The sequence below is a fragment of the Acanthaster planci genome, unplaced genomic scaffold (assembly GCF_054643075.1).
Source record: "Acanthaster planci isolate LZ-2023a unplaced genomic scaffold, COTS_SCS Contig44, whole genome shotgun sequence".
In the NCBI taxonomy this organism is placed as follows: Eukaryota; Metazoa; Echinodermata; class Asteroidea; order Valvatida; family Acanthasteridae; genus Acanthaster; species Acanthaster planci.
Genome location: NW_028257668.1, coordinates 3,332 through 75,420, shown reverse-complemented (window position 1 = coordinate 75,420; position 72,089 = coordinate 3,332). Strand labels below are relative to the sequence as shown.

General features: G+C 40.6%; 2 protein-coding genes across 4 annotated transcripts in view; one reads left to right on the top strand and one right to left on the bottom strand.

Moving 5' to 3' along the window:
• LOC110990260 (flotillin-1-like) overlaps positions 1–5,811 on the bottom strand; it is a 12,010-nt gene extending 6,199 nt beyond the window's left edge. The window contains exons 1-6 of one of the 2 annotated variants that reach the window (XM_022255153.2): positions 5,747–5,811; positions 2,177–2,343; positions 1,878–2,021; positions 1,597–1,716; positions 1,100–1,195; positions 628–780 (exon numbers count right to left, since the gene is read on the bottom strand). In XM_022255153.2, coding sequence (XP_022110845.1) covers positions 628–780; positions 1,100–1,195; positions 1,597–1,716; positions 1,878–2,021; positions 2,177–2,251 — 588 coding nt within the window. In that variant the 5' untranslated portion in view covers positions 2,252–2,343; positions 5,747–5,811. Of the gene's footprint in view, positions 1–627; positions 781–1,099; positions 1,196–1,596; positions 1,717–1,877; positions 2,022–2,176; positions 2,344–5,053; positions 5,294–5,746 lie in introns of those variants that run through there. The other variant, XM_022255152.2, reaches the window with a different exon arrangement.
• Positions 5,812–19,913: 14,102 nt separating this feature from the next.
• On the top strand, positions 19,914–58,265 carry LOC110984747 (eukaryotic translation initiation factor 2-alpha kinase 1-like). 2 transcript variants are annotated; one of them, XM_087131979.1, is made up of 14 exons: positions 19,914–20,015; positions 22,440–22,549; positions 24,786–24,961; positions 45,791–45,907; positions 46,557–46,745; positions 47,098–47,178; positions 48,082–48,254; positions 48,477–49,684; positions 50,691–50,797; positions 51,206–51,335; positions 52,392–52,486; positions 53,755–53,892; positions 54,695–54,790; positions 55,431–58,265. In XM_087131979.1, the coding sequence occupies exons 2-14, from the start codon at positions 22,504–22,506 to the stop codon at positions 55,518–55,520; spliced, it is 2,646 nt and encodes an 881-aa protein (XP_086988105.1). In that variant the 5' UTR covers positions 19,914–20,015; positions 22,440–22,503; the 3' UTR covers positions 55,521–58,265. The 2 variants fall into 2 exon arrangements, with proteins under 2 accessions (XP_086988105.1, XP_022100912.2); XM_022245220.2 differs by having other exon boundaries at positions 19,940–20,256.
• Positions 58,266–72,089: the final 13,824 nt, after the last annotated feature.

Here is a 72,089-nt window from a genome sequence, read left to right as displayed (position 1 = left end):
CTAACGCATGTTAACTCTAACTGCCCAAGGGCTGCTGGTGGTATCCCTCCCTAATCACACAAACTCCAACAGCTTGAAATCAAACTCCTACCTTACAGTACCCAATCACACAGACTCCACCAGAACTCTTCCTGTGACTTGCTGTACCCAATCAGACAAACTCCAACAGGTCTTTACCTGTGTGATTTTGTTTGATTGGGTACAGCAAGCCCATTGCACAGTACAAACAGTATGAACAGGCAGTACCAAATCAACTCGCACACCATCATTCTGCATATCCATCCCCAACTGCTGGGATCATTGTGGTCAGAAACAAGGAAGACTGTCCTTCTTAAGGTAATTATTATATAACATCACATGCAAACACCTTACTGGTGTTGAAATTTGACTGTTTAGGGATTGTTAGGGTTAATAAAATTTATGAGTCATGAACACAGTGCATTAAAAAAAATTCAAAAAAATTTGCACAATACTATGCACAACACTAGCCATGCGCTTGTTAAGATTTTGTTCATACCTAGTTTCCATTTTGTGGATGTGCAATTTTTCGCAAACAATTAATCAATCCACAACGTTCAGTTATCCACAGTGTGGTCAAAGTCTGCCCCACCTATCAGCCCTGCCTACCTGCAGGTCGTAAGCAAGCTCCGAGTCGGCCTTCTTGGTCTGCACCTCCATGTCGTAGGCAGCCTTCTTCAGCTCAAAGTCTCTCTTGGCCTTGGCGATTTCAATGTCGTTGGCATATCGCGCAGCCATTCTCTCCTCCTCGGCACGCGCCTCCTGCATGTCAGGAATTCAAGACATCAACACAGCATTTTAAATTGCCGCATTCACTTAATGCACATCCTACACCTGGAAAGCATACGTACATAGGAGTTGTAGGGGGTTGAATGCCAATTGTCAGAGGTTTAGCATAAACTATGAGTGCAGAATACTTTGTGTAGTACACAATGCACACTTCCCAATCCGTTGTCTCTGGTGAACCTGGTTCATATCCCTCCCTGTCCAACAAGTGAAAAGGGTCTTCAGTTCTTATCTGATTGCATTCCCTTCCCTCTTTGATCACTAAATGCCAAAGTTTACTGATAAAGTGACCGACCTTAATGCCGGAGTCTCTCTTGGCTTCTGCTTCACCTATCCTGGCGTCCCGATGGACCTCGGCAGTACGAGCCATGCCCAAAGCTTTTAGATATCCCTGGGGGAGAGACGCAACATGCAAATGAGCAACCACACACTGGGGGAGCATGGGACCGATGTCATTATGGTGCTTATCAGAAAAAGACTGCTCACTTGACTGAAAGGGGGAATGCGGACTGCTGGTTAGAGTTTGCAACTCATGACCAGCCGGTGAGGTGTTCAAATCCAGTTGGTTACCACAATGCATGGCCTTGAGGAGAGTCCCTTCAACCTCTTGTAGTTTCGTTCACTGTTTACACTCACTGATGCATACAACCATTATTATTTGTATTATCAACATAACTGCTTCCTCTCATGTGAAAAGTTAATTAATCTTACTTGTACGGAAACAGATGTTGCTCTTGAATTGAAAGTGAATGGCAAAGGCCAACTGCGAAACCATTTCTGCTTTGGACTTACATTGTCATCTCTCACATCCTTGAGGGTGTAGCTGACTACGCTGATGCCCATGTTGACTAAGTCGGAGGAGGCCACCTCAAACACATTCTTGGCAAACTTCTTACGGTCCTTGTAGATCTCCTGTGCCAAGACAGAAAAGGCTGCTGACACCACACAATTTTACAAAAAACCCATCTCTTGAAAAATATGCTTTGAGTAGAAGACCCTCAACAAGCAGCATTCTGGTCAAAGTTTTGGAACAATTTTTTAAGAATGAACACAGACAAAAACACGAGACGCACCTCAACCGTCATGGTTCCCATGATGGCTCTCTGGTGGCCCTCCAGTGTCTCCATGGCAACCTGTTCCACCTCCTGCTCAGTTTTACCAAGGAACTGTTGGCAGGCCTGCAGGAGCATGTCCTTGTTTTGCCCTTGAACTTTGACCTGCAGGAGACAATGCAAAGGTTGACTGCCAATTCCCTTGTCCACTGTCCACCTTGTCCACGGACTTGGTCGTGGATTTTAGCTCAAGGAAGGACAAGCCCTTTGAAATCTGTGCCAGGCAAAGATTTTGGGGAGAGTGGTATATCGTTACTCACCTGGGCAATCCCAGTGACCGATACGGGCACACCAAGGCGGGTGTAAACGTTGGCGGTGTCAATCTTCAGTGTCATGGTGTTCAGGGACAGCTTCTGGACTTGCTGAATGCAGGGCCAGACAAAAGTGCGCCCACCAGAGACAAGAAGCGGTTTGGAGTGGCAGCAACCTTTATCAGAATGGACAATATTTTAAAATTATGTTGAGCTCTAAACCATGGTTCCCATAAACATCTGAATGAATGCAACAAAATGTACCCCAACAATGTTTACCATATGGACTGTGGAACAGTCATTCTGTTGCACTGTGCAGGACAAGCACTGCCCAACGCTGCCGACACAATTGGGCATCCCCATGCTGACCAGTTGGACAAAGTTGGGGCCGTAAACAAAGTTGGATGTTTACATGAAACTTGAAAAAAGAAGAAAAAAGTGCCCCTGAAACTTGTGTGTACTGTTAAATTCCACACTACAGTTTACTGCGTTTTACTTTGTTGTTCACCTTTTTTGAAGGAGGGTTAATGTACAATGTACTCACAGTACAATGTTCACAGAGACTTTTTGATATGTACGATGTGCACACTGAGCAAAGATTACTACAACGGCAGTTGATACTTTAAAACATTAATCATTGGCAATACCATGTACACTTCGCACAGACCTGGTCTTCTGTTTAGATCTGTTTGTATAGTTTTTCAGTGACCGTCCAAAACTCCCCTAGCAGCGTCGGACAGGTTTCTTTTTTCACATACATGTAACTGAAGGACTGACAAGTCACTTCTAATGAGACTGTTATGGAAAATGTGAAATTCTTACAAATGTTGGCAGCTGAAGATATGCAAATGTACAATGTATGTCACTGCCATAACAGCACAACCCCAACATTTCGGTCGTTAGAGTTTCAATCTCAAAATTAAAATAAGGCTATTTCAAATGCTTTTTAGATTTACATTACAGACTACGTGTAGCTTAATTTTCAATCTCGACCTCTTTTTGAGTGTGATTTTTTCTCTCCCCAAAATGTACTTTTCAGACAAAATGTCTCACCAAATCAACAGGTACAGTACTTGTACTGTCCTACTGACCTCATGCAAAGAGCAGAATGACGTGAGCACTATGTAGCTGAATTAGCTACTCATGTATGATGCATGCCTACAGTGCACTAAAAATTGTGGCCCTCCCGACTTAAAAAAATCCCCTTCCGACTAATTTTGTACCAGCATGTCCAGTCTGAGCGACTTCATGTAGAACCTAAAATTAATTTTCAATAGGCAAACCAGACACTTAACACACATAACAAGCTGCAGAATGACACTCACCCTCTAAAAGTGGATGCAGCCTACATGTACTTTGAAGTTTTTGACCAAGGGCCACGAAAGAAATTTCACAAAAAGAAATACCCACATGTGTAGGAACATGGTCCGAATGGTGTGTCAAAAGTGTAGGGTGTGGGCTAACAAATTTCACAAACAAACATAGGCCTCGCTTATCACCACCTGACCACAATTTGAATAAAGGTTTGCACATTCTCGCATTGGGGATGACGTCACTGAGTCTTGATTCTTCTCTCTGATTGGTCAGTTGGTGGCTATTCCATATTTCACTCTCGAACCTCAATGGGGCAAAAATAGTGTCGCGGTCTATGGGGGAATTTCTGAATTACTGACTGAACCTTTACATCAAATGTGCCTGAAATTTCACTATTAACATGTATATGCTATGAATATCTGCCCTACTGCACTGAAAAGGTTTCAATTATTTTTATAGTGTTGCAGCAAAAAAGGAGGAAAACATGCAAATTTATCACGGTAAAAAGTGAAAGGAGAGTTGCCCCTTTGTCCACATGTGAGTGTAATAAATGGAACAACCTCCGACCGCGAAAATGCCAAAGCTCAGGCCTACGCCAAGTTATGCCATCTACTAGGCCTACGCCCTACTTCATCTTTGAGAGGTTTTGTAAATATCTTGTTCAAGCTATTCATCTGGTCCATGGCCTACTTGAATTTCAAGGTGAAAGTTGGCGGTGGCCATGGACCATGGCGGTGGCAGTAAGTGAACAGTATCGTGTAGCCTATTTTGCTATGTCAGACGAGTCATAGTTGCGCCCCAAATATTGCATGGGTGATTTCACACAATGGTAGAAAGGCATTGTGGGAAGGAAAAAAAGAGCAAACATTAAACCTTTTGCCTTCCTACTTTGAGAATTCAAAGTCCCTACTCCGTGTGACTTCAAGCCAATACCATTTTCAGAGCCGTCGAGACGATGAGGGGTCAAGTGACGTAATGTTCAACGACCTTATTTAAAAGATGGCGAGTGTGAGAGCGAGCCCATTAGATTGAATGGACAAAGGCAAAAAGACTGGAAAATACCTCAATATAGTGAGTGATATCATCCAATAAATGGTTTTTAGAAAGCGGAAAGGTCAAGAATCATGCTCGTGTGCAAAAGAAATTGCGCCCACGATGATAAGTGGGTGCGACGAAATGTTCAATACGCCGACAGGAAATTGCCCATACGGATGTGTAGCTAAGGATGGATCGGGAGTGAGAGTCCGTGCCACACTAGTGGGGCTAGTAATACTCACCATGCTTGGGCTGAGCCCAACTGCAGCACTACAGTTGGGACTGTGGACAGACACTAAACATATAATAGTTCGGGCGTAGGCCTAGCCACTACGTAATGAAATGAAAACAACGTCCAACCTGGCTTACATGTAGGTGTTGGCCTAACATAACATTATTTTGGGAACCATCATTTTTCCCAGCCTAACCATATTAACCGACCGTCATGACCGTAGCTCAGCTCAGACATGGAGGAAAAGATTCTTCTTTAGACCATAAAAATTTCAAATACTGCCACAGTCATGACAGTACGCTTACCTGAGACTACCATAGCCTCGTTGGGACCGCAAACCTCGAAAAACACCATTTTGGGGTCTTCTGACAGCAACAAAGGCTTGCAAAGAGAGACGCTGTGTAGGTCTTCACTCAAGGAAAATTTTCCATTACATATATGTCAACTCCACCTAGCCCCTAGTGATCAATAATAAGTCGATCTATTGATTGATCAATGCGTATTGCCGGACACATGTACATGTACATAGTACATGTACACACCGTGGTCATCGTCGCGTCGCCTGGCGCCCTGCGCGCGATGCGCGAGGTGTACGTACGCATGTCACGCATTTACAGTACTAGTACTGTGTGGGCGACTAGTCTTGGTCCAAGACGTCAGTGATCGATAGCTGTTTTATTCCTGTTGAAGAGCGCCCTTGCACAACTAGTTTTTACTTACTCTCACTAACACGAGCTGGCGCACTGTCTAATTATCAGTCATTGGGGGCGCACTATGCACGGTGTCCGCTATGAACACTAACGTCTTGAAACCAAGACTAATGGGCAACACGCGTTTTACACTAAATTACAGTAGACTGATTCGCGGTCTCTCCTTTCTATATATACAAGTCCTAATCCTGAAAACATTTACCATCAGAACCTAAGTTCGAATAGCTTCAAACTTTTGCTCTCTTATCAAACAATTTTGGTTTCATTCAAGAATGGACCCCTACTTACCTCAGGGAACCAAAGTAAAGAATTTGACGCCTGCAGCCCTAAACATGGCGAAACCAAAATTTGGAAAACATTCCACATGGGTTTAATCCGCAGGGGTCAAAGGTAAAAATGCATATGCATTTTCGTGACGGTCAAATGAGCAAACTATGGCGGGTGGTTCGGCTGGAAACTGGTGTTTGATCGAAAGCGATCCTGCCGTTTTTACAGAGCTGATCAGAGGGTTTGGTAAGTCAGTACAGTCAGACAGTAGGCCACATCAGTTGTATTTAAAGTAGTGTTAGAATTTTGGACCCGGAAGTTTTGTAAAAGTTTTGCTGCATGATAACCGATACCCCTGCTGGCCCTAAGTACAATTGCAGCCAGATATGGGACGAGAAAAACGGAGCATGTATGTGTGTAGTCTACATACTCGTCGACGCAATACTGACAGTGTAATTTACACGGAGCCTGGGAACAGGACCATGTGCCCACTAGTGTATGTAGTCTACATACTCGGAACCAGACTAACAACTACCAGCGATGCATGCACAGCGAAACATTTCTCATGTACATGTACATGTACATGTGTACATATACACCGGCCCACATAGCTACAGAATACCAGCAAAAATTGTTACGTCTTGCGCATGGCATGCATTCTATCTCTGTCATTTTTCAATTTTTTGGAGTGCATTATGCAATGTCAAAGAAGCGGAAGTTAGATGTAGAATTTTTTAATGATCTGCAGCGAGCCGAATGTATGATTCAGACCTATTTATCAGCCAGGAGTGCTGCACTGAACACCGACTTTGTCAAGGTTAATGCTCTCTCGACTGATGACAAACTGTCTCTGTTAGTCGCAAGATTTTCTTTTGACGAAATTGAAGTTCAGCTCGTTATGAAAGCTGTCCTGGACAACAAGTTTGTGGATCCCATTTTAATTTCGCAAGGTTTATCTGCCGAGTTGTACTTTTGTGCATTTTTGTATTTTTAGTCAGTTTTTATCTAGTGTGTTTCTTGTATTTGTTGACATTTTTATGGAGACCCTCTCGACAATGATTGAGTTCGCTTTTAGGCTATCCGTCAGGGGTGTCAGCTAATATTGTTCTTATATATTGATATGTATCGGTTTTTGTATTTTGTGTTGGTTTTAGTACCCTGAGAAATAATAAATGAAATGAAATGACATCGAGTTGTGTGAAGCACTGTGCATCATCACTCGGGAAGAACACAGGCCATCCAATATTTCCAGGCCTGCTTTGTACTAGTACTTTAGTAGTACTACCAGTACTAGGCCTGCTAGTAATTTGCGATGCTCAACATCCAGCTCTGGCTCTACGACTGATTGTTTGTTCGCACCACCGGTGTCTCACTGCATTGATTCTGGAAGTAAACTCACCACACACCATGAAATAACAGTTGTTCAATATTTTACAACAAATGGTGTACAATTTGCTAAAAAAGTTAATCTCCGTTGCCGGCCGTGCCAGCTGGTGTATAATTGGCACACATGACAGCCAGGCGACATCTTGGTAGTTGTATGATGAAGAAAGGCCAGCTATCAAGGCAAATGATTCAGTCTTGTTCGAATGGCAGTGCTCACTTGCGTAAGTTTTTTTCCCCTATAGCCTAGGCCTAATTATTGGGAAGATGGACAAAAATAATTGAGTCTTATACAAGTTCCATATACGGACAACAGTAATTCTGGGTCTTACTAATTGCTGTCAACACACCGTCAACACATGATCGGCCTAGTATAATTTAACGTCAACACAGCGTCAACTGACCAAAAATACAACTTTGATCTACAAAAGCATGAAAAGAGGGATAGAATACTTGGGCTGAAAGACACTTTCCAGTCGTTGGATGTCAGAAATCAATTTGCAAAATGGAGTTTATCACATGACAAAAATTATTTTTAGCTTAGCAGCGTAGCTGTCTTCTGCCATCTTGCCTCCTCATTGAACTTGGACTGTATTTATGTTGCTGACCAGAGGAGATTGTTCCACAAAATCACAAATAGAACCTTCATCCATGCCATGTGAAGTTATGTGTGTGCAACAAAATATTTGTGTTAATTTGTAATATAAATGATGCACCATGATATCTAAAAACCTTGCAGCATACAGATTGGATGCTTAGATTGCTGTGCATACATCACCGTGTGACCTTTTTTCAAACTCACTAATACAGCGCGACAGGCATAACAACCAACCTTTCCGGACAATTTAAAAACTGACATTAGAATTCGGTTAAATTTGTTAAAACTTTTAACTTTTTGCTTTCCTTTCCTGCATTACATCAGATGGGTTCCTTGCAACAAGTGCTCAAAATGGTGTCACTAGGAATCTGTGGGCATCAAAGTTAGTGATGAAGAGGCTGCAGACATTGAGGTTTTGTGTCCATTATATGCTCTATAAATCAACTTTTGAAGCACTTTTTGACAGAGTGGTTAAGCTACAAAAACTTTGACCAATTCGGTGTTTTAGGTTAGAATGTTGTCACTATGTGTGACGTCCTCAAAATTATTGCGCAGTTTGAAGAGTTGTAAACGTATACATGTATTGTTACTGATTTCTTTGTTTAAGAAATCAGGTCCATTAATTTAAGTCATTTGATGTACAGGCACCCATTTCAATAACACCACTTATAGATTCGCCACAGAATGCAGAGATCATTGGATCGTAAACGAACAGAATAATCACCTTTCAACTATAACTGCTCTCCTTCGGATGTATAAGTGTCATTTTTTGGATGGCTTTTGTAAGTCCCCAGTTAGGAAAAGGAAGCCTTGATATCAAAGTACCTGGATATTTCATAGTTGCTCATTTGAGGAGGAGCTGGCATATATGCTTCACATCAGTTAATGATGCCATGCTTTCCTTCATGTATATTTAGAAAATGCTTTGGCGTGATAGGTTTTCTAGTTCTTGACCATGCATCAGTGTGGTTCCATACATTTTATTCATAAATGTACATTGGTAAAGATTTCCCGGAAATGATCTAATTAAACTTCAGAAGTTTAAAAAACAGAAAAGCTATTCAGTAACATACCGGTACTGAGGGTGGCACACAGAAGGAAAACTCAAACGGCAAGAAATGGTTCACTTTTAACATGTTATTGTGGGTTCATATTTATCAGAATTCCACTTGTGCATTATTTCAATTTTCTTTCAAACTCCTCCAAAATATAATGGTAAAGGACATTCTATAACATAAAGATTTAAAAGTGTCCTCATAACATAGAAGTGAGTGACACGATCACAACGTGTCAGTTTTTGTATAGTTATGAAGTCTTTAGTAGTTTCAGGTAATTCCATTAATATCTCACAGATACCCATCTCACAAAATGTTTCTTAAACTGTTCCATCACATTCAAGCATTATGTTCAATGTCAGCGACTTTGCTAAATACATAACACTGGGGAAAAAATAACTAATTCAAAGCATTTACAAAATTTAAAAGGCAAAAGGCATAGTTGAATTGCAGTTATTTTATAAACTGCAGACAAATGCACATTTCATCAATAACCTGAATGTCTGCCACTCTATCGAAATGGGAATCAGACAATGTCCAGTCAGGGAGGAAGGAGGGGATGCTGTGTGTGGCTGCATCACAGGAGAAGATCACGGATGATAGTTGATCGGTCAAGAAGGTAATACGCTGCAGTAACTATGATGGAGTAGGTGTTATGGGATGAAAGCATTATTCAGGCAAGTTTTTAAATGTAAATCCTCCAGTACAGTATTCAGTCCCCCGTAATTAGAAACTGATTCTTCGTATTCCATAAAACAATGAAAATTTGCACCAACTCAAACAGAGACTTCCAGGATTCTGTTTCTTTAAAATTACCTCTTGAGTTCAAGTTTGCATTTATTCCTATCTGTCCTTTAGCACGGTTTGCAATTCTAGGCGGCAGTAGGTTGTGTCTACTGCATCTCACAAAAGTATGGTGTTCCATATGTGCTATCTGATCGCATTTTTGACGGGCGTCGCATTTTTTAACTGGTGTCGCATTTTTCGACCAGCGTCGCATTTTTCAGCCGGCGTCGCATTTTTCCTTACTTCATCGGAAAGACCTATGAAGGCCAGGATCTTGTCCATCACCGGTACTGCCAGCTTATTATAAAACACTCGAAAACTAGTCTGAGAAAGAATGAAGTTATCTGTTGTGGAGATTCTCACACGTACGGCAACATTTGTCACAGAAAAAAAGAAAATTAGACAGAAACGCATGTACATGTACGTGTAACCCCAGGGTCGATCAAGAAGCAGCAGCTACGACGAAACAGCCTTTTCAAACAGTGACACTTTTCAAACCCAAATCTACATGCAGTCATCAAGACCTTGGGAAGTCATTTCGTTGAGTAATAAACACAAGCCCCCCCCCAACAAAGAAAGATAAATGATCTCAAGCCCATGACCATACGGCCTCCACCGGGGGGATGCCTGAACCACGGACCATTGCCTGAACAACTTCCAATGTGTGAAATACCTTTCAACGACTGTAATGAAAAAAAATAATAATAATAACAAGATCAGCCTTGGCTTCCTCTGGACAGATTTTAATGGTTCAAAAAGTGTTTTCGGAGGCTTTTCGTGATTTTGTTGTGAGATTAATGGCACCTTTGGCACTATTGTGCCCTTTGTGCCAACTTCAAGTACAGTAACTGAGTCACGAAGAAATCTTCCTCACAATGAACACATCAGGCTTGAACTTTGAGAACAATGACGGATAAGAAGAAAAGAAAGGACAAGTCTGAAAACCAAAGAACTGAGAAATGACTGTGTAAAAGGAGGCATGTACTGTAGGATATGTAGGAGGAAACCAAATAAAAAAGAGATAATTATACATGCATACATGCAAAAAAGAAACTGGACAAAGCTTAGATGAGAAGAGCTACATATGAAATGTGGAAAACATGTACATGTGTAAGGCAATCAGTAGATGAAGGATGTTATGGGGGTGATATGACATCAACGATCCTCCAGACATGGAGATGCTACAGCGTCCTGCAAGCCAGCCGTCTACCTTGTAGTTTAAGGGCCCGTGATCCGCCGGTACGTTCGCAGGATGCATACTCGCATATCACACCAGAAAGCATGGGCAAATATAGATAAATGCACATGTATGTATGAGCATGCATGTTCATATTAGATGTTACTGTTAGTAGCCTTGATGTGTTTCAGTAAGTGGGGAATATTATATTTTGAGTTTAAAGCATTTTTAAGTGTCATTTGATCTGGAGTTAATTTTAATGATTTTTGAAGTTTTCCCCAGGCACTAACATATTTGTTACAGTTTATGAGAAAATGCTCAGCATTGTCGTATGTGTTGCATGTTTCACAAAATCCGTTCGCGTGTTTACCGATTTTTTTTATAGAAACTATTTAGATTTTTACACATATCAAGCCGGAGTCTGTGAATCTGAACTTCTTGCCAGCGTGAGAGGTTTCACGTGTTCATGCTAAGGGAAACAATGGGTTGTATTTTTTTAAGTAAACAAGCTTTAGAATTATTCCATTCTCGTTGCCACTGTTGCTTGATGCAATTTTTGAGTTGATGTTTAACTTCTGTTATAGAAAGGGGCAGTTTATGGTCAATAATAGTTTTTTTAGTACCCTTTTTAGCAATCTGGTCAACTTGTTCGTTTCCTTTAACTCCACAGTGTCCTAGTATCCATTCAAAAATAACATTGTTAGCCTGATTTTGAATATTAATAAGTGTATGCCGAATATCACAAGTTAATTTGTTTCTTGAGATAGGCCGAGATATAGCTTGTATAGCATTTAGACAATCTGTGAATATACAGGATTGCATAGGCTGAACATCTTCAATCCATTCAAGGGCCAATAAAATGGCAAAGAGTTCCGCTGTAAAAATAGAGGCTTCGTTGTTTAATCTGATGTTCTTAGAATAATTAAGTTGAGGTATGTATATACCACATCCCACAGTGTTATTATTCGGGTCGACAGAACCATCTGTATAGATGTGAAGTGAGTTACCCCAAGTCATATGTATGATCTCTAGCAAGGGAACCCTTTACATTGATATCCATGATATGTTTAACGTGGTTCAGAATTTCTGTTGAGATATTAGGTTTAGTATGATGCCAGTAAGGAAAAGGATTGTGTAATGGGAAGGTATTAAAATGCAGTTTACCTGTTCTGGCTTCAAATGGGGCTTGGTATAGATTATTTTTCCATTTTTTAGCAAAGAAGTGTTTCTGCAAGCAGTCTATTTGGACGTATTTATTCGGATGAGAAGCATGCATATCCAGTTTGATATTATATAGATTACAAAAATAATTACAGCTGAGCTAAAGAGGAGGATCTCCACACTCTACTTGCAGTTTCTGTAACGAGGTTCCATACAGTGCTCCACAGCATATCCTCAAAGCCTGGTATTGTATACTATCTAATTTTTGCTTGTGTTCTGAAGCCGCTGAGTTGAAGGCTTCACATCCGTACTCCAGAAAGAGAAAGAGAATACAACAGTCTGATCCCCAATCAGTTCCACTAATACATTTGAGGATGTTAAGTTTAGGGTTGCTTCTATTGACGACATAGTTGATGTATTCCTTCCAGGTTAGTTTGTTGTCAAAGATGACAACAAGAAATTTAGCTGAATTTTGAAATTTCATGTTAGAATTATTTATCTTCAGTTAAGAGGAAGCATTTCGTTTATGAGTAAATAGGACAGCGTAGGTCTTGGGAGTTGATATTTTAAAGCCCCATTTTCCACACAAGAAGAAATGTTATTGAGACTTTGTTGGATCTTATTGGTAATGAAATTAATATTTCTATTGGATTTCCATATGACTATGTCATTTGCATATTGACAGATATAAACTCCATTAATACATTGAGAAAGGTCATTAACAGCAAGATTAAAGAGTGTTGGACTAATAAAGCCACCTTGGGGTGTGCCATTTTTAACAGTACATGATTCAGAACAAGTGTTATTTATTTTAACCTGGATTTTCCGATTTGTAAGAAAGTCATTGATCCATCGGGTAATGCGCCCACTAATTCCAAGTGATTGTAATTTGATGACAATTCCTTTGGTCCATAGCATATCATATGCTTTTTCAAGATCCAGGAAGACCACCAAAGTACTTTCCCTGTTGGCAAAAGCCTTGTTTATGCCAGATTCAAGATGAATGATATGGTCTTTGGTGCTTCTCCCTTTCCGGAAACCAGACTGATTATTACTGATCAAATTGTGCTTCTCCAGGTACCAGATAAGTCTATTATTGACCATGCGCTCCATTATTTTGCAGAAGGTGGAGGTGAGCGCAATTGGCCGGTAAGATTTAGGATCGGTGGGAGTTTTTCCGGGTTTAAGAATAGGAGTAAGTATGGCTAGGACACTGGGAAGTACTCCAGATCTTGTTGAAAATGATGAGAATAATTTCACGTACTTTTTGAAGGAGATGTTTAATAAAGTACACTTTGCTGCATCAATGTCAGTTTCCAGTTCAGACATAGTAAAAGGTTCATTAATAACATTCTCATTATCATCATTAAGGTGAAAATTATTTTCAGCATTTTGTTTAGTTTTTAAAAAGGAGGTACTGTAATTTTGATCATTGCTGATAGAAACAAAGCTTTGAGCAAGTAAGTTAGCTTTATCTTCGTCAGCGATAAACTGTTTATCACTGTCTTTTAAGACTGAGATGTTAACCTTAGTATGCGTATTGTTAATATGATGAATTTTGTCCCAAATCTGTTTGGAAGGAGTTTGGGAGTTCAAAGTATCACAAAAACTTTTCCAATCATCTCTTTTAGCGGCTTTAATAGTTTTACGAACAATAGTACAGGTACGTTTGTAAGCTATAAGGTCTTTAGGGCAACGGGTTTTCCTTGACAATTTAAGGGCTTTTTTCCGGTTTTCAACAGCTTTTTTACAGTCATCATTCCACCATGAAGTAGATATCTTTTGGGGATGGAATGATTGATAACCTCAGTAAGTTGCTCAATGTACTCATAAGCATCTTCAGCATTAATATTAATGCTTGGCTCAGTAATAAGGTTATCACAAGCTCGTTGAAAGGCATCCCAGTTGGCTCTTTTGGTGGACCAACGTGAGTTATAGTTTTTGGAAATGTACTGGCATTTTTGGTTAAAATCAATAATGATAGGGTAGTGGTCGCTTCCCCAAGTATCATCTAAGGTAGTCCAGTTACTCTTGGCTGCGAGATCTGGAGAGGTGATAGTAATGTCAATGCAAGTAGTAGTACCATTGGAGGTGTTAATTCTAGTACCGTTTCCACCACTAACACAGACAAGATTGTGTTTGTCCATTACATTTTCGATGATATTACCATTGGCATCACTCATTTTGCATCCCCAGAGGGAGTTGTGGCTGTTAAAGTCTCCACAAATAATAGTGTTCTTACTTATATGATTTTCGATGTCGGTTAAAGAATCGTCCTTCAAAGTGAGACAAGGGCTATAAGCATTAATAATTTTTAATTTACTTTTATCACTATTATACACTTCAAGGACCTGGTACTGGAAAAGGGAATTTTTGTCAACAATATTTCGAACAACAAGGGCTTTTTTGGTAAAAATAGCAAATCCCCCGCCACAGGATTTAAGGTCAGGTTTCCTGTCCAATCTGTAAATGTTATATCCAGGAAGATTGAAATTCTTACTTTCTTTAAGCCATGTTTCTTGTATACAAAATACATAAGGTTTGTCGTTCCAGTCATTTATAGCATGCTTGAGTTCATTTCCATGTGCAATAAGTGATTGTGCATTCTATTGTAAGATAAAGACCATGAGGATAAGATTCATGTTTATGTTTACTTTAACTTTCCCCTTTTGACCGATTGGATGTTTTCAATGCTGATTTGAAGTTTCAGGTTGTGAGGACTTAGCAGGGGCTTCTCTCTGTTTCGTTTTGGACTGAGAGGATTTCTTTTGTGTCCCCTGCGGGGATGTACCAGTGCTTGAGGTTTGTGTATGACGTTTTCTCTGTTTGTCTGATGCCTGATGTGTTTTGGTTGATTGATGGAATAAGTGATCAAAGAGAGACTTTATTTCTGATTCCCTACTTTCCTTATTTTTAGTTGATTCCCAGATTTGAAGTGTTCCAATAAGTAGTTCTATTAGCGAGTTATCTGCCAACAAATATGGTGAGATGGGTTCAGTTTGGCTAGCTACTGATACATCTTCGGTTTGAGTAGAAATCTCTCTTTTGGACGACGGTTGCAGATTCTGTCTTCTTTGTTCACTGCTGACATGTACATTTTGTGAATTTGTGTGTCAGGCTTTTCAGCATGGGCAGTGATGTCTGTACGGATGGACTTTGCTGCCTCAGCATAGGATATGTTGTAGGTTACTCTAACTTCTTGGATTTTCTTTTCTTCTCTAATGGTATCACAACCAGCATAGGCAGAGGAGTGGCTTCCACCACATCTGCTGCATTTGACTTGGTCTTTTTTGTCACACTGATCGTACGTGTGAGTACCACTACATCGGACACATCTTGTTTTGCTACGACAATTGTTTGCTGTGTGTCCAAGGCGTTGGCAGTTGAAACAGCGTGTGACTGGTGGTATGTATGGCTTAACATGGAAGTATTGATAACCGAGTTGAATGCGCTGAGGCAGGTGAGGCGTGTTAAATGTGAGGCAGACAGAGAGGCTGTTTCCAGTTTGTCCATTTCTTTTGAAAGTGAGCCTTCGTACATCCATGACACCTTGTTTGCATTCCTTGAGGATTTCTTTATCAGAGAGTTCAAGCGGTACTCCAGAGATAACACCTTTACTTTGTGTTTCTGATTTTGCAAACTCGGTGGTTACGGACCACTGTCCAAGCGTATTGATTCTTTTAAGTTGTTAGCCTGACCTGGTGTGTGGCATTTAACACTGATGCCACCTTGGTTGGTTTTAGTGACATTTTTAATGATGTTCCATCCGATTTCATTGAGAGCTTTGGCTATTTTAATGGGATTTATCTGAGCAAGTTTGGCATCTGGAGAATTTATGATAACAATGGTAGGATTTGCATTTTCTTGGGACGAATACGGATAAGCATTTACATTTCTTCTCTTTTGGTATCGAGAATAGGAACTGTTGTCAGACTCTGTAGAATCTTCACTTGGGCTTATTGGTTTCGCTCTTTTTCTGGACATTGGTCTCCATGAAGTTTTTGGCGAGCTGACCCGAGTTTCCATATCTTTGGCATGCTCAGTATTTTCGTTATTGCTATCTGCATCGTTATCGTCGTTATCATTTTGGTCATCTTGGGCTTGACTCATGAGAACGTCTAATGTAGAGCGTGGTTGGTTATTGTTTTGGTTTCGACTATGCCTAATTTATATTCTGATATCTGCTGTTGTGATAGCTGATCCCATGTCATGTCTTCCTCACTTTCGTCGGCCATGTTGGCTCGACGATGTACATGTAGCTTTAGTACGTGTAGTTATAATCTGCAGATGTTACTGTAAATGGTCATAAAAGCAGCAAGGAAAAAAGGAAACAGCAAAGCAAGCAGAGTCATGCAAGCATGAAAGCAAAGAAAAGATTGCGTATGGAGAAGGTCTCACCACTCGCACAGCAACGTAGAGAACATGTCCGTACCCGTTCAAAGCTCAAGCCGCTCTTCTCTCGTGATTTTGTATTGCTGACAACTTCTTTTAACCAAGAAAAAAAGTAAAATTTCTCAAAGTTATGGTGCGTGGCAATTCTTTCGCCAAGAGTGGTTACATTTTAAATTATAGACCGTACTGCAATAAACGCTTCATCGGGAAGCATGTCTGCAAGATGGCAAATATGATACCAACCAGAGTGAACAATGGGCCTACTATACTGGGTTTGATTTTTGTGGCAACTAGTAATCATCAGTACGGGGACATTTTTCACTCAAAAAGCTTGCAGAAGTGAGAAACCAAATTGAGCGAGGTGAACTTTCACGACTAATCGGGTTCATTAAAGGGCTGTTAATTTATTTACATACAGTTAATCGACGCATACATGCTAATTTAGCCGTTTCCATAATCATTAAAAATATGTACGCACACTTTTAGCATCCAAGTCAACAACGTCAGGTCAGGCTGGACCAAGGCTGACCATTGATGATTAATGGCTTATTCACAATGAAAGGCGACGCAAGTTGAAAAATGCGACGCCGGTTGAAAAATGCGACGCCGGATGGCACATATGGAACACCATGTATTGTGAAATGTATACCCCCACTCGTCTATATACATACACATTGAATCACATAACGAATGCTTTCATAAAACTTGTGTGATGGTTTAACGATTAAGCATCCTTACTGATCCAAATACTGTATGGAAATAAATGGATTGGAAAGAGAAACATTGTCTTCAGTGTGGAATTAATAGCGAGTAACAAGCATATGTATGCACATGTACACATGTGCGTACATGGACACTGTTTCAACTAATAAGCCTTTTGCAAATTAAGTAAGTTGAATAAAATCGGGTACAATGAGTTCGATTCATGTGAACCCAGCAATTGGAATTATACACTAGTAAGACACTTGCTATACCTCCTGAATTAGGACAAGCTTTTCCTCAGTTATGTAGGAGATGCCAATACACTATTTAGTGGATAAGAACGGAACCAGAGTATCCCTGAGACGGTACCTGTGGTAGGTTTGCAAAACTTTGCCCCGATTCACGAGGCACATTTAAACAATGATGACGGTCTGCCCATACTCGATTGTGTGAAGGAAACAATCCCTAAACTCTCCAAAACTGTACGTAGTACCAACTGCTTTTATGTCTGTCGGCTTGTATTGTACCTTTTAATTATAAGTAGGGGAGATGGCTGCCGGTGACGGCAGATGCGCAAAGAACTGTTCTTGTACAGGGTAGATGCGTGTAGACTTTTTTCTTGTACAGGGTAGATGCGTGTAGACTTTTCTTGTACAGGGTAGATGCGTGTAGACTTTTCTTGTAAAGGGTAGATGCGTGTAGACTTTTTTATTGTACAGGGTAGATGCGTGTAGACTTTTCTTGTAAAGGGTAGATGCGTGTAGACTTTTCTTGTAAAGGGTAGATGCGTGTAGACTTTTCTTGTAAAGGGTAGATGCGTGTAGACTTTTTTATTGTACAGGGTAGATGCGTGTAGACTTTTCTTGTAAAGGGTAGATGCGTGTAGACTTTTTATTGTACAGGGTAGATGCGTGTAGACTTTTTATTGTACAGGGTAGATGCGTGTAGACTTTTATTGTACAGGGTAGATGCGTGTAGACTTTTCTTGTACAGGGTAGATGCGTGTAGACTTTTTATTGTACAGGGTAGATGCGTGTAGACTTTTCTTGTACAGGGTAGATGCGTGTAGACTTTTCTTGTACAGGGTAGATGCGTGTAGACTTTTCTTGTACAGCGTAGATGCGTGTAGACTTTTCTTGTACAGGGTAGATGCGTGTAGACTTTTCTTGTACAGGGTAGATGCGTGTAGACTTTTCTTGTACAGGGTAGATGCGTGTAGACTTTTCTTGTACAGGGTAGATGCGTGTAGACTTTTTATTGTACAGGGTAGATGCGTGTAGACTTTTCTTGTACAGCGTAGATGCGTGTAGACTTTTTATTGTACAGGGTAGATGCGTGTAGACTTTTCTTGTACAGGGTAGATGCGTGTAGACTTTTCTTGTACAGGGTAGATGCGTGTAGACTTTTTTATTGTACAGGGTAGATGCGTGTAGACTTTTCTTGTACAGGGTAGATGCGTGTAGACTTTTCTTGTACAGGGTAGATGCGTGTAGACTTTTTTCTTGTACAGGGTAGATGCGTGTAGACTTTTTTCTTGTACAGGGTAGATGCGTGTAGACTTTTCTTGTACAGGGTAGATGCGTGTAGACTTTTCTTGTACAGCGTAGATGCGTGTAGAATTTTCTTTACCGTGTTCATGTGCATGCGCACGTTTAGACGTTTCTCATTATGTAACGTCAGGGCTAGGGACTGGTAGACGTTCGGATCATTAACTTACACACGCGCTTGAGGGCGCTTCTTCAGTCCAATTCGTGTAGCCGTGTATGTAGTCTACACACATACCACTCAAGTTTTTTTGGTCCCATATCTTGCCGGGTATATCAATTTGTCAAAGTGTTTTTTTAATATTTACATGTATCTAGCATAAGATTGTTGCAATGAAATCTATGGCCGTGTATAACAAACCAATTCCTTCAGTGACAGGGTCCATGGGTTTTGTACACCCTCGGCTTTGCCTCAAGTGCCATTTGTCCCCTCGGGTGTACAAATTACCATGGACCCCTACAACGCAGGCAACATGCAACAATGGTTAAACTTGTACAACTGTGATGGAACATATCCATGCTGTACACGTGTATGTAGCATGCCATTGGTACCATGTTGGTACCCACAATCATGGGTGCTTTCCAATTACTTAGAACTGCAAACCAGAAACCTTCTGACATTTTTACAGATCCAGACTGAGTTTGGCATCAGATGACAATCAGGAGTGAATCACTGTAGAAAAGGAATAGCCCAAATCGAAACCAAAATTTCACAGATTTAAATTCTACAAACTGGAAATCGCCCAAAGTAATACATCGGTGGTTTGATTAACTTGATGTTGTGAGTGATCCATACACGACAAAAGGATTTCATACAACTTCAAAAGCCCTTTTGTGGAGTCTCCATATTTTTGGTTGAAGGGCCAATGATACAGAGGGAGTCCAGCCTGGGACTATGCCTAGGTGATCATCACCCTCCGACTCATACTAGCCTAGGTACATGTACGTGTACATCATGTCGTCAGGCATGTCAGGCAACGAAGCTCTATCTAACAAGTGGAGACTTTATTCAAATCAATATTCCTCGTAACCCCAAATACGTTGCTATTATTAGAAAAATAACAATACTAAGTTAAAGCTCTTAATGCTACCTTAGCTGACGGTCATATTTTTTCTCCTTGTCAATTACCGGACTTCCCCTGGGCGCAGCCATCTTTGATGTCATTGGAAAGTCGACTATTTAGATCTATTCATGAAATTCAGAAAATATCTTCTCTAAAATTTAATTCGTAATATATTTTTCTTAATTGTAAGCAGTTTAAAATAGATTGTTTTAGAAAATTAATTCTTTATGTTATTCAAATTTTAATTTTGATATTCAAGATAAAGCAACTTTAGGATATAGATAATAAATGAATACACCTTGCCGATGACGCAACACGGGTGTTTATTTCGAGAAATTGCTTCGCTGCAGCTTGTGAACATGCAGGACTGGTTGCAGATGTGGATGCTGCTCATGCTGGCCCCTGCTGCTGAGTTGATGTAACTTCGTGTAAGAAAAACTCATGAGATAATGCCAGTCGTAGCAACTTTTGAAAACTTGCAGTATTCACGCCAGTGATCAGAAAACAGTCATTTTGTGAACAGGCGTGACAGGCTCTCGTTCATGTTGTTTACTTCATGCTAAGCAATGCTGCACAGCGCGGCAGAGTCACGTTCATTATTTTTCATGACTTGCTCAAGTTGGAAAATCCCCTAGATTGGGTGCGGAGCTTGTGGATATTACCATGGAGGTAGGCCTAGTCCCTTCCTACCTCCATGATATTACTATTAGGATGTGGAAGCTGGAGAGGCATAAGAACAAACATGTGGGTTTGGCACTACAAAATGTCAGAATGCTTTCAGGTGTTTGCCGATTGTTTTGTTTAGGTTTTTTCTGTGTGTGTGGCATGTGGGGGAGGGGAAGGTTGGTAAAAAGTTGTTCTTTCATTTGCTTTTCAGGATTTTTTACCCATATCAATTCCCTTAATAGACCCTTTCCATAGGGCAGAGTCTATTCTTTACTATTTTAATTTACGAAGTGGCTATTGTTACGGTAGCCGTAATGCATCTCTCATTGTTCTATCGTTACGGCACTAAACTGCGCAAGTGCGATGATGTAGCTGATCATCACGACGATTTATATAATTTTAAAATTACCTGGATTGCTGAATGAGTTGTGGGTGAGTGGTTAAGGTGGAAGGTTTTGAACCACAGGTGTGGGAGTTCGAATCCACACTGGACCATTTTATTTCTTTTCACCTAAATTTCATGTTTTATACCGTGATTTCTTTTTTGGTTGGTCCCTAAATGTGTTGGCCTAAGAAGGAATCTTTTTTCTTTTCTCATCGGAGGCTTTAGAGGATTTTTTTTTAAGGGAAATAAAGTCCGAAATCAGCACTAAGTTGGCGTGCTTGCGTAGTTGCAGTGCCGTAACGATAGAAAATGGGAGATGCGTTACGGCTGCCGTAACAGTAGCCACGGCGTTCAATTTAACTACAATGAATGCACTTTAAAGTTTGAAAGGAATTACTCGAGCCTATCTTAGAGGAAGAAAAAAAAAAGTCCTCTAATGTGACGTCATTCACAGGAGGTCTATCATTGCATGTATTTTATTTGTTTGACCATTCCCAAATAACATCATTAATCTATTGAGCTTTGCCTAAATCTGTAGTTTGATATAGTTTCTCTTTTTCCCCACATTTAACAATTACCATCAAGCCCTCTAGTCATGTTATTGTCATGCTATACTTTGTGGTCCATTGCTGCATGTGAATTGTTTGTGTTTCTTAGCTATTTATGCTCAGGGATCTGTTGGCCTTAGTATATTGTCAATTTAATTGGCATAAATTATTTAGTTTATTTCTTTACCTTGTTTTACCTGTATTACATTTAGCATGCATCTATGTTGGCTCATGCATTACTTTAAACAATATCATTTGTACATGTTGTGAGCCTTGGTCATTTTTACACCTCTATGTTGCTACAGAGTTGTTTGGATCTTTTATATGTGTATGTGTCTCATTGTTTTTTGTTGTTAAAGGGACCCATACTCGACAAGCTTTGTTATTTTGTGGGTCTCCTGCATCACTGTCTCTGCTGTCACTGTGTTAACTCCATTTTATTCTTTGTTCTTTTTCTGTCTCTCTAAATATTCTATGTACACTGTACATGTACATACATGTACAATGAATTATATTTTTGCATATATACATGTATGTGCAAAAGGGGAATAGATAAAACTAAAGTAAATGTTAAGTAAAGGTTGTTGGTTAAAAAAAGCTGAGTAAGGAAAGAATTCCAGAAAAGAGTTCTGTATAATGAGCATCACTAACATGCAGTGACCTACATGTACATGTATTACCTCCTTGAAAGCAAAGAAATGTCCCAAAAAGTCAAATTTAGGCATGAAAATACTAAGCTATTTGCTTAGAGAGCAATCTTTCAGACCGGTCTAATAGGGTTTGTGCACAGTTGTCAAGCAGCATCTGTAGAACACGCAGTGACAATCATGATACACAGGTTCAATTTTTTTCAAGTGAAATGGATAATGAGAGGGGAAAAAATTTGAAAAATTTAAGTGTTTGTAAAGTGAACATCTCAATAGTTTAACTGCTCAGTTTGACATTTTGTCCCTTTTAGGTGGCTAATGGATCACCGCAGGGAAAAATTAGTGAAAGAAAGCTAAAGATTTACCCAACAAGGGATGGAGCCCATGGCCTGCAGGTCTGTGTACCACCGGTCCACCAGACCACCAAGGCACTTCAGTGGCTACATGTAGCGAGAATTTATCCTTTTTAATATTATTTCTATAGACAGCAAGATCTGATGCATGCACATTATTGGTGATGGTTCCGTAGCCTTGTGTAACATGGGTCTGGTACCCGCAGCATGTTTTTTCTCTTTGTAGCTCTAAAATGTCTTTCATTTCATACAGACCTGCTTTCATGGGTGCCACCTAATGTGACAGTGTATGTTGCACATGAAGGCTGGACAGCACAATGGCATCAGAAATCTCTTCAATAAGCGACTTTGATGACAATGATGGTGAGCTTGCCATGTTTTGCCCACACGCACCGTACATGTATTTCCCCTTTTTCCACGTATCAATCACCCTCCAGGGTATTATGTAGTGTATCGCCGGGCAACCCTGTCAGATGCATTACTTTGCATCACTTGTCCATCTGACTTGCCTTCAGAGTGCAAGGTCCCAACAGCTTGAAGGATCCCCAGCCTGTCCCCAAGGCCAAATTTGTTTGTTATACTACTCACGCCTCCCTTTGTTGTGTTAAAAGCACCTGTACATACATGTATACATACATGTAGGTACCTGTACATGTACATTTATATAAGACCCAATAAAAAATAGTTCTGCTTCTAGTTTCTCGACCAACCCTAGCTTTTCAGCGCAACCCTAAAATTTCTATTGGTAAATTAGAATTTAGAAAAATTGTAAAAAAAGATCCTGTTGTCTTCTCTGTCATCACAAACCACCTATCAGCAACTCGAAAAAAAAGTTGCTGAGAGGTGTTTTTAAGAAGTCCCTTCGCGTTTCACAATTGCAGTAGTTAAAACACAAGACAGCAATGCTCAGTGCCTTGAAGCACTGGTTTCTGCCATTGCCAAAGAAGGCATGATGGAAATGCGATACTGTGCACGATATGGGGCAGATGGGTACCCCCCCATGTCCAATCCCTATACACAATCTAGACTATTGTTATACATCCCCCCTAGAAGTCTGTAAAGAATTCCTGAGATACCGATCGAACAATGACCAACACAAAAGTGGGGGTTTCTCTCCGCCCCATACATGTATCTTGCATCACATGAAAATACATGTACATGTACATGTAGTGTTATTACACTACACTCTACACGAAAGCATTTCTACAGCTGCACATAAAAAAAAGCATCGGTGTTGCAAGATTTCTGCAAGTTATTTCACAGGGCCTGATCTCTGGTCTGTGCATGTATTTTAATTGTTTATGAATCTTATTTGAGGTTGTATTGCTTGTACTTGAAGGGAGCTTGTTTCCACAAGATGAGGTTTATCACCCCCCATGCATCATGCACACTTACCAAGCAATATAAGGACATTGCTTGTACATGTAGTTTCCCATCATGATTACCTGACTAGCATTGTGCATAGTGATGGGAATTGTCCATTGTTCTTAAGCAGTTAAGAACTGTTGACTGTAGATATTTTTACATTAATTGGTGCAAGTTTTTATTACTTTTCATTTCAGTTTTTGGTACATGTAGCTTTTATTCTCATCCAATCAGCACTAAGCATTGAACCAAAACGGCATTTCCAACCTACCAACCTTATTTTTGAAAGGCACAATCAGAAGTAGAGCTAATGTTTTGGCCTTATCACATACAGGTACGTGCCTGTGCTTTTGTGGAGTGTTGCCCTTTGAGGGTTTTTTGTGGGGTGTCGTCAGGGTTTTATTATTTTTTTTTAAAACAGATTCCATGAAAATGTAAGGTTACATGTAGTTGTAAAAATTGATGTGCTTAACCACTTACCGCCGGGGTCTCTGGTACCGGACACATATTCTTTATATATGTGGCTGGCATCTCCGAACTCGGACAAAGGGAACTGGGCCTTGTAACAAAAGATCAGGCTGCTGGGCATTAGCAATTTGTTTCACTCCCAAGAGTGGAGATAATCCAGCCTTGTTTTGAAACAGTATACCACGGTTTTGGGGATTTAGCACGAGCAGATTACCACTGGGCACAAAAGCGCTCTACCACGGCACCGATGAGCCACACAGTACCGCTGCACTCTAATCTGGCCCCTATTTAAAAGAAATCAGCAGTACACTGTGTCAGTTTTGTGAACAAAATCAGTGAGCAAAATCTGGACTCTTTACAAGGAGGCAGGCCTGGCTGACATACTTCAGCGTCAATAGATGTTGTCTGTTAGATTAGAGTAGAAACCAGACAGTCCTTCATGTGGGTGTAAGTGTCCAGCAAATAAAGAAAGGAATTTTTAAAGAATTTTGAAAACAGAAAAAATGATAATTATCCCATCCCAGCATCATCAACATTGATAACTGCCCCGGGCATGAAGTGGTTAAAACTGTTACTGAAATACAGATTTGTTTTCTTTAGTTTTGTGCTCTTTTTGTTTGGTTTTGGAAATGGGACATTGGAGCGGCTGCTACGCGGAATTGTTTGTGCAAATACAGCATGGGGGAGATTTACTTGATCGAGATTGGTTTGCAGGTGATGTGAAAGATTTGGAGTCATGTTGACTGTGTTTGTTTTTCTTTCACAGAGGATGAGCTGCACACCTCGAATGCCAATGCTGGGGCCCTGATGGACCCCAAAAGCATGGTGCATTATGGGATTACATTGTCACTGCTGCATCAGCTATGCTCGGCACGAGAGGAGGACTCCAAGAAGGTGGATAAGATGTTCCACTTGATCTGCCAGGAGATGAACAAAATGAATGTAAGGGGGAGCAGCTGATTTTTCGGGGGTTGTGGTTTCAATGTACACTTTTCTTGAAAATCTGGTTCGTAAGTGATTTCATCACAAAGGCGGACGCACCACGATTTGCAGGCTCCCATTGGACAATTGCTGAAGTTGCGCGCAAACTTCCAGTTCCATGGTTCCATGTTAACAGCGATCAATGCATGTAATAATGTAACCCCATGTGATTTGCATGTGCAATGGGTGTAGTTTAAAATGAAGTGACGTCACACTTGCGAACCAGATAGAGAGTACAGGCCAGTTCACTCACATCAGGCGAATGCAAAAGCAAAACAAAATTGACGTCACAAAAGATGTGCAGCGAAATTGCACTCGAGTTGAAATGTGTTGAACTTTTGCAAATTCACAGCACGAATATTTGAACTTATGTCACAAATCTGTGTAAACTTTTGTTTGCTTTCCTGTGAAGTACATGTATGTACAGGCCTTTACCCTTTCTGAATCACTTGGCTGTGGCTTGAAATCAAACACAACACTATGGGATCTGGCCGCAGCCGCTACCAAAAATGTGTGTGTGATTCAGGCCGCTGCCAAGTAATTTGGACATGGCTAATTCTCCTGATAGAATCTATATTTGTGATGTGTGAAGGAGTGTACATTTATTACGTAGCAAAGAATAGCAACAGCGTTCTGCTGGGCCAGCACACTTCACAATCACACTGATTTGCATGTGCCTGAGCGACCACCTGTGCACAACGTTTATCTGTCATTAACGACCATTTCCAAATCCTCCCATCTAAAAAATGGTTGTTTACAAACTGTGTGTAAAGACTCACTGTAAGAGACCTGGTATTGTAGATCAGGTAATACCTACAGTATGGTGGCTCAGATATTGTGCTGAGATTGCAAGCATGCAAGAACCAGTGCATATGGACGATGTTCCCTGACTCTTGAGTAACCACACGACACCGTCTGCAGTTTCTGGAGTCTCCTAGCTTTACTTGTCATTGGAGAGGTTTGCATGACAACTGTAATTCTGGATCACAAGCCGAGCACACTCCCCCAAATATTGAGCTAGAACTTATGGGAATCTTGCCAACTGCAAGAGAGAAATTCTTAAACAGTTCTACTTTGAGCTCATGCAAGCACTCCTACGTGTGCATGTACATTCAAAGCTGCCTGAGCGACCACCTGTGCACCATGTTTACCTGTCATTAACAACCATTTCCAAATCCTCCCATTGAAAAACTGTTGTTTACATACTGTGTAGAAGGACCCACTGCACAAGGCGACCAGCCTCTGTCCATTTTTTTCGTTTGCACAGGTGCTAAAATCTGTACATGACAGCTGCTTGTTAATAGTCCAACCAAATGCGGGTGCCATGCATGCACACACATACACGCATCACCTGAACACGGGATCGATCTCGAGCATTCTTCGAGCATGTATACTATGCATGACCCCTGACCTCTGAAGAGTCTCATTCAAACATGACATCATTTGAAATGGCAATGAACTAAATTTTTATGTTCAAAAGCAGATCAGTGGCTTTTGAGAAAATGAAACATTTTTTAATATATATTTTTACAATTTCTTTTGGTTTCATTTGAATTTTCAATCGGCGAAGTAAAATTTGACTTTTTAGAACTCTGGGCTGACCTCATGAGGTGTAAGTCGTGCGCATGCTTGGTTTCATTGCACGTCATTCTCTATCATTTTGCCATTTTGCACAATTTTGTTTCAACATCGCTGGTTTGAAAAAGGAGAGAACATGGTTCTGAATCCTTCAAGCCTGAAACCTTGGAAAATTTTCTGGAATTAACTTTCACTGGGAATGAAAGTGGAAGTGATCTGGATGCATGAAGAGAAGATAAGCTACTGCACCATGAGTGTGATCGTTTAATGCGAGGGATTAGGCCTAGGCCATCGTTGTAGAGCGGTGGCAAACGCAGATTCAGAACATCTTGAAGCAGAAAAGTGAGTCAGCCAGTCATCACTTCAGGACTTCTTCAGAAAAGTTAAACTGAACCCTGTTGCTCCAAAAAGGCCACACCAAACCCAACAGTTCTTTTCAGAGCCAACAACAAACCAAACAGCTCTTTCAAGGTCAACATAATTTATATTGCACTGAGTGAAAGAGTCCTTGTCGTGGTGCGCTGCGCCAACGTAGCTAATTGTCACATTTATAATAAACAAAGTGTTTTTAAATAAAATGACTCAGTACCCGGCACCCCCTCCCGATCTTTTGATTCCACCGTTTAGTGTAAGAAAAATAATTAAAAATAATTTTTAAAATATACAAAATATAAACAAGCATTTACACCTACATGAATAAAATAAATATGCCATTTAAGAAAATAACAAAAACAGAGTCACTTCATTTGGGACAGAAGGAAAAACACAATGTAGATTTGACTGACATTTTTTTCATAAACATGTACCACTACCTGTATAGCGAGACCACCTGCCTGTAACAAACACTTTTACCATTTCCTTTGAGGGCAGATTTGACTGTATGACAGAGTGCTTCCTGTGCCAATCTGAGACCTTGGTAGGTCTTGGTTCCTGTTGAAGAAGACTGGCCCCACTGATCTACGGAGTAGTAGGACAGGGACAGTTCTGGACCACACGCCTTTTCCTCCCCCTTTCACCCATCACACGCACCGCTTGCTACGCTCGCTCACCTTTTGACCCCGGCGCCGCTCGCTTTGCTCGCTGTAAACAACTCGTGACTTGCGCCGGGGATTTCTACTTCACAGACCTTGAACTTTTGACCCCAGCTGGAAACAACTCGTGACTTGCAATCACTCACAAACAAGTCGAGACTTGCCCGTCATAAAAAATGATAAAAAATAAATAAACAAACAATAATAAAATTACATAAAAATAAATGGTAGATAAAACTACAAACGTGAATTGTTATTTTTGCAAAGACACGAGAAATTCGATCGACTTGATAGATTCGTACGATTGCTTTCGTTGTTTAAATTCCAAAAGTTTACGCAAATGCATCGATTGTAAAGAATGCCACAATTGTCATGAATGTCAAGACTGCGTCAGATGTAAGGACTGCTCCACCAGCGACGATTGCGGTAGATGTAGAAAATGCGTGGCTTGTTTTAATTCATACGACTGCAGAAATTCAAATGCCTTGGACAGTTGCGAGGACTGTTACGAGTGTGCTCATTGTATTGAATGTTTTAGTTGTACCTATTGCACCTGCTGCGTAAATTGTGTTGAGTTGGAAGGAATGGATCACGTGGTGCTCGTAGACGGCAAGCATAAAAAGCCGAGGCACGCGCGAGAGAACGAGTCACTGCCCGATTTATCGACTAAACTCGACGCAGACTTGTATAAAATTGGATCAATTATTAAATATGACGCTGACGTAGAAATCCCGCCCGAATAAAAATGAGAAAAATTTTAGAAACCTAATTATAAATAGAACATGTCAACTCAAATATGTATCGTCTCAAATGACCACGAACGTCTAAATGCCGCCAACAAAAACCCAAAAATTACCTATGGCCCCTTTGACTCTGAAAATTTAGTCATTTTAAGACCAACAAAGTATTCTTCTAAGATCGCTTATCACCACGATGGACAAAACAAACGACTGTTGATTAGGCTCGAAGACCCTTGTTACGGAGTCAACCCAGCTTATAAATATGGTACTAAGGAACCTACTGGTCAAAATCAAATTTGTTATCAAGTGTCTCCCGAGACCGAATCGTTGCTATTACGTGTAAATGAAGAAGTTTATAATTATTTTGAAAAATTAACAGATAAGATGCTGAAAAATCTACCCATGATTACGCGTAACTCTTTTAAGTTGTCTCAAAAACTAGACGACATACCCGATAAGATCAATTGCTTAGTTAAACCGGCTTATACCGATAAAAGTAGGATGTATGTTAAGATCGACTATGGTGCTCCTTTGGTAGATAAATTGTTTAAAGAAATCGATCGCGCTCTTTTTACAAACAAAAAATGCCAGGCGATCTCTTTGATCTCTCCTAAAGATATTTATTATGGTGCCCATGGTTCACTTTCTTGTGGAGCTAGTGTTAGGTATCGAGTACCGTCGGCGATGCTCACTGTTAAAGAGGAACCTTATCTTTTGGAAGCGTTTGATTAAAGAAAAGTTAGTGAAAGTCAAAATTTAACCTCGGTTATCCCGGGGTTAATTTTTTTTTTACTTTAAATAAATAAACCCTTATATACAATGACTGATGCGGAACTTTGCCACTTGCTGAATCTAAAGGAAGTACACATAGCGGGATCTCAAAAACAAAGTCAACCGAGACCACCTTGTAACCACCAAATATTTGAAATAGATGAAAGATATGCGTGTTAAAATTGTGGTCAAATTTTTGGGTGGGTCATCGCATTTGGAGGAAACCCAAGCCACCAAAATCGAGAAAAACGTTGCAGAAGTACAACATTTGTTTTAAAAACGGCGAAGCGGGCGAAATAGAATATAAGTTAAACCAAATTTTAAACGGTAAGATCTCTAGAGGTAAACCGTTGAAGGCTTTAATCGCGGTGTGTTATCAAGACACAACTGGGGAAACCGAATCTAAAGTGAAAGACCTTTTTCAAGTCTCGGATAAACACTGGGAAAACGCTATGGAGAAGTTTAACCTCGCCAAACAAGACGTATAAAACGTATATAATAAAATGGAGACTCACACGTTTTACTTGACCGAGAGCGAGCAGACGTTTAGATTGAAAAACGAGATCAACAACACCAAAGGCGACAAGGTCATCTGAGTAAAGAATATTCAGTTTGAAGCTGGATATTTTAACGTAACAAACGCCACTGAAATTGAGTGGGATACAAACTTGGACGGTAGGCCAGCGGGGGTACTTGGCGAACGACCGCCCGAAATACCCTCAGAGGAAAGAACGGACGCATCTCCCAATCCAGAATTAGTACAAACAGCTAAAAACAGATTGATCCAAGCAAATAAAAGAGTTAGCGGAAGAAATCAGAATCATCGCTTGTGAAATTGAGCAGCTAAACCAAGAAATCGCAACTTTAGAAGATCAGTTAAACCAAAGACAACCATCAGAAACGCGAGTTCGTTTAGCTTTTGATATCGACGATAAAAAATCAAATCAGCTTCACTGCTCGAGGGGCAAAGACAAGCTTTAGATGAAATCTACGACGGGAATCCACCAACTCGACCTACCACCACCACCAACTCCCCCAGGAGACCCAGAAGAGAATTAACTAAAAGACTGTTTTTGACGGGGCTAACTGGACCTATATACGACAGACTTCATTCGCGAAGCTCATCCGAACCATTACCCGAGGGTCAAAGAGGAAGCATCGTGGTACCCCCCGGTTATTATAGCATGGACTGGTTTCACTTTTTGTTAAACTTGATACCGGGCGTTTCTTTTAAGGTTCACTCGGAATCTAAACGGGTCACTTTGGCCATTACGGACCCCAATCTCAAGTTGCGACTAAATAAAGAAGTGTCCAAGCTATTAAACTTACCCAAAATTTTTACCCAACGTCATTTACGAAGGCAAGTACGATTTGAACCCATTGAAACTTGCGTTTATTCATTGCAAACCATTAAATACATTTTACAATTTTTATAACGGGCAGTCTTTAGACTTGCTGGACGTGACAGCTACCGAGCCTAGCACCTGTAATCACTGTAAAACGCCTAAAAAGTTAATATACAGAAACATCAGTGAATTGACTTTTTCTGTTAAAAACGATAAAGGCGAGCTCTTGAATAACATCGGCAAAATTTTAATCGAGTTAGACATTTTTTTAAAAGCGGGTATATAATAAAATGGAGACCCACACTTTTCACTTGACCGAAAACCCGCAGACCTTTAAATTGAAACACGAGATCGATAATACAAAAGGTGCCAAGGTAATTCGAGCGAAGAATATACAGTTGGAGGCTGAGTATTTTAACGTAACAAAATCTGCCGAGATCGAGTGGGATACGCGCTTAGACGCTAGGGCTGGCAGTTATAGCCCTACAATGGCACGAAGTCGAGAAAGAACCATTAGATTACTTTTAGACGCAGATGAAGACGGCCATTTTGACTCGACGCTTAGAGCGGAAAATGGAAGAATTAGCAGTATGTACACCATTATGAGGAGATACAGAGAAGAAATTAGGAGAGGAGGAAACTATTATTTCGACCGATTTTATCGCAAAAAATTGGCCGAATGGGAGCAAATAATACAAGCTGAACGTGAAATTAGAAGAATTGTTGCCCATTTGTTGAGAAATAACGTTATGCCACCGTTCCCCGAGCCAAATCCTCCCTTTCTAGAATTTCCTGAACCCATTCCACCACCACCCGAACCTCCAGAACCTACTCCCCTAGAACCGACTCCACCCGAACCGTCTCCCCTAGAACCGACTCCACCCGAACCAACTTCACCCAAACCCCCAGAACCGACTCCCCCTCCCAAACGGGACCAAAAACCAATTACTAAAAGGCGTTACAAAAATACTTCATCTCACGGGATATAGGCAATCCATTCTTGATCGGCTTAGCGGTCAAAATTCTCGAGCAATACCCGAGGGTAAAAAAGGAACCATTGAAATACCACCCGGATTTTATAATGTGGATTGGTTTGACTTTTTGTTTAATGCCATTCCGGGTGTGAGTTTTAAAGTTCACGAAAAGTCAAAGAGGGTCACTTTGGCCATTACGGATCCAAATCTCAAGTTGCAGCTGAATAAGCAACTGGCCAATTTATTAGATCTGCCAAAGGTTAATCTTTTACCCAACGTTATTTACGAAGGCAAGTACGATTTAAACCCCTTGAAACTCGCGTTTATTCATTGCGAACAATTAAATACCGGTATTAACTTTTATAACGGTAAATCTTCGGACATGTTTAGCCTTTTAGATGCCGATCATACAGATAAAACACCCAAGCGGTTAATCAACAGGAACATAGACGAGTTGACCTTTTCTTTAAAAAACAAGCGAGGAGACAACAAAGGCGATGGAATTTCAATCGAGTTAGACATTTTTTAAAACGCGTAATTATAAAAGTAATAAGATGATATACCCGGATTTGACTTTAAACTCGGCTGAACAAGCGGAAACAAAAGTTTACAGACTCAGAAAGATCGAAGAAATTAAATCCCAAATCCAAAGAGAACGCGACGCGAGGGAAGCTTGCTACAAAAAGATCAAACGACTTTTAACCGCGCTCGGATACGTGGAGTATGGCGTGGAAGCGATTGGAGCCGCATCGGCAGCCGTCGGCATTCCCGCCATTTTGGGAGTGATCACCGGGCCTGTTGGACTTGTGATGGAAGGCGTCGCTACCGGTGCGTTTGGCGCTTACGCAATATTGAAATATTCCTCCCATAGACTCACCCACAAAACTAAAAAACACGACCAAATTCGAATTTTGGCAGACGCTAAATTAAACACCATCGAGGAATACGTATCTCACGCGATTGAAGACGGTGACATATCCCAGGAAGAATTTGTCCTTATTTTATCCGAGCTGAAAAAGTTTAACGAGATGAAAGAAAAGATCAGATCGCATACGTCTACAAAATTGGAAGAAACTAAAGCGAGCACAAAAGAAGAATTTGAACGTCAAGTCAACGAAGAAGCAGAAGCGCCAGCCAACGAACGGGCGGCGGTTTAAAAAAAGATCTCATGAAAAAAACTTGGCGAATAAGTTTAACAAAGTCGGTTAAGTATGAAGAGAAACCAGAATCTCCGCCCGCTTATCAAAACTTGGTCTGTCCAACGGCCCCTCCTTTTTAATAGTCTTTCAAAATAAATGGGAATCAACTTTAATCAATTAAAAATTGTAGTCAACAAAGACAATTTTTTTACTGTAGACCTCATGGATATGACACCTTATAAATTACTACCCGTTACCCCGGACGAAGTGGTAAATAGGTGGAACTCATATCCGATGGCGTTTTATCAAAACTAATTTAATTTTGCGGTCTATTGCGCGACAACGGCCTGCGGTGTGGGTTTTGATCTACTGTCCGATCCCGATCCATACGTCTCGGCTTTATTTAACTTTCACGTGTATTACACCGTACGAAAAATATTTTACGACTGCGTGATGCCCATTCCGAGCGACGACGTATTTGACGCGTTACACAATAATTACGACCATCGGAAGTTTACGGACACGTGTCTTTTATACGGAGTAGACCCGAATAAATCGTATAAACAAACAAGAGACACTTTGTCGAACGGATTAGGCACCGCTTATTATTACGACAATGGATATATACCTGTTCCGGGTAAAAACTACGACGCGCACGACTTACACGTGACCAACGGTAAATACGCGGGATCTACTTACATGGGATTTGGATGGGCTAAACCGCCTAAAGACTCCGGTCACGCAAGTACCTACAGGGTCACCTGGATTTCACAGTCGGACGCGGTTACTTTGGCCTGGTGGGATTTTGTTCCTAAAAAGTCTCGGTTGACGGACGTGGGAATCACCAAGGTAAACGAATCAATTTGAGCTTACGTCTACGCATTACTCGGGGCACAGGCGCAGACCAAAACCAGCGTTTTGGCCACCGGCACCGGATTAGACGCGCGACGACAATTTATTACGATCGTGGAATCTTTAATTAATTCGGACCCCGATCTCGAACAGTCGATCGACCAATTTCAAGATTCGCTACAGTACGCAAAAACGCCGTTGAATTTCGTAGTTGCCCTGGGTTTGTACCTGGTGCCCTCGGACATGGACTTACGCATCGGCACGTTTGAGGGTTATAACAATAATTTACAAGTCGCGACTGTGGATATGAAGACTGGATACGTACCGAGTTTGAATAGCGAAGTGAGCGGAGCGAGTGGAGCAACGAGCGGAGCGAGTTTAAAAGGTGATTTTAATGAAGAGGAATTACCGAGGAAGCCAATTGTAAAGCCAGTTTAAGCAAACCCTTAGACGCGCACAACGAAGAGAAACTGTCCTTAACCATCGGAGCCGTTGCCGTGGGTGTCATCGGTTTTACGTTATACAAGGTTTTAACTTAAACGGTTTGAATTAAGGCGTAAAAAAATTTATTCCCTCCTAGATTTAGGAAGGAATATTCTCTCTTTTTTTATCTACCTGTTTCTTTGCACGTACGTCAAAATCAAAACACCCAAGCCTACAAACAAGGTCCACACGTGCTCTGCCACCCATCCGACCGCTTTACTCGCCACGTTAAAAATCCAACTCAAAATGCTACCGATAACCCCGGGCAAAGCGCCCAAAGCTTTCAACCCGAGTTTCTTTAATACATTTGCCAGGTTCCACAGTTGACGTTTGATCCAATCGGTAATTCCACCTTTGGAAGGAGGAGCTGGCGTTGGTTTAGGTGCGGGTGTGCTCGCTCCGGCAGCTCTGACGCTAGCTACGATGCAACTCACGATGGTACTCACGGCTAAACTAAAAGCCGTTAAAATGCTTACGATCGTGACGCCTTGTTCTCTAAATATCGTTCGAATCTTATCACCCAGGGTGTCATCCGAATGTAAAGCGTAATTAATTAAATCTTTAACTCGCGATATTTGGCTTTTGAGTTGGCCGTTTAATATGTCTCTTTGAGCTTGTAGTCCTTCGAGTTGATCGTTTAATTCACGTAAACGATCCGAATCTTCAGAAGTCTCGAGACTACTTATTTCTTCTTGAATTTCTGTAATTTTAGCTTCGTTTAATCGTATCTGTCCTCTAATCGTTCGCAATTGTTTGTCTAATCCTAAGAGCTCTCTATAGTTTAATCCTTCTGTTTGTATGCCCTTATCTTGGGTGAGGTCTTCTACGATGTCACTGACTTGGTCTGATATTTGGGGTAGCTCTTCCATTGTAATGCTCTCGGGTTGAATGGATTTTAACTTTCATTCAGCTTTTTGCACCGATCTTCCATAATTGCCAAATCCCAATTTGAATCTTATAAAATCTTGCGCTGACATGGTGTCTTCACCCCTTCCGGTGTATCCAGCAGCTTCGGCGTTTTTGGTGATTGTGTCAAGACCGACAACAACATCTGGATTTCTTTTGTCGGTTAATAGCACATCACCGTATTGCCCTTCACGTTTGTAAAATAAACCTTTGCCTTTGCGGTAATCAAACCTTTCATAGTGAAGTACTGATGGTACATCTTTTCTTCTGGCGAGCTTAAAATATCGGTAAAAGTCTTCTACAATTGGATTAGTTATTAATACCGCTCTCCCTTGTTCTAAAGGATCACCCGAGGGTAATTTTCTGTGCGTTGGCGTCAATTTTGGACCGATCACCATCTTACCCACTTTTGTTTCGGTTAATGAAGTGTTGGTATCGTCCCATCCAGGTTCATTTGCACCTTCTATAAAGGACGTTTCTTGTCGATCATTCTCAATAAAATCTTGGTCGCTCTCGCTTTGATCGCTTATTTCTTGATCTTGATTTTCTAAGAGAGGTATTTCCTCAGGATCGAATCCTCCTTCTGCCATTTCTTTTATAATATACGTTTTGTATTTTTTTAAGCGGTGGGCAGGCTCGCGGGCAGGATGCCCTGTGCTACCAACCAACCCTGGGTAGCCAATGCACCGCTAGACAGCGCGGTCAATTTCAACGCGTCTTCAGCAGACAACTTATTTAGGTCCGGCGGTTTAATTTTAAAAAGCTTGCTCGATAGCATGGCGTAACCGAGCGATAGCCCCGAAATGACTGCACCGTGGTGAACCGTATTGGCGATTCCGTTTACGTCGATTGATTTAGCGTAACTCATATTTATATATAAAGAACTTTTAAATTCATTCCATGTCCAAAATTGGTTCTTGGTTAGGAATTATCTCTCGCTCCGCTTCTCGTTTTGGTTGAATAACTTGTCGAGTAGGTTGGGCGCTCGACTTGTTTTTCAAAATTAAATAGAGAAAAACCCCAGTGATACCCAATCCACAAAATATCAAGTTTCTGTTCGCTGTAACTGTTTGATAAATTTTCTTTTGGTTGCTCTCTTCGCTACTCTCTTCGCTCGCTAATTTCATCTTGGCGAGCTGCTGCTTCATCTTTTTATGCTCGGCTAACTTCTTACCTTGTTCTACACGCTTTGGATTTTTAGCTTTAGTTACCGTCTGAATTTGGTTGTTCGCTGGTGTTGGGTTCGCTTCGTTGTTGCTCGTTTCTGTTGACATCCTCTTTTATAATAAGAGAACTTTTGTTGAATTCTAGATGTTTTGTTGTAATCAACGCTGCTGTAAGTGGGGATAGGTAAACCCCGTATTTATAACAGATCTCTCTGAGTAGGTGTCCCATGGTTTGACTGATGATCGGGTCGTCGTTTAAATCCTTAGTCAGCGCTTCTTCGGACGTTAGGTTGACGTTGAACCCGAGTATATTGATCGGGGTAGCTATTCCTAGTAAGCGAGAGTACAAACTTAAGATCGAGTTACCTAGAGTTTTAACGATCTCTTTGCCAAATTTAACTTCGTACAAATTAAAAAGCTTTTCTTGATCTTTGGGTGACAGAGCTTCGATCTCTTTGATCGAGTATTCTTTACCTAGGTATTTCTTACTTTCGCTTGACGCAACTATCGAACAGAGTCTATCTTTTACGTTTGAGGTTGATTCTGTTTTTGATTCGCTTTTTGAATCGGCGAGAATACTTTTGATGTCGTCCATTTTATAATATACGTTTTAAATTTGTTGACCGTTTGTTTAAAGCACAGGTACTTGTAGGTGTAGTAGGTCAAGTTGACTGCTATAACTAACTGGGCAACTAGCTGAATGTATTCTAGCGGGACTATCATTTAATTATAACTAAAATAAAAAAACTTATAACCAGGCTGATGTAGCCCAGTTATAAGAAAGTTCTAACTAAGTTCTAACAAAAACCAATTAGCTTTCATACGATCGTATAGTAGGTCAGGTTAGCTGCTATAACTAACTGGACAACTAGCTGGACGTATTCTAGCAGGGCTATCATTTGTTATAACTAAAATAAAATTTGCTTACGCTAAGCTTATATAGCCTAGCATAAGCAGAAGATAAATAATTGACAACTAAGTTTAACTAGTTTTATAGTAATGGTGTGAATATTCAATCTCGAGATTATTAGATTTTTTAAGTCGATTACACTTTAAACAACAAAGAACAACGTTAGACTTAATGTGACCAATTTTATTATCTAATCGTTCGATGGTACAAAGATCGTCTTTGTTTTCTAAGAATTGCATCTGAGCTTTGCAATCAGGGTAAAAGCAACGAGGGTAGTCCTCAATAAGTCCGCGGCAAAAGTCTGTGTCAATAAAACGATCGGGATCAAATCGATCGTATTTCTTATCTGATTGTCGAGCGTTGCGAATCCAACCTCGAATCGTTACCTTGATTGGGTCTTAACAAATTTTGCAATAACGTTTTTGTACCCCATGCTCGCAAATCGATGTACCCCCACACTCTTTACATCTACATTTTCGTTTCCCATGCTCGCAAATCAATGCTCCGTTACATTCTTTACATTGATGTCTATGTCTCCCGTGTTCACATATACCGTTTCCACCACACTCTTTACAACGAGATTTTTGTCTCTCATGTTCGCATTTATGCCTATTATTAGAAACTTTGGCTGCAGAGTAACAACTAATACACCCTGAGCAACGCTTACCACTATCCGTAACTTTAAAACTTTCTAGCGATTTTAACTTATGACATCTTTTACAAATTTTACTTTCCATTTAAATTAGATTACATTCGTTCATACATTATCTCATTTTTATTGAACAAAGAAATGAACCGGTGCTTCGGTATTTAATACCAATTTACTAAATTTAACCTCCCATAGGTGCCTTTTGATCTCCTCTCGTTTTTCGTCCGGTACTACATCGTTCTCGTCTAGACATTGATCAAAGGACGATCTATCTTTACAGTGGAATATCGCAGTCCAAGCCGTATTCTCACGAAAATCTTTTAAAACCGAATTATACTTTTGCGTTACAAGCCAACACGAATGAAGATAATGTCGACCGCTAAAAGCCATCTTACTGAGAGCGCAAGTATTGCTACTCTTAGATTTCTTTCGGTACTTGATAAACTGATCGGCGGCACAATCGTCGATGATAAACAACGTGTTCACCCCGTCAAATATTTTTTGATAAAGTTCGATCGCCTCGTTTAATTCTAGTCTTTCCCGATCTAAATCACACAGGTAAACGCCTTCGTCGGTGTATATCCACGGCCTATCGAGATAAGTTTTATTCTTAAAAAGCGTCGGACATATAATTACGATGGCTTCAAAAGTAAAACGGTATTCAGTCTCTAAAAGATTTAAAATCCACTGAGTGTTACCGCTACCCGTCTTACCCACGATCAAGGTGCAGTGAGGATTTTTAAACATCTCGTTCATTTGATTTTAATAAACCAAACTCTTAAAGTTTCCGTCTTCCACCGTGAGTTGAGAATCCATCACCAAAAACACGTACATCGTCAGCGGTCCCGCGGTTTCGGCCGTTCGTTCCATCTGTATAGAAATGTCCCCTCCTCCAACGAGAGGCCTACCCGATCCGTGAGCCGAGTTATCGTCAGAACTGCGGAAGTCGAGCCAGAGACCGTATTTGTCTTTTAAATAGTCGGCCACATCTACTCCCAACAAGGATATGTCTGAGACGACCCCTCTAGCCAATTCTTTATCCGAATCGCCAAAGTACTTTGTAACTTTGTTCCAATGTTGATATTCAAACAGACCCTGCGAGTACAATTGATTTGGTTTACCTTCGACCGTGACGACCATTTTAGTGATATGCGGATTATAAAATTTTTGCGGGTTTTTGATAACCGGATCTCTAAACAAGATCAAAATTCCTTTTAGACTTTTAATCGTCTGATCGATGCTGATGTTCCATAGCGTGTCACTCTTGTTTACCGCCTGCTTCTTCCAGGAATGCACTCGGTCGAATAGGTAATACATCGTTTTTTTTTTTTTTAGTGTTTGCGCCAAGTCTCGATTGGTGACGACTTCGTATTCCAAGGTCAGGTCCGAAATGGAGTATTCAGCCGCGGTTTCTGACCAGTTGACCACTTTGTCGTACCCGTTAAAAGTTAGTTGATACTTCAGAGGCTCTTTAAACCACGAAGGATAAAACGGAGCGTGACCTGTCAACATCGGCGTGTCCCGTGGAATCGCATAACGATTTTTAAAAGTGTCGGCAATCGCCTTGTCTTTACCGTTGTTTGCGGCTTCGTTTTTATCGCCAGCGTCGAGACGTATCTTAGCTACATTTTCCTTTTCCAAACCAAAGTACGCCATATTTTTAGTCTGCGACAGGGGTAACCAATTGTCCTTAAAATTGTGAAATACGTCCGCATCTCGGTAACTTACGATCTTGTTTCCCTGTAGACTCACGTTTATTTCCGAAACCAGGTTTCTCGCCACGTTGTTATAAACGGTCCGGTTATCGTCCGAGGCGCCGTCTAGATCGAGTTTAAAAGCCAGTTTGGCGGTGCCGGGTACAATGACGTCGTCCGTGCCTAGGGCTGGAAATTTTACGTTTAACGTGTGACCCGCGGCTATGGTACTCGGGTTGTGTGTAATTGTTACTTCCCGCCTTTCGCCTTTAATCGCGCGAGGAACTTTAAGCCTGCGACTCAGGTTTAGCTTTTTGGTGTACATTACTTTTAATATATAGTAGTTTTATTAATACTATTCTTATTTACGGTTCTTATTTTATTTTATTTTAAAAATTAAATAAAAAGCGACAAACGTAAAACCCGCTACAAAAAAACAGGTTTTCGTATTTTTCACTTTGGGAATTATCTAACATATGAACAATTTCGTCGATCTTTAGCTGAGTTTCTACCTGTTCGGTTTGAATCTCGATTAATTTGTTATTAATCTCCGACAATTGATCTTTATTTTCGCTATTCATTTAATTTAACCTTATTTTAAAAATGGCTAGTGCTTTAATGATGGTTGGAGGAGCGATAGTAAACGCCTTGGCATTCACGGGCTCAAATTATTTATTTAGCAGTTTATCAAAAAGAAAAGTCGACGAAGAACGAAAGCAACACGACTTTGCGTTAGAACAGCTGGCGCAAGCGAAAGAATCCTGGGAACAAAAACGCGTACACATGCTAGACTTTTTAAACAAACGAATGCGACAAGAACGCGCGAGTCAGCAGACATTTGTAAACGTAGACGAAGTCCTACGGGCTTATTCGGAATTGACCGGTAAGAGTATCACACTGTTACCGCCAGAGCCTAAGTTGTCCGATTTTTACTAGCCTTCCAAGGATCAGAAGATTCGCGAGTTTGTTTGGATTATATCCGGGACAGCCTTGGTGGGGTTGTTAGCTTATCGATTTGCGTAACTTATTTTAAAATGGAGAGAGAATTTAAAAAACTATTTTACAGCCCACAGGGTTACTGGCGAGGAGAAAGCGCGGTCGATCATCTACACGAAAAGACCGGTGCAGACAAATCGGTCGTCAGAAACTGGCTAAAAAAGCAGGCCGTTTGGCAAATATACTTACCCGCACCACATTACGTACCCAGACCTACAATGTTGCAATCAGAATCGGTCGAACCTAATTACGCGCATCAAATGGACATACTTTATTTACCCTGGGACCGCGTTAAAAGAAAAACGTTTAAGTACGCTTTGACCGTGATAGACCTGGGTTCCCGGTATAAAGAAGCAGAACCGTTGACCAGTAAAACCGCCGAACATGTAACCGAAGCGACCAAGAAAATTTACGAGCGATCACCTCTGACCTGGCCCAAATTCATAATGGTGGACTCGGGGTCTGAATTCAAAGGCGAGTTTAAAAAGTTAATGACGAAACACGGGGTAGAAATTCAAGTGGGTGAACCTGGGGTACACAGATCTCAAGGAATCATGGAAAGGTTTAACCGCACCTTAGCCGAGCGTTTATTTGGCCACCAATACACTCAAGAAAGGTTAAACGTCGGTGAGCGAAACGTGGAAGGGGTAGAACGTTTGCCCCAGGTCGTAAACGAGGAAAAAACGCGATTAATCAATGCCGTTCCTGCAGAAGCCGTCAAATTAGCGAGCGGAGCGAGCCAAACACCGAGTACACCTGTAAGAACGACCCAAAGAGAACTTCCTCCAGGCGTGGTCGTTCGGTACCTCTATTACCCGAGCGAGCAAGAGGGCGGCACCGTCAGAAGGGCGACAGATCCGATCTGGTCAGTGGGCATCTTTCAAATTGAAAAGCGCACGAGTCAATTTAAACGAGTGGAAGGCAAGAGGGTAAAGACGGGTCCCACTTTGTACTATCTGTTAAACGGCCCAAATAGGAGTTTTGTCAAAGAGGAACTTCAGGTCGTGCCCGAAGATACCGAATTACCGAATTAGCTTATGTCCTTATGCCCGTAAGCCAACGTATGGATTCCATTCGGCAATATGTAGCGCTTTGTATCTAAAGGTGACAGACTAAGTTTCTGCTGAGAGATCGTGAATACCCTATGTTTATCCGATCTAAATAATTGTTGTTTATTGAAATGAGAAACCCTGTCAAATAGGCAGCTTTTATACATCTTGTGGGTTAACCGTTTTTCGGTTACATCTTTGGAGACCCCTTTCGCCTTCTTTAAAGAAAAGTACTCGCCTCGCTCGTTGCTCGCTGCCGCTCGCTTTTGATCGATCGTCAGAATCGAATACATTTTTGGCCTGATGCAAACGGCTTCTAAAATTGTTTTGCCACCAAATTCGTCTTTCATTTTACCGATGACTTTTTTATTTTTGACGCTGTAAAGTCGATGATCGGGCGGGTAATTACTAAAGTCAAATAAATTGCGCTTTTCGTTTAGGTAGCCAGTTAAATCGTCGGAGCTTTGCTCGATTTGAACTAATAGAGAATCAGTGTCCGTGTAAAGTAAGCGTACCCCCTCACCAAAAGTTGATTTTAGTTCGTTGTAGTAGAAATCATACATCAACGTTTTTGAGATATCGAGAATACTTACACCGCAATAGATCATGTAGATTGGCTTATTTAATTTTGTTTTGGTTCGGTACATCTCCACAAACGAAAGCTCGCAATCCTCAAATGGTACCGTCGATTTGTAATTTGGTTTATAAGTTAATTTTCTGTATTTGTCGGCGTCTTGTACGTCCCTCAGTAAATGACCGTCAATTCGATATCTGACATTTTCCATCGTCTTGCCAAAGACCGAGTTATTCATCAATTTGAAAAAGTCTTTCTCAAAATCAGACTTGGCCAGTTTGCGCAATTTCGTGTTTTTGTCAATATAGCTTTTCATCCACAGCTTTTGACGAAATTTCAATACTCGGTGAACTTCTTTGATCCACAACCCGAGTTTAAGATATTTTTGCAATGTACAATAATGGCACACATATTTTCGTTTGGTGTTGAGAGTAGACACGAGTTTGTCTACCGAGACGGTACTCACTTCGCCATTACCAATTAAATCCTGTTGGTAACTCGAAAACCATTCGTTCGGTACCGACATATTTTCGGGTGCAAGTGGAAAGTCATTATGTTTGTCATGGTGACGTTCCGGGTAATCTAAAGAGATCTCAAACATGTAACCATAGTCGTCAGTTAGTCGCAACTCTTGGATGTAATAGTAAGTAAATTTTTCTAAGTCTGTTTCCCAGGTAAATTCCCCTACAGGCAGATATTTGCTCATCGCCCAGCCGTATAAATTATTTGCGTCAAGGTACATGATCTGTGACTCTGGCTTATTGTGGTCGTAATCAGGTAGTTCTGGATTATTGGCCTTTGCATATCGCTTTGCACCCACGCTCGAGATACCACCTCTTTTTGCCCTTTCAAAGAACAAGTGCTTATCAATGTCTGTCAGTAGTTCCAATTGTATACCCGAATGCTTTAACAATGCATCCCACGACGGGCCCGGTGAAGTGTAATAGTTGGCTGGGTCAAGGCCGTAGTGTTGTTTACAGACTTTCCGGAAGTTTTCAAAAACAGCCGCTAGCAATAACACGTCCGTTTCCACGTATAGGTCGTGGTAATCTCCCAAGTTTTTACAACCAAAGGCTTGCCATACTGTCTCCGCACCAGCGTATTCTTGCTTGGTTATTCCTCCCTGCTTCAAAGAGCTATAAAAAGCGTCTCTAGGTGGCAAATTTGTTTCTTCAAACCGATCAAATGAGTCTATATACTCATTGGGGTAAATTCCGTTTTCCAAGAGTAAATGACTATTATTTGGAAACCTTTTACAAAGTAAGTTAAAATCATCGGGTGAACAGTTTTTAACCAACCGATCTAGCGAAGCCGCCATGAAATGAAAGGAGTCTAAGAACCTGAGTTGGCCAAAGGAGAACGAAATGTAGTTCTCGGTATTTTTAGCGATCAACTTAATTGATTTCCCGTAAAATTTGTGGGCGCCTTGCATGATTAAATGTGCGTCGTATTTCTCGAGGTTATGTAAGATCACCGGAATGGGTGTTTGATCGGCCACTATTCTTAACTTGAGATTACAACTAGCGTGCGCTGGGCCTCGGTACTTCCCCGTCACGTGACAATGATCCCTAACCTTTCTAAAATTGTTGATGGGCTTTTTACAATCCAAACATACCCATTCTTTGAACCCAGCTTCATTTTTATGACAGAAATCAATTTTGTCAGCTTTTGTCTCTGGTATTTTTGGAATATCACACTGGCATTGAGATTCGTTCGCTTTCGCTCGATCTATCAACTTTTCGCTCGATCTATCAACTTTTCGCAGATCCAACATCTATTACATTTTTCGTAAATTTTTTTTATCTCGGGCGACCAAATCAACGGCTCTTTGTTTTTAAACGTTTCATTGATATTCTCTGTTTCCTGAGAAAGTGACTCTACAAAATCAACAGCCGCATCTTGACCTCTGTAAGTCTTTTGGCTAGTACAAACTCCATCGCATCTGACGACCGCGTATGAGTATCCACAAGGCTTGTGAATCTGTGTCTTGACCGTGTTTGTGTCTGCCGGCGGTAATTTTTCTAAAACAGACTCAAAATCGGCGTAAATGACGAAAGGCGCGTCTTGTTTATTTTTGTAATTTTTGAACTTGAGTATATTCTCACCTTTGACCGGCAACTCGACCGTACATGTGGGAACGTTTAAGCCATGACAATCTTCTTTGTGTCTGATTAACTTTTCTTCCGTTTGGAAATGCGACATGCAATTGAAACACCAGTGTTTTTGGCCGTCGTGTTTATTGATGTCACCCGTCAACCTAGAAAAATTTTTAATCCAACAGTAGTGATTTTCGTCACCTTTGTTAAAGTAAAGTAAATTGATCGGTTCTTCTGGACGCTTGCTTTTGTAAAAAATGTAAAGACCGTCTTTTTTGGTGTAACCAAACACATTGATCGCCAAGCTATTTTGCAATTCGATACGAGGGATTTGTGAAATCGGTGTTGGAAAGCTTATGTTTGTAAAATTTAAACCATCTGATTCTGACCGGTAAGTCGAAGGTCGCTCGTCATGTATTTTATATTTTGGATTTGTTTCTAGCTGACTTTTGACGTCGTCTGAATATAACTTTAAAGCTGCCCGCAACGCCCATCGGATACATTCTTGATCTTTATTTTGGACATTTATGATTGCTTTTTTGTCTAACAGTTCCTTAGGCAACGGAATGTAAGAAGAACCCACTGGATTATATTTAACCACGTTGATGTAAAAAGCGACGACTTTGTCAAAAATCCAACCCGAGCTTTTTTGTGTATGAGCTTCCACCTCTTTTATTTGCGCTTCGCGTTGTTCAGCGAGTGCGTTTTTAACGTCGGCTTTATTTGCGAAGGCATCGTTGTCGCTCGGAAAGGGGAATACGCCAAATTCAGTTTTTTCAGGTTTTTCCAATCTAAACTGAACTTTTAGAGCCGTTTGCAATTTGTACGAACCAATTTCTTTCAGTTCTTCCAAAGCTTTTTTCTGGATGACAGTTTTGTAAAAATCAAAAAAGTGTATTAGGTCATATTCAAAAAAATTTGGTATCAATTCCCAATTGCGAAAATTACCCTGAAAGCGCCTGACGTTTCTAATGTCGACTTCCGCAATTTCCTCGGGCTGAGTGTAAGCTTTAATCACTTCAATAAAGTCCTGTTTGACATATCTGTCTTTGTTTGCAAAAGGAATATTATATTTTTGTACCGTTTTCAACAGCTGCCGATATGACTGACGCGGGAGATATCTAAATTGTTTTTGATCCTCTTTGATAGCGTTTATTAGTTCAAATCGTGTATGATGTTTATTTTTAGGTGCCGGTAGCAGAATGTTATACTGTTTGACAAAATCTTCTAAAAACGCCTTCTTAAATCGATTAAAGTTCGTTAGTAGAGGTCGGCGTTGTGGTTTGCTCATGTCTCTATTTATATATAGGTTTCTAAAATTTTTATCATTTTTTCTATCGACTTGACATGTTTTTTATATATAGGTCATTTATTTAAGGCGGTTGTAAATATAGCGTGTTTTGCTTTGAACAGAGCTACGCTTTAAGTAGAGGTCACGAGTACAGACCGGAAAAGCAAGGGGAAATCCCTTTTTGTTTGTGAGTGATTGCTGGTGCAGGTCGGTGCCAGTCACGAGTTCAGATCGGGCAAGTCTCGACTTGTTTGTGAGTGATTGCCAGTCACGAGTTGTTTACAGCCGGGGTCAAAAGTTCAAGGTCAGTGAAGTGGAAATCCCCGGCGCTAGTCACGAGTTGTTTACAGCGAGCAAAGCGAGTGGCGCCGGGGTCAAAAGGTCAGCGAGCATAGCGAGCGGTGCGTGTGATGGGTGAAAGGGGGAGGAAAGGGCGTGTGGTCCAGAACTGTCCCTCTCCTACTACTTACGGTACTTAGACAACTGGATGGTAAAAACACTGGCTGATACTTACTCAGCTCAAGGCTTTGTTTCCGTCTCTCCAGCTTTTACCTTCACAGAAGGTGACTGATACACTTTCTTCAACACGAGTTGCCTATACCAAGGCCTTGAGGCAGATGATGCTCACTATATCACAGCACCTTAATGAACCAGGCATGCAGGTCAGTGCACCAAGAGAGTCTTTGTAACAGAAAACAACTTACAAAATTTAAGTTTTGCGCATACGCACATACATGTACATGTATATGCATAATTGGCACTCCAAATCACTGGCAGTAACTGTGGAAATGCACTTGACTTATCTTTTACCTCACTATAAATAAAACAATACAAGAGGTCCAAACTGTTGTAGTTTTGGGATTTTGCAGTATACAAATGGCAGCGAAGCCTATGTAACTAGTGCATTACATGTACCAGTGCTATGATTGATCAGTGCAGTGCGCAGAGCCACATCTGCTACTGCATGTCGTTATAATTTTCACTGCTACTCAGAGAGCATTACCCTCATTCAACAATGTGAGTCATTTTTCACTGATCTCTCTGTAGCTCCCTTTTAGAGCTCGTGAGCTATAATCCTTCAAATCTGTTAAAACCCACAAGAAGGTTTAGGAAGAATTGAGGCAGGCATGCAGAGACCAACCACAGATAAATGCTTAATATGGTAACATATTGTATGCATTTTGAAAGAGTCGTTAACTGGTGCAGAGAATGTCTCTTTTGCATTCTTTAGTTGAGTCTTTTTTGCATATTTTGAGAAGGATTAAGCTGGTTTGCCGAGGAAATTATTTTCTGCATTTTGGCCTCTCGTAGCCTCGTTACCTTTCACTGCCAAGCACGGAACAGGAGAGGAGAGCCGTCTTGCTCCAGTTTGAGAGCTCCCCAATTCGTCTACCCAGGATATCTCTGGAGGAAATCCTGTACTCCAAATCTACACGATACCAAACAGATTTTGAGGAGGTGTGCTTGCTTGGCAAAGGAGGATTTGGCAAAGTATACAAGGTTAGGACGGCCTAAGGTTGGGCCTCCAATACTTTATGCCTCGTAGGTTGTAACTGGTTTATAAATGTACAACCAAATGAGAGAACAGCTACATGACCACTATTACAGCTTACTTGCCTGGGAAGGTAAAAATCAATGAAATAATTTCAATAATTCATCTTGGCTGGAAGGTAGTGATTTCATTGATTTTAAGAGCAAATGAATTCTGTCAGATGTAAATAAATATAATAGAAATTATGCAATAAAATTTTGCTGCATTTTTGATGTGTCAGCTTTCTTCCCTCCTTTCATGTGTATAACCGGGCATTGACATTTGTGTCTGAAATCGAATGTCTGATTATTCAATTTGTAGGTTTGTAGCAAGCTGGACGGATGTTTCTACGCTGTCAAGAAGATCAAATTGAAGCAAACAAACATTGAAAAGTCATACAAGGTAAATAAAGCTAGATAAACACGACACCAATCAGTGAACCTCTTGCAATTTTCTCCTTGAAGCTTCTATTCAAATTTCACCGCAAGGTCTTTCACAATTTTACATTGTTTTCATTCAAAGGCAAATCCCACTCTGACATGCATCTCAACATCTTTGTGTTTATCTCTTCTAAATGCCTCTTCTACTTTCATGTATATTCTCTAGCTGCTGCTTTTTTTTCCGACGGTATGAATTTTGTTACCAAATCACTTTAGTTGGCTAATATGAAAGTAACATTGTGCACAGATTTTGAGCATGATTAAGTTGCTACAAAACAGGTGTCATCTACATGTAGCTGTAAGGACTACTGCTCCCCCATCACGTCAGTGTACTATTTACAAAATGAATCTTACACATCCTATTTCTTGATTCTAAACACAAATTAACCCCAACCCTCTGATGTCCTCCAAAATCCACTCCAGGGTTTAGTAAGATTTGGCAGGATTCAGGCAACAACATGTTCATGACATAATGTAGAACTCAGCAACTGTTCATCAGTTTATTGGACTTGATATCTTATGGGAAAGAATGCACCGTGAGTTTCCTACAAAGTGATTGATTTTGAAGGATTTAAGAAGTTGCCAGCCATTATTTTCTGAACACTTTTTATTCGACAAGGTACATTTCTACTCCACTACCCCTCTAGACGCTATGCATTGCCCGCATCTATATGGTGTCTCAGAGACTGTTTTTTTGTTATTTCAATTTAGTTACAACAAATGCACAAAAGCTTTACTCGAGCCTATCCCAGTGATACAAAGCTCTTACCCTCTGAGGATGCATTAACGCATAACCTCTTATTTACAAAAACATACACCAGTTTCCCCACAATGTAACTGACTTTTTTTCTACCTATTTAAACAGCTTGTAAAGGAGGTTCAGCTCTTAGCCAGCCTCAAGCACCCCAATGTGGTTGGTTACAACACTTCCTGGATCGAATGCGAGCCGGCTAGTTCCAATCCTAAGCATACTTACCAAGGTGGGAGCAGACAAGAGCCGATCTCCAAATTGAAATGCCTACCCTCATCGAGTGAAAGGTGAACTGTGTAGAGAAACGAGTGATGCATTTAGACCAACTTGTGACTGGGGGTAACGGTTACCCGGTGACCTACAAAATCAAAATTCCACTGATGCAGCAGCATTAAATTTTTATACGTCCATTCATTTTTGTCTGCTTCCTTTCAAACTGTGATTTGGCGGAAAGTTTTGAATATAAATTGCAATGGTTCATCGATGGTCTTGATTTTCTGTGATTTCAGCCCAAGAAGTTCCAGCGAGCAAGAAAAATCCACCACAGACAAGAATAAAGTCAAGATTGAGGACGTCGACTCAAAAGGGGAACTATCGCCTGACATTTGGACAGACAGGAACAGGGTGTCCCCTTTACACCAGCACATGCAGCATTCATCCATGGAGTCCACCGCTGGTTGTCCTAGTAGCCTCAGTCGAAGCCCAAGCGATTCTACCAGCACAATAGTCGCCTCGCCGACAACGCCTCTGGTGCATTGTGATCAGGGCAATCTTTACATCGACCAGAGCTGTGACGACCATTCACTTTCAAACATGACAGCAGCAAATGATAGAATCTGTTTGATGCAGAAATCCTCAAATTTCACGGCATCATCAGAAGCGTCGTACAGTACATGGTCTTCAGTGGCCACAGAATCCACATGTGAGACCAGAACTACTCACTTGCATCAAGCGTCATCTCACCAAACATCCTTTTCTCATCGAGAGTCGTTCCAGGAGAGTAGTTACTCTCAGTCAGTTTCGACTGCTCAGCAATCCTCTTATTCCCAGTTGAGGACAACCGAAGTAGAATCCAGCCAGTATGAACAGGACAGCTTATCCGAATCGGACATACAGTTCCACACCCAAGAATCGGTGAATGTGAACTTCGAAGAAGAAGAATATTCGGATCTGCAGATTTGCTTTGAAAGCAGTCCCGGGAATAACACGGGCACCGTCTCAGATATCATCCAGAAGGATGCTGCCACCAGGGCAGATAATGGTTTCGATCAACCTATTCACCCAGGTGATAAACCCTCAAGCAGCTCTACCGACTTCAGTCTCAATACCACCTCTCTCCCTCTTGAAAAGTCCACAGTAGACCACAACAAGAACTCATGGAGGTACCAGTACCCCAGGGACTTGAGGCGTGGCGCATTTGGTTCAGTGCCGTTGCAGAGCAACCTGCTTGCTGGCAATAAGAAGCAGTCCAAGTGTCGGATCATCAGTCTGGACAGCACCCCTAACAACCCAAGCAAGGCCACAGCGCCTTGGCAAAGGAGGCGACACCGATCCAAGAGCCAGGACAACATCAAAGACGAGCCCAGGAACAGGATGATAAGGCCTTTGCAGGCCTTTCCTCTGTTCACAGTGAATCTGTACATTCAGATGCAGCTGTGTTCGCACACCTTGTCAGACTGGCTTCGAGATCGGAATACCAAGACAGAACGAGTCAAGGGTAAGAATTTTGAATCTATATTTATTGTATCAACTGTTTAAGATGACCCTAAGAATTCATCTTGGGTGTGTGTGTGGACAAGCTTTCAGTCTCATATATTTAGCAAATTAGGGCCGAATTTTGAGGACATTTCAAGGTCCCCATAATGTTTGGTCCCCATAAAGCAAGTGAAACAAGTTTGTCCTCACAACAGAAGAAGTACATGTGGGTGTACAAGTGTGGCATACACTGTACATATTTCAGATTTCTGCACAAAAGAAGTCCACATACATGTAACATAGGGTTAAAAGATGTGTAGACTGGCACATGTCCACACAGTGTTTTTTCTGCTCTCTGAAAAACAGCTTCAGAGGGACTTTGAGGTCAGGGTTATTTGTGTCAAAATGAAGAGGAACGGTCCAGGAAATCATAAAAAAATCCCTCTCAGGGAGGTACATGTTTCATAGTTGGAGCATTTTCCCTGAGTTTTCTTCACCAAAGCAGAACAAACGGTCCACACACCGCATGTGAAAATTGAGAAAAACGTGTGTGTGGTTTTGTTGTTGCCTTTTTTCATTTCATTTTGTTTGCAATTTTTTTAACCTGCCTAGATATTCATTGACAAATTTATACACTTGTGTAAATTTTGGGACACATTTTACACACACTGATTTGAACATAAGAATCAGGGCACCTGACTAATTTTCCCCTGAATGAGTACAACCTATAACACTATAGCATGTGCATGGATTCCTGATTGTAATGACACTGAAAGAACTTCCATTACTTAATAGTGGTTAATGTCCCAGCTCCACCAGCCAGTTTGTTAATGTGGGTTGAACCCATGTTCTTAGCTGCCTACAAATGTCATTTGTGTGATTAGCATTCTGGAGTGTACACTGTATTCTTGTTAACTTACTGGTAGCACCCCCTACTCAAGCCAGCTCTACCAGCCTGGGGAACGTGCAGCATTGCCAAGCCGGTTGCCACTTAAATTGGCTCTTCATTTGCCATGTTCTTTTTACAGATGCTCTGGAGTTGGTGAACGCCCTAGATAACATGCACATCTTCAAGCAGATGCTCAGTGGTATCAAGTACATACACTCCCAGGGGCTCATACACAGAGACCTTAAGGTACTGGTACACATCTTCCCGGGTCTCGGCATTGCTCAACTGAACAACTCACTGAGTTGTCTGAAAGCATTTTGGAAATTTATGGAATCTCATTAATCTTATTTTTACTGCATATTGGACGTGTGCCGCAAATTGTTGCATACCGGTATTATGTATGTCATTCAAGCACTCTGCTACTGGTATATGAATGGGCTTTGCCATGCTCCCATGCTCAAGGACTAAATTGTATCATTGTTCCCCCCCCCCCGCAACTGTTCACCTTTAATGATATACTTACAAGTTACGACATGCAGATCCACCTGGACTTTATATTAAACTGAGGCTTGTGCTTTAAACAATTTTTCTTGGTTTGCAAAACTTGCGCTGTTAGTTACCTGATGATTTAATGGCACATGTGTCTTGCTTTAGCCAAAGAATATCTTCTTGGAAGAATCCAGTGATGACTTGCAAGTATTAATCGGCGACTTTGGTCTTGCCAAGGAGAATTTCGTGGTGGAGAGTGTATCGCAAGATTCTGATCCCCCTAATGGAGTATGTGGTATGTATGCTGTGTGTTTCCACCCAAAAAGTTTTTCATAAATTTTTTTTACTCATTTTCTTGCCTAAGCAGGCGTAATTTTTTAAATAAAGTAGAATGCTGCATTAACGAACACCGCTGTACCAAACATTTGGTATCCCCATTGGCTCTCAAATTTTCTTTGCACTCCAACATTACAAATTTCTTTTCAATAAAACAATCATATTTAGAACTGTTGATAATAACCCAGTTAGTCGAGGAAAATCACACTCACAATGGAACAACGGCCAACCTGTGGCACAGTCTCTACAGGTACATGCATTGTTAATGGGTAGCCTGCATTGCCGCAAAGCCTGGAGATTTGACCTCAAAAATCACCAAAACAAAACATAATACCCAAATAGATGCTAGCATTTATGACCCAGCACATCAAAATCAAGTCTCAAATTGACTTTGAGATTTGTACATGGTCAGAAAGAGGATTTCATAAGCTTTCAAAAGGTACACATTATAAGTGTATTGATGGCAACCTTTCATACATACACTTCCAAAATATACAGAAACCGCCACATCGATTTTTCTCAACATTTACCCACATCCCCACTTTACTCGGCCATTCCGTAAGCGGCCTCAGCAGCATATTCCTGATTATGATGTATTTGTTATATGCATGCAATTCGCACAAATCTTTGATAAATATCTTGCACATTTCAATCATTCATTTTATGATTCTACCCAAATCCTCAGACTGAAACTTTTGTGCGGAAGGCTGCAACACACAGTTGGGCATGAGCCAGGGTTCGGAATGAAGGTGTACGTCCATGACTTAAAATCCCTGTTCTGAATGACCACTATAACAAACATTTTGTGTGGACCCTGCCGTGTTGGTTATAGCAGCGTTCTACTGTACTTTCCCCCACGCCCAATAAGTAACATCTTTAAGCTGTTGCCCTTGCATTCTGTTTCATGGGGGCATAGTCTGCATCCTAGTAAAGGTGAAACCATAGTTAGGGCAGGTAATTTATCGGTACCAACAATCTTTTTTCACCAGTGCTGTAATGACTTTGGCATTTCTAGCAGATACGTATGAACCTGTGCACCACACGGTGGCAGTGGGCACAACAACATATGCCTCACCAGAACAGCTGAAAGGCTCCAAGTACGACTGTAAGGTATGTGTGCCTGTATTTAATAGGCCACGGTGTGTACTATGTCCCCTCAAAAGGGACAAAGGGAACTGGGCCTTGTAACAAAAGACCGTACTCGTAACAAAAGACCAGGCTGCTGGGAATTACCAACATTTTTTCACTGTCAGTAGTGGAGATAATCCATCATTTATTTTAAACAGTATGCCACTGTTTGGGGCATTTAGTGCGAGTGCATTACCCCCGGGGACAAAAGCGCTCCACCGCCGCAGTGATGAGTCACACAGTACCGCTGCACTCTAATCTGACCCCTATTGAAAAGAGGTCAGCAGCCCACTGGTCAATTTCGTGAACAAAAGAAAATTAGGTAACACCGTACAATCTTTGCTCTTTTTACAAGGCAGCAGGCTTTGCTGAAATACGCCAGCGTCAATAGATTTTGTCTGCCAGATTATAGTTGAAACTAGACTGTGCTTCGTGTGGGTGTAAGTGTCCAGTAAATGAATATATAAATATTTAAAGAATTTTAAAAACAGAAAAAAATGAAAAAGATCGTGTCCCAGCAGAATCAACATTCATAAATGCTCCCACCGCGATGTGGTTAATAGGAGTCTGAGAACCGAATTCATTGGTTAATTCTGTACCATAGGAGTCGGAGTTCTGTGCGTAGAGTTGGGTTGTGGGCATTACGGGGCTAATTGCCATGAGTTGAAGTGCACCCTCACCAGCAAAGAAAAGGCCACTTGGTTGGAGGTTTTCAGCTCTGCTTCTGTGCGTGGCTTGCATGATGCAAAACCTTACATTTTTTTAAAAGAGAGATTGGTTGCATGTGCTGAGCTCCTAGCCCCCCCCCCAAAAAAAATATGCTTGAACCTGTGTGCACACGGAGCGAGTTCCCACTTGGAGCAGACACACTCTAGCTCTTGATTCCGTTTTAGATGAAACTGGTCTGGGCCAGTTATTTTCTCCAGAGGGAAAGCTCTGAGTTGTGTTCTCCCCCAGAATTTGAAATTGCCCCAGACTGTTGACGGATTCATAAGCATGGATAGTAATGGCATAGTATGTCAGGTAATTTGTCTTTTATACACTAATCCTGCTACTGTTATTAGAAGTCATTGTAGCGGTACCACACTTGCACGGTCTTCATGCGTATACGCAGAATGCCTCTTTGGCTCTTAAGGTATTTGCATTGAGGTAGCTTTACCTCAGTGCTGGCATTTGTCGTTTTTCATGACATGTACATGTAATATTTGATGATTAATTGATAGATTGTAATTCTTTTTTGTCTCCATTAGGCGGACATGTTCAGCTCAGGTATCATCCTGTTTGAGATGTTCCATCCCTTCTCCACACAAATGGAGCGTGCCAAAGTGATTGAGCAGGTCCGGCTTGGCAGCATTCCGCGCGAAATTCACAAGAGGTGGCCTGATCAGGTGCGGTAATGCTGCGTATACAAGACAGTACTTTCAGATAACGTGGGCTGTGTTTTTAGACAGATTATAACAAAACAGGAATCTGTCAATTAATTTCTCTGTGAGTTTTCCGCGAGGTGGTTATAACTTTTTCAGTACAAGAAGCCTTATAAGCTCTGTAGAACCTAGTGATGAGGCCTTCTGAGACCCATTAATGAGAACCCAGGAAGGACACATTGCTCACGTACCACCTTGCTGTTAATGAAAAAATACCTTCCAACTGAATCGTGGGTGCCCAGATGTCTTTGACCACTGACAGCAATGGTTTCCTTAATGTTCCTTATGTCCTGTTAGTTGGAATAGTTGTGCTCAAATTCATTTACTCCACCACACCTCCCTGACCTTCACCATCACATGGATCCACGTGTATCCCTAAAGCATAGATCTCTCTGAACAGATTTCTTGTTTGTTCGATCTGCCTAGCAGTGGCAGATGAGCTGGCAGACCTCTTTATTTTGAATGAGTTCAAAGGATTTAGTGCTAGCAGGGCCCAGACAGTATTACTTGTTAGGGGGCTTGGTATATCCCAATATCAAAGAATTTGCCTCGGGGTATCTTAGGAAGTGTCAGGTTTGGCAAAGGCACTAATGGGGCAAAAGGCCCTGGTTGTTACAGAAGTAAATTTCAAGGAAAGGGCATTCTGTGTCTCAGACCTCAAAGACGTTGACCTCAGATCCACTAGTCATCGAATGCAGCCTCTGTTTTCTGTCCAACCAGTCCTCGTATGATAACATGTGCCAATGTTGGGTTTGATTTTTCACAGTACAAGACCATAGGAGAGTTGACCCATTCTAAGAGCTGCCGTCGGCCACATGCAGCTGATGTCCTCAAGGGCCCACTCTTCCTCTCCAAAGATGAGGTAAAAGCTGTTTTTTTTCCCAGCAAGATTTTGACCTCCCCAACGTCAGAAACTACCCTGCTCAGTAGTCCCATGGTGCAAGCCTTCATACCATACACATCACTGAAGAATTGAGAAATGAATTCACTTTTTATTATTGGTTAACTGAAGTGATATTTGACACTTCAATCCCCTGGACATCCTACTGGCCTCCTATTAACCCAAACCCTACCAGACGCAGCACAGTGCATCAGGTGAAAAGGTCTGATATACTTTGATGTATGGGCAATCAACAGCAGCCGAACGAACTGGCCATGTGAAGATAATGGGAGCTAGTCCCAATGAACGATGCTACCATTGGATCGTGTGGTGACTGGCAACCACAGACTCTCAGGCTGTTTGGCCTTGGTGAGAGTTGACCTGTTGGATATTGTTACACTGGGCAGGCAATGTACTCTGACAAATGATGCAGTTCGATGTGTCTGGCAGGGTTTCTTGACAAAGAAGGCTGGAGTGTTAACGTTAAATCAGCTTCCAGCCAGCGATTCCAATTAATTTCATCCTAATTCTATTAAGGTTAATTCTCTTCGGTACACTTACGAAATGCGTTGGCCCCTGTCAACCACTTGCTGCAGCTTTTATCTTTCTGTCTTTCAACCAGGTTATCAAGGATCTACGTGCCAAGCTCTCTGAAAGAGATGCAGAAATCAAGATGCTTAAGCAGATGCTAGCCAAGTATGAAAAGACATAATGTAGTTGTAGTAACGAGGGTAATTTACACAGCAACATGTATCATTCCATGGTGTCTTCGGTAGAAACTTTAATAACAACATGACGTGAATCATCACCAGATCTTTCTTTGTTGCTGAAATAGACTGATTTTTATGTCCAAACACACTATGTGTATTTTCAGTACTTTATTGAAAAATGCAGGATATTCATGATAATATTTAAACACGCTCTCGTTCACTCTCTGTTGGAGAGCTATATTCCTCTTTGTATTGCTCTGTGTGCAAAATATCTCTGAACAGCATTTTTGTCTCTATTGCCATGATCAGAATGCTAGAGGAGAGAGAATATTTAAATTATTTATCGTGAAACTGTATTTTTTTCCTGAAATATGTCTCTTTGTATTTTTGTTGTCGGCACAAGGGAAACATTAGACTTAAAAAACAAATTCTTCTTGATTATAAAATAAGTGTTGATAAACCCGAATTGTATAATATTTGTGTACGAGAGTATGCCATACAAATGCATACATGCAGTGCTGTATGCTTCATGTTTGTTGTTTTCCATTGGATGAGAATGGGAAAAGCAGGAGCAGTGGTCAGTAAATGTCCATGTAAGAACGGCAAATCTTTCCGAGTACTTTCCTCAATACTGCTGAGCTTTGAAGTGTGAAACCGAAATTATTGAATGTACTTTTGTAACTTCCAGGGCAGTTAGTGCCCTTTTAACTTATTTAGGTTTGCAACCTGTGGAAAGTGAGGATCTTAAATTTAGTTTCAAACATCATAATGGAAAACGTCTAATTTTTAAGATTGAAATGCATGTTACATGCACTTGTACTTGTTGAATGTTTTCAGCATTATTTTTTTGTCATATCTAAAAGCTGTTCTTATTGGTTAAGGTATAAAAAAAAGACATGTACATGTAGTTGAGGTATGCAGCTGTGCAGATTTTGGCAAAACTTTTCACGAAGATGGATGATTTATTCTTCCCTTGGGAGGGAGAGGGTTTTATGTTATGAATTTTATGGAGGAAGACTTCCGACTGTGTGAGACTCAGTTTCCAGTAGTGTCAGGACAATAAGAGTTTGATGGATTCACCAATTCCTAATTGTTTCCAAGGATGGATTTGCGCCGGGGAGATGTTAATTAATTTTAGATTTTTGCCCCGCCTGACGTGTATTATCACACTGTATACTCAGTGTTTGCCCCCGAAGGTGGGATTCATACCTACCTGAGTTTGAGTCCCACAAACTTACGCAAGTTCGAGTCCCGTTTGAGTACGCTTGTGGTTTTTTCACAATCCTTTGGGGGCAAACGCTGAGTATACAGCGTGGTAATACACGTCAGGCAGGGCAAAAATCTGTAGCTAGTTAATTCTTAATTGGTTAGGGAAAAATGGCAAAAGGGACTATATAGGAGGTGTTTCAATGTTTATACTTGTTTGTGAAAAACATTATATGCATTGGGACTTTTTCCAGGGTTCCGCTATCATGTGTCCTCCTCAAAAGGTCGGGTAAAATTTGAGGAATTCAAAAGAACTTTCCAGTTGCTGCCGAGGAAACAATTTTCAGCTCCGAAATAACGTTTCCTGAAAAAGACAATATGGATGCCTGTAATTAATTGAAATGGACATTTCCCAAACGGACATTGAAGCATTTATTTGTTCCTTTGTAGCCATGTGTGCATTCTGCCACATTTACCAGCTCAATTCACTAGAGAAAGACTGATCCCCTCATTGACGAAAACCACCACATTTCGTATATGAAATAGGATTATTTATTGATTGATCACTTTCATTGGCTTAACAGGTTATTTACCGGGGTGAGCAGCTTTTTTTTTCTAATAAGGTTGGTTTATTTGAGAGTAACTGTTCCAACCCAAGGGAAGAAAAGTTACTCTTAATTTCTTAAAAAAAAGTGAGGGTACCCGAAAATGGCACTATGTCTCCAGGGGCACCGGAAAAGGGCACTGTGTCTCTAGGGGCACCTGAAAAGGGCACTACCATGTCTGCAGGGGCACCTGGAAAGGGCACTGTGTCTCAAGGGGCACCTGAAAAGGGCACTATGTGTCTAGATGGCACCTGCAGGGGGGATTATGTCTCCAGGGGCATCTGAAAAGTGCACTATGTCTCCAGGGGGAACCTGAAAAGGGCACTATGTCTGGGGGGCACCTGAAAAGGGCACTTTGTCTCCAGGAGGGGGCGCCTGAAAAGGACACAATGTCTCCAGGGGACACTGGGAAATGGCTTTAGGGGTCACATGGAGACATGCCTCTGATCAGTTTTTCAACAATTAGCAAGATGAAGGATGGCTTTTGCTATGTACTACTCATTTTTTCAAACGTTGGGAGAACGTAATGATGTATTTCTTAAGTCGGACAACGAGTTGCAAACAGACGAATCAAATTAGATTCCCCAAAAAGGTTTGTGTTTGAGAATTGAACCTGTACTGGGAGCATCATGCACAAAAAGGTTGTCTCGGATGGTGGTCAATGGTTCGTTTTATGTGCATACGGGTTTTAAGTCTGTGATAGATACACTTTCATTTTGTGGAAGTAAAAGGCAACCCACCGCTGCGTAGGGAACCACCAGGTTTGTACACGGATAGACTGACCGTCGTTATCATTATCAGTCAGTTACAACCACGTATTCTGTGCATTTTTCAATGGCCAAAGAACATATTTATTGAGCCACTGTAACATGATGAAATGACTTGCCATTATTGACGACATTTGATTGAATAAATTGCACCGTTCGAAGAAATTAAGAGGACATGTCGAGAATTTGACGCCAGAATTAAAAACTAAGACACGTGATGTCACCCCTTGGGTGGGGTATCCTTCCCACGCAACTTACAAAAGCAATGCAAACAGTTGGCGTAGGCCTACTTGTAGAATACTCAATAAAGGAAGAGTGTAAAAATTTTAGAGGTACATGTGCATAGGTCGCGTGAAACAAGCCTAGGGCTGCCACCGTGGCCGATGGCAACGTTTTATAAATCAATATCTTCTGTTTTCTTTAATATCAGAACAATGCTGTCGAAAAGGTATCATCAAAAGTCGCGAAAATGCAAAAATGCAACCAACTCCCAAAGCAGAAACAAGCTATGGTCACTAAGGTGGCGAAAACGCGCCCCAAATTCGTACACCTTATTAATATACTCAACAGGGGGACAAACTGCATTGCTCCAGTAAAGGCACAGACATATAAAAGACATGTAAATACATGGACCACCAGTCTTAGGAGTATAATGATTTTGAATGACCTAGGCAAACAATGGGCGAATCGACAGATCTATTGGAGTGCGAATTACGCAATTATTTGTTTGCATGTGCTCCCAAAATACGCTCACTTTTTTTGCTCTTCATCGAGTTAGGTCGTTATGTAAACGGCGCGTTTGGTGGGGAAGAGAAAAAATCCAGCGGAAAACCGTCAGCAATATAAAACCTCACACCTTTCTCCACCACAGCCTATTTTTGAAAACTTCAGGAAAACTTCGAATTCTTTGATTCGACCCTTCAAAAATCACACCAAAACGTAAACAAACTACAGCTTACGAGTAGGCCTAGAGCTTTTCACAAAATCATTAGTGTTGACCACTCTAGTACTATATCTCAATTTTTCTTTACAAAATACATTAAGAAAAGGCCTTTTCTTACCATGAAAATATTTTGGGCAGGAATTTTTATTTCCAAAAGGTGAGAATAAGACGGAAAAGGAAGCAGCTGCTTGCCTAGCACGAATTCTCATTGCCCTCACTACTTATGCAAATGACCCTAAAATAAGAATGAGACGTGCAGTTAATAATTTCTCTCTGAAACATCCGTGGAGCAAAGGATACAGGCTGGTAAATTGCCCCAAAATATAGAAGAAACCGGTGCCTGAAAACGGTCTATTTTTCTAGAGGTGTAGGCATCCATCTTTCAAAATGGCGAGGCGCCACATGACAGCTTTTCAGATTCTACCAGGATTGCCAGATTTGGACAGATTTCAGGTCTTTCATGCTGCAATGTATGAAGCCAACCTTGCACGGGAAGAAGACCTATGAAATGTAGACAAACGGGGCCAGCAGTAAGACAAAACATCCTTCCTATTCGCGTATTAATTCTTAACTAAAGCAAATATGGATATGAAACTTATATCAATGGATAGAGGTACTTTCACCCTTTCAGTTGAAACGAGGATTGCCAGATTTAGACAATGTTCAGGTCTTTTATGCTGCAATATAGGGCCTACGGAGACATCATTGCACGAGAACAGGGCCTGTATAGTGTAGACAAGTTTAGATTTGCACAAATATAGCAAGCAGTGGGAAAAGAACCCCTGCTTTTTTTCGAGGGTATTTTACTAACTTAAGCAAATATGAAACAAATCATATAGCGAACAAATATGGATATGAAACCTACATCAATGGATAGAGGGACTCTTTACGCCTCAACTTTTTAAGTCAATTTTGGCTAGGAAGAGGATCTGTGATGTGTAGACAAAGGGGGAATTGAACAAAAATAGAAAGGATTCAGACAAGAACTGAAAAATAAGGATATAAAACTTACATCAATGGACAGAGGGACTTTCGCCCTTTCAGATGCCATCAGGATTGTCAGATTTGGACAATTGTCATGTCTTCTATGTTTCAATATACGCCATCTTTGCGCGGGAACAAGACATGTAATGTGCAGACATATGGAAAATCGAACAAAGCAGCAAGTAGTAAGGTCAAAACTTCCACCCTCGTTGGTGGATATCTTCCTAACTAAAAGGAATATGGATACCAAACTTACATGAATGGATTCGCCCTTTTAGATACATTTTTAGGTCTTTTTATGATCCAATACTATACGGAGCCAACTTTGGGCGGGAACAGGACCGATAATGCAGAAGAAACGGTAATTCCAGCAAAATAACCAGTAGACAAATCAAAACTTCTGCATTCTTTCTTGGATAGTTTCCTCACTAAAACGAATATGGATATGAAACTTACATCAATGGAAAGAAGGACGTTCACCCTTTCAGATGCCAACTTTGGGCGGGAACAGGAGAAATAACGTGCAGACAAAGCGTGAATTGGAGAAGAATAGCGAGCAAATCAGAACGTCTGCCTGTTTTCGCAGATATTTGCCTAACTAAAAAAGATATAAGGGTATCAAAATTACATCAATGGAAAGAAGGATATTCGCCCCTTCACATGCAACGAAGATGGCCAGATTTGAAGACTTTTGGGTCTTTTATGACACGATATAGGAAGCCAACTTTGAACGTAAACTACACCACTAATGTGCACACGAAGGGGGAATTCCAGAAAAATCGCGAGCAGCAGAACCTTCTTTCGCGGATATTTTCCTAACTACAACAAATATAGATATACAACTTATATCAATAGAAAGACAAATCCTTGACCTTTCAGATGTAACCACGATTGCCAGATTTGAAGAAATTTCAGGTCTTTTATGACACGATATAGGAAGCAAACTTTGGGCAGAAACTACAACACTAATGTGCACACAAACCGTGAAATCCAGAAAAATACCGAGCAACAGAGCATTCTTTAGCAAATATCTTCCAAACTAAAACGAACATGGATATAAAACTTACATCAATAAAAAGAGAAACATTTGACCTTTCGGAATCCGTAACGATTGCCAGATTTGAAGAATTTTCAGTTCTTTTATGGCACGATATAGGAAGCTAACATCGGGCGGAAACTACACCACTAATGTGCACGCGAAGCGGGAATTGCAGAAAATTAGCGAGCAGCAGAGCTTTCTTTCGGAGATATTTTCCGAACTAAAATGTATATGGACATGAAACTTACAACAATGGCAACAGAAACATTTTACCTTTCCGATGCAACCACGATTGCCAGATTAGAAGAATTTCTAGGTCTTTTATGACACGATATAGGAAGCCAACCTCGAAGGGAAACTACACCACTTATGTGCACACGAAGTGGGAATTCCAGAAAAATAGCGAGCAGCAGAGCCTTCTTTCGAAGATATTTTCCAAACTAAAACGAACATGGATATGAAACTGACATCAATAAAAAGATGAACATTTGGCCTTTCATATGCAACCAAGATTGCCAGATTTGAATAATTTTCAGGTCTTTTATGACAGGATATAGGAAGAAAACTTTGGGCGGAAACTACACTAATAATGTGCACACGAAACGGGAATTCCAGAAAAATACCGAGCAATATAGCATTCTTTTGCAAATATCTTCCAAACTAAAACGAACATGGATATGAAACTTACATCAATAAAAAGAGAAACATTTGACCTTTCGGAATCCACCAAGATTGCCAGATTTGAAGAATTTTCAGGTCTTTTATGACAGGATATAGGAAGCCAACTCTGGGCGGAAACTACAACGCTAATGTGCACACGAAGTGGGAATTCCAGAAAAATAGCGAGCAGCACAACCTTCTTTCGAAGATATTTTCCAAAATAAAACGAATATGGATATGAAACTTACATCAATTGCAACAGAAACGATTGACCTTTCCGATGCAACCACAATTGCCAGATTTGAAGAATTTTCAGGTCTTTTATGACACGATATAGGAAGCCAACTTTGGGCGGAAACTACAACACTAATGTGCACACGATGCGGGAATTCAAGAAAAATACCAAGCAACAGAGCATTCTTTCGCAAATATCTTCCAAACTAAAACGAACATGGATATGAAACTTACATCAATAAAAAGAGAAACATTTGACCTTTTGGATTCCACCAAGATTGCCAGATTCGAATAATTTTCAGGTCTTTTATGACAGGATATAGGAAGCCAACTTTGGGCGGAAACTACAACACTAATGTGCACACGAACCGTGAATTCCAGAAAATTAGCAAGTAGCAGAGCCTTCTTTCGAAGATATTTTCCAAACTAAAACGAACATGGATATGAAACTTACATCAATAAAAAGAGAAACATTTGACCTTTTGGAATCCACCAAGATTGCCAGATTTGAAGAATTTTCAAGTCTTTTATGACAGGATATAGGACGCCAACTCTGGGCGGAAACTACAACGCTAATGTGCACAGGAACTGGGAATTCCAGAAAAAATAGCGAGAAGCACAACCTTCTTTCGAAGATATTTTCCAAAATAAAGCGAATATGGATATGAAACTTACATCAATTGCAACAGAAACGATTGACCTTTCCGATGCAACCACGATTGCCAGATTTGAAGAATTTTCAGGTCTTTTATGACAGGATATAGGAAGCCAACTCTGGGCGGAAACTACACCACTAATGTGCACACGAACCGTGAATTCCAGAAAAATACAGAGCAACACAGCATTCTTTCGCAAATATCTTCCAAACTAAAACGAACATGGGTATAAAACTTACATCACTAAACAGAAAAACATTTGACCTTTCGGAATCCACCAAGATTGCCAGATTTGAAGAATTTTCAAGTCTTTTATGACAGGATATAGGACGCCAACTCTGGGCGGAAACTACAACGCTAATGTGCACAGGAACTGGGAATTCCAGAAAAATAGCGAGAAGCACAACCTTCTTTCGAAGATATTTTCCAAAATAAAGCGAATATGGATATGAAACTTACATCAATTGCAACAGAAACGATTGACCTTTCCGATGCAACCACGATTGCCAGATTCGAAGAATTTTCAGGTCTTTTATGACAGGATATAGGAAGCCAACTCTGGGCGGAAACTACAACACTAATGTGCACACGAACCGTGAATTCCAGAAAATTAGCAAGTAGCAGAGCCTTCTTTCGAAGATATTTTCCAAACTAAAACGAACATGGATATGAAACTTACATCAATAGGAAGAGAAACATTTGACCTTTTGGATTCCACCAAGATTGCCAGATTTGAAGAATTTTCAGGTGTTTTATGACAGGATATAGGAAGCCAACTCTGGGCGGAAACTACACCACTAATGTGCACACGAACCGTGAATTCCAGAAAAATACAGAGCAACAGAGCATTCTTTCGCAAATATCTTCCAAACTAAAACGAACATGGGTATAAAACTTACATCACTAAACAGAGAAACATTTGACCTTTTGGAATCCACCAAGATTGCCAGATTTGAAGAATTTTCAAGTCTTTTATGACAGGATATAGGACGCCAACTCTGGGCGGAAACTACAACGCTAATGTGCACACGAAGTGGGAATTCCAGAAAAAATAGCGAGAAGCACAACCTTCTTTCGAAGATATTTTCCAAAATAAAGCGAATATGGATATGAAACTTACATCAATTGCAACAGAAACGATTGACCTTTCCGATGCAACCACGATTGCCAGTTTTGAAGAATTTTCAGGTCTTTTATGACAGGATATAGGAAGCCAACTCTGGGCGGAAACTACACCACTAATGTGCACACGAACCGTGAATTCCAGAAAAATACAGAGCAACACAGCATTCTTTCGCAAATATCTTCCAAACTAAAACGAACATGGGTATAAAACTTACATCACTAAACAGAGAAACATTTGACCTTTCGGAATCCACCAAGATTGCCAGATTTGAAGAATTTTCAAGTCTTTTATGACAGGATATAGGACGCCAACTCTGGGCGGAAACTACAACGCTAATGTGCACAGGAACTGGGAATTCCAGAAAAAATAGCGAGAAGCACAACCTTCTTTCGAAGATATTTTCCAAAATAAAGCGAATATGGATATGAAACTTACATCAATTGCAACAGAAACGATTGACCTTTCCGATGCAACCACGATTGCCAGATTCGAAGAATTTTCAGGTCTTTTATGACAGGATATAGGAAGCCAACTCTGGGCGGAAGCTACAACACTAATGTGCACACGAACCGTGAATTCCAGAAAAATACCGAGCAACAGAGCATTCTTTCGCAAATATCTTCCAAACTAAAACGAACATGGATATAAAACTTACATCAATAAAAAGAGAAACATTTGACCTTTCGGAATCCGTAACGATTGCCAGATTCGAATAATTTTCAGGTCTTTTATGACAGGATATAGGAAGCCAACTCTGGGCGGAAACTACAACACTAATGTGCAGACGAACCGTGAATTCAGAAAATTAGCAAGTAGCAGAGCCTTCTTTCGAAGCTATTTTCCAAACTAAAACGAATATGGATATGAAACTTACATCAATTGCTACAGAAACGTTTGACCTTTACGATGCAACCACGATTGCCAGATTTGAAGAATTTTCAGTTCTTTTATGGCACGATATAGGAAGCTAACAACGGGCGGAAACTAAACCACTAATGAGAACGCGAAGCGGGAATTCAAGAAAAATAGCGAGCAGCAGAGCTTCCTTTCGGAGATATTTTCCAAACTAAAACGAACATGGATATGAAACTGACATCAATAAAAAGATGAACATTTGGCCTTTCATATGCAACCAAGATTGCCAGATTTGAATAATTTTCAGGTCTTTTATGACAGGATATAGGAAGCCAACTTTGGGCGGAAACTACACCACTAATGTGCACACGAAGCGGGAATTCCAGAAAAATACCGAGCAACATAGCATTCTTTTGCAAATATCTTCCAAACTAAAACAAACATGGATATGAAACTCACATCAATAGGAAGAGAAACATTTGACCTTTTGGATTCCACCAAGATTGCCAGATTTGAAGAATTTTCAGGTGTTTTATGACAGGATATAGGAAGCCAACTCTGGGCGGAAACTACACCACTAATGTGCACACGAAGCGGGAATTCCAGAAAAATACCGAGCAACATAGCATTCTTTTGCAAATATCTTCCAAACTAAAACAAACATGGATATGAAACTTACATCAATAGGAAGAGAAACATTTGACCTTTTGGATTCCACCAAGATTGCCAGATTTGAAGAATTTTCAGGTCTTTTATGACAGGATATAGGAAGCCATCTCTGGGCGGAAACTACAACGCTAATGTGCACAGGAACTGGGAATTCCAGAAAAATAGCGAGCACCACAACCTTCTTTCGAAGATATTTTCCAAAATAAAACGAATATGGATATGAAACTTACATAAATTGCACCAGAAACGATTGACCTTTCCGATGCAACTGCGATTGCCAGATTCGAAGAATTTTTAGGTCTTTTATGACAGGATATAGGAAGCCAACTCTGGGCGGAAGCTACAACACTAATGTGCACACGAACCGTGAATTCCAGAAAAATACAGAGCAACAGAGCATTCTTTCGCAAATATCTTCCAAACTAAAACGAATATGGATATGAAACTTACATCAATTGCAACAGAAACGTTTGACCTTTCCGATGCAACCACGATTGCCAGATTTGAAGAATTTTCAGTTCTTTTATGGCACGATATAGGAAGCTAACATCGGGCGGAAACTACACCACTAATGTGCACGCGAAGCGGGAATTCCAGAAAAATAGCGAGCAGCAGAGCTTTCTTTCGGAGATATTTTCCAAACTAAAACGAACATGGATATGAAACTGACATCAATAAAAAGATGAACATTTGGCCTTTCATATGCAACCAAGATTGCCAGATTTGAATAATTTTCAGGTCTTTTATGACAGGATATAGGAAGCCAACTCTGGGCGGAAACTACAACACTAATGTGCACACGAACCGTGAATTCCAGAAAAATACAGAGCAACACAGCCTTCTTTCGCAAATATCTTCCAAACTAAAACGAACATGGGTATAAAACTTACATCAATAAAAAGAGAAACATTTGACCTTTTGGAATCCGTAACGATTGCCAGATTCGAATAATTTTCAGGTCTTTTATGACAGGATATAGGAAGCCAACTCTGGGCGGAAGCTACAACACTAATGTGCACACGAAGCGGGAATTCCAGAAAAATACAGAGCAACAGAGCATTCTTTCGCAAATATCTTCCAAACTAAAACGAACATGGATATAAAACTTACATCAATAAAAAGAGAAACATTTGACCTTTTGGAATCCGTAACGATTGCCAGATTCGAATAATTTTCAGGTCTTTTATGACAGGATATAGGAAGCCAACTCTGGGCGGAAACTACAACACTAATGTGCAGACGAACCGTGAATTCAGAAAATTAGCAAGTAGCAGAGCCTTCTTTCGAAGATATTTTCCAAACTAAAACGAATATGGATATGAAACTTACATCAATTGCAACAGAAACGTTTGACCTTTCCGATGCAACCACAATTGCCAGATTTGAAGAATTTTCAGTTCTTTTATGGCACGATATAGGAAGCTAACATCGGGCGGAAACTACACCACTAATGTGCACGCGAAGCGGGAATTCCAGAAAAATAGCGAGCAGCAGAGCTTTCTTTCGGAGATATTTTCCAAACTAAAACGAATATGGATATGAAACTTACATCAATTGCAACAGAAACGTTTGACCTTTCCGATGCAACCACAATTGCCAGATTTGAAGAATTTTCAGTTCTTTTATGGCACGATATAGGAAGCTAACATCGGGCGGAAACTACACCACTAATGTGCACGCGAAGCGGGAATTCCAGAAAAATAGCGAGCAGCAGAGCTTTCTTTCGGAGATATTTTCCAAACTAAAACGAACATGGATATGAAACTGACATCAATAGGAAGAGAAACATTTGGCCTTTCATATGCAACCAAGATTGCCAGATTTGAATAATTTTCAGGTCTTTTATGACAGGATATAGGAAGCCAACTTTGGGCGGAAACTACACTAATAATGTGCACACGAAACGGGAATTCCAGAAAAATACCGAGCAACATAGCATTCTTTTGCAAATATCTTCCAAACTAAAACAAACATGGATATGAAACTTACATCAATAGGAAGAGAAACATTTGACCTTTTGGATTCCACCAAGATTGCCAGATTTGAAGAATTTTCAAGTCTTTTATGACAGGATATACGACGCCAACTCTGGGCGGAAACTACAACGCTAATGTGCACACGAAGTGGGAATTCCAGAAAAAATAGCGAGAAGCACAACCTTCTTTCGAAGATATTTTCCAAAATAAAGCGAATATGGATATGAAACTTACATCAATTGCAACAGAAACGATTGACCTTTCCGATGCAACCACGATTGCCAGATTCGAAGAATTTTCAGGTCTTTTATGACAGGATATAGGAAGCCAACTCTGGGCGGAAACTACAACACTAATGTGCACACGAACCGTGAATTCCAGAAAAATACAGAGCAACACAGCATTCTTTCGCAAATATCTTCCAAACTAAAACGAACATGGGTATAAAACTTACATCAATAAAAAGAGAAACATTTGACCTTTTGGAATCCGTAACGATTGCCAGATTCGAATAATTTTCAGGTCTTTTATGACAGGATATAGGAAGCCAACTCTGGGCGGAAACTACAACACTAATGTGCACACGAACCGTGAATTCCAGAAAAATAGCAAGTAGCAGAGCCTTCTTTCGAAGATATTTTCCAAACTAAAACGAATATGGATATGAAACTTACATCAATTGCAACAGAAACGTTTGACCTTTCCGATGCAACCACAATTGCCAGATTTGAAGAATTTTCAGTTCTTTTATGGCACGATATAGGAAGCTAACATCGGGCGGAAACTACACCACTAATGTGCACGCGAAGCGGGAATTCCAGAAAAATAGCGAGCAGCAGAGCTTTCTTTCGGAGATATTTTCCAAACTAAAACGAACATGGATATGAAACTGACATCAATAAAAAGATGAACATTTGGCCTTTCATATGCAACCAAGATTGCCAGATTTGAATAATTTTCAGGTCTTTTATGACAGGATATAGGAAGCCAACTCTGGGCGGAAACTACACCACTAATGTGCACACGAACCGTGAATTCCAGAAAAATACAGAGCAACACAGCATTCTTTCGCAAATATCTTCCAAACTAAAACGAACATGGGTATAAAACTTACATCACTAAACAGAGAAACATTTGACCTTTCGGAATCCACCAAGATTGCCAGATTTGAAGAATTTTCAAGTCTTTTATGACAGGATATAGGACGCCAACTCTGGGCGGAAACTACAACGCTAATGTGCACAGGAACTGGGAATTCCAGAAAAAATAGCGAGAAGCACAACCTTCTTTCGAAGATATTTTCCAAAATAAAGCGAATATGGATATGAAACTTACATCAATTGCAACAGAAACGATTGACCTTTCCGATGCAACTGCGATTGCCAGATTCGAAGAATTTTCAGGTCTTTTATGACAGGATATAGGAAGCCAACTCTGGGCGGAAACTACAACACTAATGTGCACACGAACCGTGAATTCCAGAAAAATACAGAGCAACACAGCCTTCTTTCGCAAATATCTTCCAAACTAAAACGAACATGGGTATAAAACTTACATCAATAAAAAGAGAAACATTTGACCTTTCGGAATCCGTAACGATTGCCAGATTCGAATAATTTTCAGGTCTTTTATGACAGGATATAGGAAGCCAACTCTGGGCGGAAGCTACAACACTAATGTGCACACGAACCGTGAATTCCAGAAAAATACCGAGCAACAGAGCATTCTTTCGCAAATATCTTCCAAACTAAAACGAACATGGATATAAAACTTACATCAATAAAAAGAGAAACATTTGACCTTTCGGAATCCGTAACGATTGCCAGATTCGAATAATTTTCAGGTCTTTTATGACAGGATATAGGAAGCCAACTCTGGGCGGAAACTACAACACTAATGTGCAGACAAACCGTGAATTCAGAAAATTAGCAAGTAGCAGAGCCTTCTTTCGAAGATATTTTCCAAACTAAAACGAATATGGATATGAAACTTACATCAATTGCAACAGAAACGTTTGACCTTTCCGATGCAACCACGATTGCCAGATTTGAAGAATTTTCAGTTCTTTTATGGCACGATATAGGAAGCTAACATCGGGCGGAAACTACACCACTAATGTGCACGCGAAGCGGGAATTCCAGAAAAATAGCGAGCAGCAGAGCTTTCTTTCGGAGATATTTTCCAAACTAAAACGAACATGGATATGAAACTGACATCAATAAAAAGATGAACATTTGGCCTTTCATATGCAACCAAGATTGCCAGATTTGAATAATTTTCAGGTCTTTTATGACAGGATATAGGAAGCCAACTCTGGGCGGAAGCTACAACACTAATGTGCACACGAACCGTGAATTCCAGAAAAATACCAAGCAACATAGCATTCTTTTGCAAATATCTTCCAAACTAAAACAAACATGGATATGAAACTTACATCAATAGGAAGAGAAACATTTGACCTTTTGGATTCCACCAAGATTGCCAGATTTGAAGAATTTTCAGGTGTTTTATGACAGGATATAGGAAGCCAACTCTGGGCGGAAACTACACCACTAATGTGCACACGAACCGTGAATTCCAGAAAAATACAGAGCAACAGAGCATTCTTTCGCAAATATCTTCCAAACTAAAACGAACATGGGTATAAAACTTACATCACTAAACAGAGAAACATTTGACCTTTTGGAATCCACCAAGATTGCCAGATTTGAAGAATTTTCAAGTCTTTTATGACAGGATATAGGACGCCAACTCTGGGCGGAAACTACAACGCTAATGTGCACAGGAACTGGGAATTCCAGAAAAAATAGCGAGAAGCACAACCTTCTTTCAAAGATATTTTCCAAAATAAAGCGAATATGGATATGAAACTTACATCAATTGCAACAGAAACGATTGACCTTTCCGATGCAACCACGATTGCCAGATTCGAAGAATTTTCAGGTCTTTTATGACAGGATATACGACGCCAACTCTGGGCGGAAACTACAACGCTAATGTGCACACGAAGTGGGAATTCCAGAAAAAATAGCGAGAAGCACAACCTTCTTTCGAAGATATTTTCCAAAATAAAGCGAATATGGATATGAAACTTACATCAATTGCAACAGAAACGATTGACCTTTCCGATGCAACCACGATTTTCCAGTTTTGAAGAATTTTCAGGTCTTTTATGACAGGATATAGGAAGCCAACTCTTGGCCGAAACTACAACACTAATGTGCACACGAACCGTGAATTCCAGAAAAATACAGAGCAACACAGCATTCTTTCGCAAATATCTTCCAAACTAAAACGAACATGGGTATAAAACTTACATCACTAAACAGAGAAACATTTGACCTTTCGGAATCCACCAAGATTGCCAGATTTGAAGAATTTTCAAGTCTTTTATGACAGGATATAGGACGCCAACTCTGGGCGGAAACTACAACGCTAATGTGCACAGGAACTGGGAATTCCAGAAAAATAGCGAGAAGCACAACCTTCTTTCGAAGATATTTTCCAAAATAAAGCGAATATGGATATGAAACTTACATCAATTGCAACAGAAACGATTGACCTTTCCGATGCAACTGCGATTGCCAGATTCGAAGAATTTTCAGGTCTTTTATGACAGGATATAGGAAGCCAACTCTGGGCGGAAGCTACAACACTAATGTGCACACGAACCGTGAATTCCAGAAAAATACCGAGCAACAGAGCATTCTTTTGCAAATATCTTCCAAACTAAAACGAACATGGATATAAAACTTACATCAATAAAAAGAGAAACATTTGACCTTTCGGAATCCGTAACGATTGCCAGATTCGAATAATTTTCAGGTCTTTTATGACAGGATATAGGAAGCCAACTCTGGGCGGAAACTACAACACTAATGTGCAGACGAACCGTGAATTCAGAAAATTAGCAAGTAGCAGAGCCTTCTTTCGAAGATATTTTCCAAACTAAAACGAATATGGATATGAAACTTACATCAATTGCAACAGAAACGTTTGACCTTTACGATGCAACCACGATTGCCAGATTTGAAGAATTTTCAGTTCTTTTATGGCACGATATAGGAAGCTAACATCGGGCGGAAACTACACCAATAATGTGCACGCGAAGCGGGAATTCCAGAAAAATAGCGAGCAGCGGAGCTTTCTTTCGGAGATATTTTCCAAACTAAAACGAACATGGATATGAAACTGACATCAATAAAAAGATGAACATTTGGCCTTTCATATGCAACCAAGATTGCCAGATTTGAATAATTTTCAGGTCTTTTATGACAGGATATAGGAAGCCAACTCTGGGCGGAAGCTACAACACTAATGTGCACACGAACCGTGAATTCCAGAAAAATACCGAGCAACAGAGCATTCTTTCGCAAATATCTTCCAAACTAAAACGAACATGGATATAAAACTTACATCAATAAAAAGAGAAACATTTGACCTTTCGGAATCCGTAACGATTGCCAGATTCGAATAATTTTCAGGTCTTTTATGACAGGATATAGGAAGCCAACTCTGGGCGGAAGCTACAACACTAATGTGCACACGAAGCGGGAATTCCAGAAAAATACCGAGCAACAGAGCATTCTTTCGCAAATATCTTCCAAACTAAAACGAACATGGATATAAAACTTACATCAATAAAAAGAGAAACATTTGACCTTTCGGAATCCGTAACGATTGCCAGATTCGAATAATTTTCAGGTCTTTTATGACAGGATATAGGAAGCCAACTCTGGGCGGAAACTACAACACTAATGTGCAGACGAACCGTGAATTCAGAAAATTAGCAAGTAGCAGAGCCTTCTTTCGAAGATATTTTCCAAACTAAAACGAATATGGATATGAAAC

Bases quoted from the DNA above. Each gene is read 5' to 3' on its own strand.
- LOC110984747 (XM_087131979.1), top strand. From the start codon at position 22,504: ATGGCATCAGAAATCTCTTCAATAAGCGACTTTGATGACAATGATG. The intron at 48,255-48,476 runs GTGAACTGTGTA...CTGTGATTTCAG, and splicing joins CTACCCTCATCGAGTGAAAG to CCCAAGAAGTTCCAGCGAGC. The intron at 53,893-54,694 runs GTGCGGTAATGC...GATTTTTCACAG, and splicing joins ACAAGAGGTGGCCTGATCAG to TACAAGACCATAGGAGAGTT.